Here is a 67,002-nt window from a genome sequence, read left to right as displayed (position 1 = left end):
GTAGCCCAAATGGAGCTTCTGGGAGGTAATTAGATTATGAAGACTCATAGTGTCCTTATAAAAGAGACCTCAGAGAGCTAACTCACCCCTTCTACCACACAAGAACACAACAAGACGGCATTATCTATCACCCAGAAAGCAGGTCCTCACCAGACACTAAATCTGCCTTGACTTAGGACTTCCCAGCCTCCAGATTCATAAGAAACACATTTTCATTGTTATAAGCTTACCCAGTTTATAGTATCTTGTTATAGCAGCTCAATGGATACAAATTTCCCTCCTCTTATATGCATACCAGTTATATTAATTAAGGGTCCATCCTACTCTGGTATTACCTCCTCTTAACTAATTACCTCTGTAACAACCCCATTCTCATACACAGTCACGTTCTGAGGCACTGGGGATTTGGACTTCAGCATATCTTTTAGGAAGACATAATTCAACCCATAAGCTCATGATTTTTAAAAAAACTGAAAAGCTGAGAAAGAATATTTTCTTAAATTATTATAATTAAGGCTACTAAACATCTCTCATTTTTACTTAAATCTGTGATTTCCTTATAGACTCTAAGTTGTGTTCAGAATAGTTCAGTTGAGTTCAGTTAAAACAAAATTAAATTTCATTGGGAAAGAAATTTCAGGACAAAAGGTATTTTAAATTTCTTAAGATAGCCCAAATTATTAAATTGTTTGTCATCTAAGGACCAAAACAAGAAAATATATAAATAAATTTTAACTTTAAACACTTTTAAGTTGAAAATTGATTTAATCCCTCTTCTCTTAGGTTCCCTGGAGTTTCCTAAACCTATTACTGCTTTTCCCTAAACCAGTGCTTGAGAATAAAAAAATTTCACATCTACATCAATTTGAGAAACTATGATTTAAACAACATTCTAGAAGTTTCTTTTCTGCAGAACTTATCAGAAATTCTATTAGCTAATGCTCATTCTGAGCTTCTAAGAGCTTGATATAGTATACAGTGTTTCCCAAATTTTTCTGAGTACAGAACAGATTTTATGAATGCTTTTCATTTTATTTTATGATTTGGCCTCTCACACAACACACTTGGGGAAATATTACCCTAAATGTGTCAGCTAACCTTCAGCCTATCCCATATTTCACTCTAATCTCTTTATCGTTGGTAACTGTTTATATCCTATTTCCTAGGGTGTATATTTATTGAAACAGCATCAGAATTAATAGTAAAAATTCCCTATTCCTTCTTGTGCACCCTGCATGCCATCAGTAATCAAGTCTTATGATATCTTTCAGATTGTAGTTTATATTTATTTATTCCCATTTGTTCAGCATTCATAGGGAAGAGACACTTAATGTGACAGTTTCATAGTTTATCTCACTCACACCCATTTCTACATAAGTTAGTCTGTCCAAACGTCTTCTTTAAATATCACTGCCATCACATTAAATGAGAAATTAAAGTGACATTTTATTAAACTTTGCCCACAAAAAAATAATTAGTTTAGCTAATGATAACTAATTGTTCACTAAAGGCCCAAGAGTACCGATTATCATTTTATTAACCCTTGAATTATCCCACAAAGGCCACCTAATCATTTGGCTTACAATCACACACTTCCTAAGAAATCTCCTAGAGCCTAATAGATTTCTCTATCTCTTTTCTTGGCCATAACTATAGTAGCAATGATAATGAATCCATCATTTTGTATGTCTTTTTTTTTCTTTTCTGAACTCCAGGGCTCCTCTGAAGTTGGCATTATATAATGGATTCATTTCTCTAGCTGTCCTCTTTTACAACTCATTAGCTGAGCAATTCTCTAAAGGATTTTAGTCATCGTGTCTTTGGAGTTGTCTTTCTCTTTTCCAGAAAACGAAAGGTCAGTTTGCCACAGTTAAATCGTGTAATTATGTTTTCATGGTAAGAAATGGTTCTTTCCAGGTGAAGTTTCAACGAGCTTACTTCAGACTTACTTACTTACACCAGAAAAAAATAGTCTGTCATACATTTTTATGTCATGCATAAATTTTTATCATAAAAACTTCCCTTAGCATTCCTGTGGCCCTCCAAGAGTGTTTATACCCCCAATATGGGGATGTGTTCTCAGACAGCCACTAGCTTCTAAGATAATATTTTTAAATTTTTTGCCCTTTTATTGTAATGATACAACGAAGGCCTTCATCTTCTATGGCCGTCTCACTGTGCCTGCTTATAGTTCTAGTTACTTTGGTGGTTGTTCTGGAGACTGTGCCAGGTCAAAGGCCAGCGATTTAAAGTACACCAAACGAGCCATTTCCACATACTTTACGTGAAGAAAAGTGATGGGAAAAGTGATTTAGGACAAGGTACATGGTAATACAGGGAACTGAACCCAGATGAACTATCCCATATTCATCCTGCAGATTGAACTGTCTAATCATTTACTTCATTAGCAACAAAAAATATTTTCCGTTCTTAGTAGATTAACGACTACATGCTCACGTGAGAGAAAAAATCAATTAAATTCAAGTGGGGAGAGGCAGGGGGTTAAGTAAGTTCCTACTCAATGGGTACACTGCATGGGATTTGGCACACTTCATTATGAAGGACATAACTGCAACTCCAACTTTAACCCAATCATATGTCCCCTTATATTAATCTGAAATTAAAAAAAAATATATTTTCTGTTCCTAAATGCAGTAGTAATTGAATTAGAGACCAACCAAAGAACATTCAGTTTATACTACGATGCTAAATTTATCTTCAAGGGAAAGAAAGAACAGCTTTACAGAGTTACCTAGTACCATTGCCTTAAAATTAGCTTTTGTCACAGCTCGGTGGATTTGGTTATCTTGAAGTAATAACTGCAATAAAAGTACCTCAAAGGCATTAAGTCTAGTGAATTATGCAAATACTGCAAACATGTCTGTGAACAGGTGTGTAGAAATAGGCTGAATAAAGCTTCTGATATTGAAGCTACATGTTTCTACTTTACATCCAATACCTGTAATTGACTTTCAGCAGTCAATGTCATCCATCATACTAAATAAACAGTATTGCTTTATGGGTTGCTTTGCATTAATGTATAGATTTCTTCTATATTTTTGTAAGAGCTATAAATACAAGGTTTTGTCTTTGTTTTTGTTTATTAAGCTACTTAATAATAAATACAATATCCACGGTAATTTTTTTCTTCTTTAATAGGGGTGTCACTGAATCCCAGAAACAGAATTCTGCAACTTTGGGTTTTGATACAATCCATTTTGTGGAAGAGCGTGTCACCTCAAGCTGTGGCTTTATCAGAAGAAAACTTTTAAACAAAGCATTAAAATATTTTCAAATAGCTATACATCTGTGTGCCTGGACTTCACGAGACCACAGGTTGTGTCTTCCCTCTACTTTACCATGCTCTTCCCAGTCCCCCAGCTGCTTTCATCTCTTTCTACTTTGAGGCTTGCCTCTGCTGTTGGCCTTTTACTTCTCTCTGCTCCCTCCTGTGCCCTGATGGAATTCACTCACCCCTCTCCCAGGGGATCGCCCAGATAAATTCAGATTTAAATTAATCTTATCTTTTTGTGTTCACCCAACTTTATAAAGTCTTATAAATTTTCACACAAAGATTGAGTAGGTGAATTTAAAGACTGGGTATGTAAATGTGCCAGCCGACTTGACTCTTTAATACACGCGACTGGGGCGAAGAGAGAGATGGAACACTCCAGTCAGAAGCAGAGAGGTGAGAAATCAAGGGAGGAACGGCTGCAGGTGAAAAGGGAACATGGGTCAGGCTCCGAAGGGATGTATTACGTACACTGCTGAGGGGGAATTTGTCCTGTGGATGGCAAGCGTTAATTAAAAGAGGAATGTAAACCATCCATACGCAGATATGGTTTTAGAAAGATTATGCTGATTATCAGCGAAAGACAGCAATTGAAAGAGAACCCAGGCGGTCACTGCGATAATCCACGTAAGAAATGCTGAGGACCTGAGTTAAGGTTGTGGCTGAGAAAGGTATTTGCAAAGTAGGCTCTGGAAACTTACTGGATAAGGCAAAAGAGGCAAGGACCATGACCTCAAGATTTTTAGCTTTAAGTATGTGACAGAGGAAACAATGAATCATCCTCACCCTTTGCTTTCTTTTTCTTTCTCTGTCTCTTCTTCGTTTTACATTTTTAGCTAACATTTTGCCTTAAACATAGAGCACTGAAAGAATGGTCTCTTATAGCTCTTAGAGGGGCTCTGGGGCTGCCCACAGGGTTTGACTGACCCACTCCTGGGAAAGTGCAGCTGTGCAAAGGATATTTTAATTAGTAAGACAATCTTAACATTTTCACACCAATTTAGAGACTGAGCAGTGCAAAGCAACTATTGGCAGCCGCAAATTAAGTGGATTTTGAAGTAATATAAACAAACAGCATGTCTGGGCAATTTTAATCTTTGCTCCAGAGGAAGTAACAGAATTGAAAGATTGGTTCTGGCAAGTTCCAGGATCAGGATGGGGGGGAGGGGCCAATGAAGAGGAATAAAGACAAGCAGCATTCCTGAGCAAGGTCCACAGACTGTCCCCTCTCTTATCCTCCCTCAGGCTACAGAGGACTAGCTTTTAGGACACCCCATCTAATTGCAGCTTACAGGAAAGCACTGTGATCAGAGCTAAACACTAAACGGAGGTCACTTTTCTAGGAGGGCACAGATATGCTGGTTAAAGCCTCACGTTTAATGGTATGAATTTTTCAGTGGATCCCTGCTTTTTACCCCAGAGAGAATGTCTGTGCTCTGAATCTAGAACTTGCTACAGACTGACCCATGCTACAATTCACCCGCCTACATGGGAGCTCTCACCAGGGAGAGTCCTGGTACCTTACAGACCAACTTCCACATTGTCCAAACAAAAAGGGAAATACCCATTTAATCCCATGCTATAGAAGTGCAAATGAGAAAGAGGTAAGGATTTAGTCGTACAGTATCTCCTACTGGATCTACATTTGTATATAAATTATTTTTTTTTCTAATTGTCTTTTTTATCTGTGAATTCTAAGTTGAAAGACAGCCTTATTAAAATAAAAACATCATCACATAAAAATAATGTTATGTTATTCTAAGAGTATCTAATAAATGTAAACATAGTACAGGAAAGTGCATAATAATAACTTCCTTGTATTAGTCTAGGGATTCTTTTCACGACTTTGCATGGGTTATTAAGCGATTTATACAGCCGAACTCATTTACATTTTTTCACAGACAAGGATGTCTTAAAGTAATTTGATTAAAATTTTCAAGCAGAAATGTGCAGGTCTTTTGCCTTTTAAAATGTCCTTGCTTTCCTTGCTTTTTTCTGAAATATATTTATTATTCAGTGGCCTGAATAAATGATTACATTAACATGTCATAGAAGCAGATTTTTAAAATACACCTTTTTATAAATTTGAAAAGTACAGATATGGTTTAACTGTGGGAATATTAATTAGGAATAAAAATTGATTCGTATATTTTTATCATTCAAATATAGATACGGCCTCAGAGGAACATACTTGAATGCTCTGCTTTAAGGTTCAAAATAAGTTAAATTTTCTTTTTATAACATTTCATTTTTCTTTGTCTCTCTCTTTTTTTCTTTTGTAGAGACAGAGTCTTACTCTATCACCCTCGGTAGAGTGCTGTGGTGTCACAGCTCATAGCAACCTCCAACTCCTGGGCTTAGGCGATTCTCTTGCCTCAGCCTCCTGAGTAGCTGGGACTACAGGTGCTTACCACAAGGTCCGGCTATTTTTTGGCTGGGGCCAGATTTGAACCTGCCACCCTTCGTATGTGGGACTGGCACCCTACCCACTGAGCCACAGGCACTGCCCCTATAACATTTCATTTTCAAATAGATATGCCACATGTGTGGCACAAAATTCAAAAAGTAAAAAGAAGGAGAAGCAAAAAAAAAAAAAAATCAAATTGAAGTTGAGACATTCAGTACTGTATTGAAACATAATTTTAAGGCTTACATATTTTCTGTAAGCATTTGCAGTTGGAACTAAGGAAAATGCTTACACTTTAGCAAAAAGCAATTAATAGAGAAGTCTCAAGGTTAGTTGATTTCTTAATCATTAGACATCTTGGTAGAGTTCATATCATTTATATACCTTGCTAGTTTGTCAGTATAGTAGATTCCGTAATTGTTAATGAATTGACTCTCTCCCCTCCCCCATTACCAAAAACTTTACACTTTTCCCTGGAACTTCACTAGAACAAATGGGGCAAGTGGTCTGAGAAGGAAAGAGAAGTTTATTAATTTGCCAGCAAATGAAGAGGCTGCCAGACTCCTGTATCAACAATACCAGTGTCCCCCTTCTGAATAGAAGCACAGAGCTTTTAAAGGTTCTGATTAACCCTATAATCCAATTTTGGCTAAGATAATCTTGTGACCTCCACCTGGATTAATCCCACGTTTGGCTAAGATGATCTTTTGATGCCCACCCAGAATTATCTTTTGTGGCACAAAGAACATAAGATATCCCCTAACCCTCCTGACCACTATTTTCAGAGAGGGATGCAGGTTTTACTTCTCAAAGTGTTGAGGAGGCAAAAAATATTTTTGCCTTTTTTTTTTTTTTTCTGGTCATTCCTTTTGTAATACCCCTATTAATGTGGCTGGACTGAACTTTCCTGCCTTCTGTCTTTGGGCTTGGCCATGTTACTTGCTTTGATCAAGGAGACATTAAGAGGATGTGTCGATCAAAGGGCAAAAATTGTCTGTACAACTGGCCTCAGCAAAGCCCAGCCAACCCCAGCCAAACCCAGACACATGAGAAATAATATAAACAGTTTCTGGAGGCACTGAGTTTTGGGATGATTTGCTACATGGCATTATTTTAGCAATAGATAACCAATGCAACCATGAATAAAAATGCAAGAAACTGTCAGGGTTTGAGTTCCAGTTCTGTTATATACTAGCTGTGTGACCACATTTAAATCCTTAATCCTATTTTCATAGCCTGTGCAATTTTGAGCATAAAGCTAGAGTGCTCCAGGAAGGTGGTTTCTCTCAGAGATACATAACTTTGGGCTACTTTGGTAAGTTTAACCATGTGGAAATTATCTTTTGAGACTAATGGAAGATGTAGGAAGATTTTGTGATAAGCTACAAAAATAAAAGGAAATTATTACCTTCATGAAAAGTAAAAAGTATGTGAAAAGAAGTCAGGAGTGCTTTGTACTATATTAGTTGGCTCAGCAGTGAACAGTCATAATATAAATGCTATAATAAAATAATGAAAATTGTGCTATCTCCTTTATGGGGGCAAGACATGATCGCAAGAGGGACATTGCCTAACAATTGCAATCAATGTAACCTGGCTTATTGTACCCTCAATGAATCCCCAACAATAATAATAAAAAAAAAAGATCATTAATTAAATTATTTTTGAAAGAAAAAGAAAATTGTGCTATCTCTAGATTAAAAATAAGGAGTCCAAGAGACATTATGGCACCATATTTGCATTCGCCCTGGGGTTTCTCAGACTTGGCACTGTTGGTATTTTAGGCTGGGTAAGTTTTGCCCTGTGGGTTGTCCTGCGCGTTGTTGTCCTTCGCAGTCACTCTGACCTCTGCCAGCTAGATGCTAGCAGCACACTCCCCACTGAAAACCACTGGTCTGCACTAATAAGAAGCAACAGTTAATGTCTAAGCTGTTGTCAATTTTAGGATCCAAAAATGTATTTCAGTTACTGATTTCTCATTCCAGGAGTACATCCCTTTTCAACACATCCTCTTGAGGCCTGGCGCACAAGAGATGCCAAGATTTAACTATGCTTGTAATAATATTTAGACTCACTTATTATTTAGTTAGATTTGCAAAGAACCCTTACAATATTAACACTATTGCATTAATTTCCTAAGCCTACCATAATAAGCTACCCTAAACTTAGGGGCTTACAGGAAAGGAAGTGTATTTTCTCACAGCTCTGGAGCCCAAAGTCTGAAAGTAAGGAGTCAGGAGGGCCATACTCTATATGAAGCCTCTAGGGAAGAATCTGTCTTTGCTTCTGGGAGCTTCTGATGGCCCCAGGCATTCCTTGGTCTGTAGCTGCATCACCCATCTCTGCCTCCATCTTCATGAGGAAGCCTTCCCTCTGTGTGTCTTTCTGCATCCTCTCCTCTTACAGAACACCCATCATTGGATTATCATCCATCCTAACCTAGTATGACATCATTTTAAATTAACTAATCATATCTGAAAGACTCTGTTTCCAAATAAACTCACTTTATGAACTTCCAGATGGACATAAATTTAGAGGGACTACTATTCAAACTACATTTATTAAATTAATCTCTGGACAATAAGCTTTGTAAATGCATCACTTTGGGTAAGTTACCATTATTTTTGTGCCTCAATTACTCAATCTGTAATATAATTAAAAAATGTTAAAATACTTGATTTATACTGCTGTAGCATGAAACAATTTAAAGTATAATGATTATGTATGTCCAGCACATCGTTTGCCCTATATAAGTATTATTATTGCTATTATATTCATTATTCACATTTGCCAACCGAGAATTCTCCCTGTCCCCAAATATGACACTGTAAATTAGAAATAAGCTCATGCAGCTCCATATGCCCTAGTGAGGCCACCCTGTCCCCTACCTTATACTTACTACATTGCCACTGCAAACTAATGTCCCAAATGAGTCTTCAGTGAGAGCTCATTATCCCTTGCCCCTAAGAAATCACTAAGACAAATTCTTTGGTACCCTATGCCCTATTTCCTTCATGGCTCATAAGAAATCCAAGTTCTAGGTGATAAATCCAGACTCCCATCTAGCTAGTCGGATGGAAACTCCCACCTTCCCTAATTTCTTAAGCCCCTTCATGTGCCCTCTGGAAGTCATAATTTGTCATCAGAAAAATGCCAGATATTGTCAAACTCTCCTTTGAATGTTCTAGACACCTTCTTGCTTGCCTGAATTGTGGTTTTCCTCAAGGGACACAAACTCCCTGGAGCTGCCTCAGGTGGTGGCTGTTCCTCTGCAGAATGCCATGCTCCTCTTGGCCAGAAGTGTGGCAATGACCATCTAGCCCCTCCCTGATGTTTCCAGAGCATTCTTTCATCTTCTTCCTTCATTTTACCAGCAACCATAATGATTATGCCATCAGAGCAGCTTCCAATTCTCCCTCCTTGCTGTTGACATCTGCTATTCTGCCAGGTCCCCCTGTTAACCACCCGCAACACTATAGAAGTCATATATCCTAGCAGTTGTCATGGCTTCATAACTAGTACAACCAACACCTTACCTCTCTGACCTTGGGCCTTTTAAAGTCAGTAACCCATTCTCTCACTAACATAATCATGTCTTAGACCAGCTTGCCCCTCCTGAACTTTAATTTGAAGCATCCCCTATCTCCAGCCACCATTACTTCTTTTTCTTTCCTTTTTCTACTCTTTCCTATTTTCAATTATTCATTTATTATCAGTGGCCCAAAATAATAAGAATGGGTTTTCGAACACGGAGTTCTACATAATCAGTGCTTGTATGCAGAGCCAGCTTCGTAAATGCTCGCCCTGTGTGGCAGCTGAGGTTGTCCTCGTGTGGTTTCTGTGCTTCGTTTAATGCTCAGCTGCCACTGTCTTTACATTTCTTTTTGTTATTGTCTTTTTGTTTTGTTTTATTTCACAATAGGTGGAGTCTCCCCAAAGTGCCCAAGCTGGGGTGCAGTGGCTACTCACAGGCACTATCATGGCACACTGCTACCTCAAACCCTGGCCTGGAGCAATCCTCCCACCTCACTCTTCTGAGTAGCTGGAATTACAGGCACACACAACTGCACCTGGCTCTTGAAATTCTGATAGTGGCTGAGTAAGCATCCTGCATTTTCAGTCTACACTGAGCCCCACATGTTAGGTGTCTGGTCCTGGACATTTGTGAGCATCACAGGTAACTCTTACTATTCTGCCTTACTGCTGCATTCTAGTTTTTGTCCTCATTCCACTCTACGCAGCTTGGATGATGTATCCCATCCTTATAATCAGTCTCTTGTGTACATACCTTCATCACTTTTACCCTCTCTCCTTCTTGTTATACATGTTTCCCCAAATTTCAAACCAGAATAAATCCTCTCTCTGTCTATTCCACGCCTTTACTCAAGCAGCTAACAATGGCTAGGAAGGATCTAGGAGGGCTTATGTTGAGTGTAGAACTCAAAACCAGACTGGGCCTCAATGCTGGCAGGCAGTGTGAATGCTCTTGCCTAGTCAAGTTGTTCTCTTACTTTTTCCTGGCTTCTCCTTTTCCCTGAAATGTCTGAAACTCCTCTCTCCTGTGATGACCTACATCTTATGCACTGAGAAAATAGAAGCAATCAGAAGTTTATAGAAAAAGGAAGAGTGAGAATAGAAGATGTCTCAAACTATCAAGGCCTCCCTGCATCTACAAATCCATGGATTCTGGCTTTTCTTCTGTTTACATCTGCGTTCCAATATAAAGCCACCCTCCCCACTTGCTCACTGAATCCATTCATTTCTTACCTACTCAAGCGTTTTGCACCTACATTAATCCCCCTCCCTCCTGCATCAGCAATTTTCTCTATCAAACCATCCTTATCAACATCCTTCTTTAAAAAAATAAATAACACAAAATAAAAATTTCCCTGACTTCACAAAATCTGTCTACCCATAGCCCCACTTCTCTGCTCCCCTTCACAACAAAACTCCGTGAGACTCTACGCATGCAGTCTTTACTTCCTCACTGTTCATTCTCCTTTGAATCTACTCTAGCTGGGATTTGTCTACACTGCTCAAGGATATTGCCCTTGTCACTACCCTTTTTAACTTCCAGTTGCTGTCAGTGACCAGGCAGTCTCATCCTCCAACTTCTCACCACAACCAATGACCTCCAAATTGCTACGTCAGTGACCAGGCAGTCTCATACTGAACTTCTCTGCAGCAGGGCCAGCAGCAGCACCAAACCCTGTGCTCTCTTTGCTTCCCATTTGTTCAGGTTTGCAGCAGTTTCCCCTACATCTCCCTTTCTAATAGACCCTCAACAAGGTTCCAGGGCTTTTTTTTCTTTTTAAAGCACACATATTACTCCTTTACTTAAACATTTCCAACAGCTCCCCAATTTCCTTTGGTTTACTTAGAATTTCTTTTATTTATTTACTTATTGAGAGTCTCACTCTGTTGCCCAAGGCTAGAGTGCATGGCATCAGCCCAAGTCATAGAAACCTCAAACTCCTAGGTTCAAGAGATCCCCTGCCTCAGCCTCCTAATAGGCACCTGCCACAACACTTGGCTAATTTTTCTATTTTTAGTGTAGACAAGCTCTCCTTCTTGCTTAGGCTGCCCTCAAACTCCTGAGCTCAAATGATCCTCCCACCTTGGCCTCCCAGAGTGCTAGGATTATAGGTCTGAGCCACAGTACCTGGTTTACTTAAAAATTCTTTACCTAGGCCTACAAAACAGTGCAAAGATTAGTCTGGACTCAGTCTTTTTCGTGTTGTTGCTCTATGTGAACTAACCTCAGGTCCAGCTTGCCCTGCCCCTCTCCATAACTGATAGCACCCCTTCCCCCTACACTTGGTTCATACTGATGTTATGAAACATCACATTTGATTGCGGTTGATACAATATGTATAAATATGTATTATGGATATGTTCAATCTAGCAGATTTGGAGCATCCTCCAAAATGGAAGCCATACCATCATTTTAGTGTCTCACAGATTTACATAATTATATCACCTAACCTCAGTAATTGAGAAGCGTGCACGTGTGTGTGTGTGTGTGTGTGTGTGTGTGTGTGTGTGTGTGTGTGTGTGTGTGAAGTCTCTGGCTTGCAATTTCAATTTGTGTATGAAAAGCCACATTTATCCTTAGGGTTCCCTACTGGCTGTTAATATCAACATGTTAGCCTCAGTGTCAGGGCCATTAGTTCTCTTTTTTTTATTTTTATTTTTTGAGACAGAGTCTTACTCTGTTGTCATGGGTAGAGTCCCGCGGTGTCATACCTCATAGCATCCTCAAACTCTTGGGCTCAAGAGAGATTCTCTTGCCTCAGCCTCCCAACTAGCCTGCTACAATGACTGGCAAGTTTTTCTATTTTTAGTAGAGACAGGATCTCATTCTTGCTCAGGTTGGTCTTGAATTCCTGCCCTCAAGCAACCCACCCACTCAACCTCCCAGAGTGCTAGGATTACAGACATGAGCCACCAAGTCTGGCTCATGGTTCTCTTTTTAAGTATTCTTGTTAATTATGGACCATTGTCTCTTCTCTTTGATATTCCTTAATACAGGTGAAATGAGGTGAGATGAGGCCAGTACACTTAAATAAGATATTTCTGGGGTTTAAAAAGGGTTAATAAATCCACAAGGATCTTGAAACTGTGTAATATCTGGGATATAAGGTACCACATTCTCTTTGCACTGAAAGCCTTGTCTCCATATAGAGGAGCTAACTGTGACAGGCATATCCAAGCACTAATGTCTTATCTGTCCCTATTCTTGTCTAGACTGTAAATCTAGTCTATAGAGAAACAGGTCAAGTGCGGGGGCAGAAATTCCTTCTCTGGCCTGTTCAAAGGTCAATATTTCTAGTGCCAGTTTCCTGACTAAGCCCAAGTCTCTTCTTCTGGGATTGACACTATGAATGTTCTTCCACTTCCAGGGACATTGAGACCCCTAAGCATGGGAGTGTGGCCTTACACTATTCCTTCATCAGGACATTCAGATGGAAAAAAAGGCAGTGGAGTAAAATCTTGGATTGAAATCTTCACCATGCCAAGTAATTATGTGATTTGGCGTAAGTTACCTTCATATTAAATCTGTCTGTGCCTCAGTGTTCTCCTTTGTAAAACAAGGATAATAACAGAACCTACTGCGTGGAGTTGTGGTAAAGATGAAATGAGATAATACATGCCAAACACTTGAAATAGTGCCTGGGACATAACAAGGACTTATCATGTCAACTAGCTCTAAGACATTAAAGGACATCCATTTAAAGGACACATGCAGGTAATCAGGGGCAGCTGTTGTCTTGCAAGAATGGGGAGCATGGAAGATATAGTCAGAACATATTTGTTAACTTGAAAAGAAAAATGAAGCTAGACCAGGGAAGAACCTTGAACAACAGATGAAGTGTTCCCCATGCTGCTCTGCAGACATGTATTTAGAAATTATGCCTTCCAGCCCCTTCATCCTCTTTTCTCTGACCTCATTCCCATTCAGATAAAAGCTATGGACTGTCTCCCTTTTACTAAGATCTTTTGAAGTGCAGATTAGATTTTACTCTAATCTTTAGAGAGTTTCAGGGCCTCAGTTACTCATCTGCCCCTTTTATCATGCCACAGTGTTTCTGATCAAACAGAATTTGAGAAGACAGATCCTTCTTAACAAACAGTAAACGAAGAAATTCTCATAATAGCCCAGTGTTCTTACAAGGCGTCAAGCCTTAGGTGTCCTGGAATGCTCCAGATCTTAAGAAAGGCAGTAACCTGTCTGGAGTATAGAAGAAAAACAATATAGGACAAGTTTGGCTGTTAAATGTATCTGTGCCTTATAGAGTCATGATTATACTGAGTATTAAGGTTTTTTTTTTTTGTTCGTTTTTGGCCAGGACTGGGTTTGAACCCACCACCTCCGGCATATGGGGCTGGCACCATACTCCTTTGAGCCACAGGTGCCGCCCTGAGTATTAAGTTTTTTTTAAAAAATGCTTTAGTAGTATAGCCTGGTAATATTGTTAATAAAAAGGATAGTAAATATTTTAGGCTTTCAGGGGCATACAATCTCTGTCTCAGCTACTCAACTGTGCCATTGCAAGGGAAAGCATTCATACCCTGTTTCCCTGAAAATAAGACAGTGTCTTATTTTAAGGTGTGCTCCCAAAGATGCGCTAGGTCTTATTTTCAGGGGACATCTTATCTTTCCGGTTAGTAGTTCTTATTTTTGGAGGATGTCTTATTTTCAGGGAAACAGGGTAGATGATAGTAAATAAGCAGGTGTGGCTATGATACAATAATATATTATTTACAAAAGTGGGTGGTGAGCCAGATTTAGCCCAAGGGCTTAAAACCAGGGCAAGCTTACCCAACCCAGCCCCCCCGCCCACAGCCTCTTACCTCCATCCATCCCTGCTGTAGCGGAGAAAATGGACTCACCTGGAAGTTCTAGGGCCCCACCCACTACCTAGGGAATTTAAGTGCTTTTCCAGCAGGCTAAAGTCAGTCATAAGTCCTAAAAACAGCACTGCAGCTAGTTCCTTCCAGCAGGTGATACCTACCGACCAAGAGGTTAATTTTCACAGCCCTTTACAGCATTTGCTGACTCAATCATGCAGGGTGTGGTTGATTCTCACTCACAGGTGCCACCTACCATTGCAGAGATTAAACTGGTAGTGCATATACAACTCACATTGTTAAGAAGACCAGACCGCGGGACTGGGGAAAGAGAAAGGATTCAAAGACCTCCATCCTCTCTCATCAGTGAGAAACAGGGAATCTACCCAAACACACAACTCACCACTGCTACAGACTACAAACAACAAGCAACTGAGAAAAATGCCACACTAAGGATATCTATAACCAAGGCAACCATACAAAATCTGAACCACCGTCAATGCACCCACAAGCAACTCCAAAAGTTCTTACTCAACATAAGCTATAGACATATCCTTATGAGTGAGGGGGAGAAAAAGCCCTATCTTAAAAAAAGAAATTCCAAAAATAAGAAGTGACAGCTGCACTACATGAGAAGGAATCAATAAAAAAAGGTCAGAAGTATGAAAAATCAGAGGGAAAGGACATCCTCAAAAAAGAACACCAGCTCTCTAGTAATGCATACCAACCAAAATGAAAATATTAAAATAACACGTAAAGAATTATAGATACAGTTTATAAGAAAGCTCAATGAAATCCAAGACAAAATGGAAAACCAACTCAAAGAAACCAGGAAATGAGTAAAAACTTCACTAAAGAGATTGACATATTAAAAAAAAAAAATGCCAACTAGAACTTCTGGAAATGAAAAGTTCATTTAAGGAAATCCAAAACACAGTAGAAAGTTTTTAAAATAAACCAGGCCAGGCAGAAGAAAGCATCTCAGAGCTTCCTGACAACTCTCAAATTAAATCAGTCAGTCAAAATTTTTAAAAAAAGAGAGAATTAAGAGGAATGAACAGCACCTACAAGAAATATGGGATCATCAGCAGTGTAAATACGGTGGATAATGTTTATGGACTTCTGTATGTTAAACCAGCCTTGCATCCCTGGGATAAAACCTACTTGATCATGATGTATTACTTTTTTGATGATAAGTTGTAATCTATTGGCTAGGATCTTGTTGAAAATTTTTGCATCTATATTCATTAGTGAAATTGGTCTGAAATTCTCCTTTTTAGTTGGAGTTTTTCCTGGTTTTGGTATCAGGGTGATGTTTGCTTCGTAGAATGTGTTGGGGAAAATTCCTCCCTCCTCAATTTTTTGGAATAATTCCTTCAGTATGGGAATAAGCTCTTCCTTGAAGGTTTGACAGAATTCTGGTGTGAAGCCATCCAGACCAGGACATTTTTTTGTTGAAGATTTTTTTATTGTTTCTTTAATCTCAGTGCTTGAACTTGGTCTATTCAGGAGCTCTATTTCTTCCTCACTAAGTCTAGGGAGAGGGTGTGATTCCAAATATTGATCCATTTCCTTCACATTGTCAAATTCCCAGGCATAGAGTTTCTGATAGTATTCAGAGATGATCTCTTGTATCTCTATGGCATCAGTTGTCATTTCCCTTTTATCATTTCTGATTTAGGTTACTAGAGATTTTACTTTTCTATTTCTAGTTAGTCTGGCCAAAGGTTTATCTATTTTATTTACCTTTTCAAAAAACCAACTCCTTGTTTCATTAATTTTTCTGAATGATTCCTTTGTTTTCAATTTCATTGATCTCTGATTTAATTTTCGTTATTTCTTTTCTTCTGCTGGGTTTAGGCTTAGATTGTTCTTCTTTTTCCAGTTCCATAAGATGGATTGTAAGTTTGTTGATGTGCTCTCTTTCTGTTTTTTGAATGTAGGCATTTAAAGCAATAAATTTTCCTCTCAGAACTGCTTTTGCAGTATCCCACAGGTTTTGGTAGCTTGTGTCTTCCTTGTTGTTATGCTCAAAGAAGTTAATGTTCAACCTTTTTGGAAGGAAGGATGGAGAAATCTCAAAGAACTCAAGCTAGACCTCCCATTTGATCCTGCAATCCTATTACTGGGCATCTACCCCAAAGGAAAAAAATCCTTTTATCATAAGGACACTTGCACTAGACTATTTATTGCAGCTCAATTTACAATCGCCAAAATGTGGAAACAGCCTAAATGTCCACCAACCCAGGAATGGATTAACAAGCTGTGGTATTTGTATACCATGGATACTACTCAGGCACTAAATAAGATGGAGACTTCACATTCTTTGTGTTAACCTGGATGGAAATAGAACACATTTTTCTTAGTAAAGCATCACAAGAATGAAGAAGCACTGGGAGGTGCCCGTGGCTCAAAGGAGTAGGGTGCCAGCCCCATATACCAGAGGTGGCAGGTTCAAACCATGCCCTGGCCATAAAAAAACAAACAAACGAACAAAAAAGAATGGAGAAGCATGAATCCTATGTACTCAATTTAGATATGAGGACAATTATGACAATGACACAGTGGCTGTGGGGGAAGGGGAGAGCAGAGAGAGGGAAGTAGGGAGGGGGGTGGGGCCTTGGTGTGTGCCACACCTTTTGGGGGCAAGATATGATTGTAAGAGGGACTTTACCTAACAAATGCAATCAGTGTAACCTGGTTTCTTGCACCCTCCATGAATCCCCAACAATAAAGAAAAAAAAAAAAGAAATATGGGATCATGTAAAATATCCAAATATAAGAATCATAGGCATGCTTGAGGGTACAGAAGAAAATGCCCAAGGGCTGGAAGACCCATTTGAGAGAATAATTGAGGAAAACTTCCCTGGTCTTGCTAGAGATGTAGACATCCAGGTACAAGAAGTTCAACTAATACTGTAGATATTCATTGCAAAGAAGCAATCACTAAGACACATGCTTATCAGTCTGGCCAAAGTCAACACAAAGAAGGAACTCCTGCAAGACATGTAGTGAAAACACCAAGTAACTTACAGGGAAAACTCATCAAGCTAACTCGAGACTTCTCAACTGAGACTTTACAAGCCAGAAAGGATTGAGGCCTGATCTTCAGACTTCTTACACAGAACAACTCTCAGCCTAGAATGTTGTATGCTGAAAAACTAAGTTTCATATATGAAGGATAAATAAAGACTTTTCCATATGATCAAACATGAGGGAATTTGTCAAGACCACACATGACCTATTGGAAATACTCAGAACTTCATTATACGTGGATCAGCCTGCCCATCACTCACCAATGTAAAACCACCCCACAACTCAGAGCTCATACAAAACAACAGTACAAAAGGTAAAATAAAGCAACAAGGTACTACCCTATAGTATGAACAGAACAGTTCTAACACATCAATTCTATCAATCAACATGAATGATTTGAATGGCCCACTTAAAAGACATATGCTGGATGAATGTACGAAAAATACAACCCAAGTAGGTATTGTGTCCAAGAAAGACAATATAACCGACAAGGACTCTTATAGACTTAAGGAAAAGAGATGAAAAAAATTTCCATGCAAATGGATACCAAGAGAAAGCAAATGTAGCCATTCTAATATTAGATAAAATTGAATTTGAATCAACATAGTAAAGAAAGGCAAAAATAGTTATGATACAATAGAAAAGGGAGCAATTCAACAAGAAGACACAACAATCTTAAATATGTATGCATCTAATACAGGAACACCTAGATTCATAAAAACAGACCCAATTAGAGCTAACCAAAGAGAAAGTTGGCAGCACTGAAATTGCTGGGGACTTCAATAGCTCACTGACAAAACTGGACAGAAAATAAACAAGAAATATTAGCAGAAAAATAAATAAGGAAATAATGCACTTAAACAGAACTCTAAAACAAATGAGCCTACAGACATTTACAGAATGTTTTACCCCACAACTACTGAATATACATCCTCTCATAAGCACAAGAAACACTCTCCAAGACTGATCACATCTCAACAAATCCAAAAAAATAGAAATCATGCCACATATCTTATCATGCCACAGTGAGAAAAAAGTGGAAATCTCTCCAAGAAACACTCAATTCTAAACAAAGTCATGGTAATTAAACAACCTGCCACTGAATGATTATTAGGCCAATAATGAATTAAGATGAGAATCAAGACTCCTTGAACTGAATGTCAAAGGAGACACAAATTATCAAAATCCACATGATTCAGCAATAGCAGTCATGAGGGGGAAATTCATAGTCTTAAATGCTGAATCAAAAAGAAAGACAAAAAGGAGGAAACTTTAAAAAATCAGCAATCTAATGACACATTTTAAGGAAGAGCAAACCAAACTCAAAGCCAGCAGAAGACAAGAAATTACTAAGGTGGGAGCAGAACTAAATGAAATGATAAACAACCATCACAAAATACAAAGGATCAATGAAACACAAAATTAGTTCTTTGAAAAGATAAACAAAATTGATAGAGCCCTTGCTAGATTAAACAGAAACAGAAAAGAAAGGATCAAAATAAGCTCAATCAGACATGAAAAAGGAGATATTACAACTCATATCACAGAAATGCAAACTATCATCTGTGAATACCATGAAAGTACCTACACATATAAACTCAAAGAGGAAACGCAAAGATGGCCATGAGACTGGCTTTGCAGGCACAGTGGGGAAAATGATTGATATTCAGTAATGGAGCTAATGTTTGATTGTCCACATGAAAAATAATATGTAAATAAAAATACGTATGCCTTCCATGTTTGTGCAGGCACACTCTATAATGTTCCCACAGAGATGAAATCGCCTAATGGTGTATTTCTCTGACTGTATCCCCATCTTTAAGCAAAGCATAACTATTTTTTTTTATTCTTTTTTTATTGTTGGGGATTCATTGAGGGTACAATAAGCCAGGTTACTCTGATTGCAATTGTTAGGTAAAGTCCCTCTTGCAATCATGTCTTGCCCCCATAAAGTGTGACACACACCAAGGCCCCACCCCCTCCCTCCGTCCCTCTTTCTGCTTCCCCCCCCAACCTTAATTGTCATTAATTGTCCTCATATCAAAATTGAGTACATAGGATGCAAAGCATAACTATATGTGAGACACTTACACGGTGTTTGGGGCTTGGTAAATGTCTAAAAGATCAGTTGTTATTTTTGTTGTTGTTCTTAACTGTTGTTATCTTACCTCAAAAAGGAGTTGAACACTTTTGCTCTGAGGTCACATTGTAAATTATCATCCTGGAACTATGAAACATGTTGCAACTGTTTTATAGCTGGAGAGGGGGAACTGTAACAAGGAATGATTAAAGAACATGTTCACTTCTATCTCCATACGCCCTGGATTCTAAATTCATTGGTTAGAAGCAAGAGAGGTAGTTAATCAAGTATCATATGGGGAATGGGAAAAGTCATTAAGGGACCCACAGACAATGACAAAATTGGGGTTGGAATTAAAGGTAAAAACACAGAGAAGCAGAAGGAAAGCACCCCAGGATAGATGCTCCAAGGACAGGAAGGCAGGGAGGAGTTAGGAGGCAGGAGCAGGTGGGGTGGCACAGATGGTATCCGAGGTGGCATGTGGGTAGGCTAAAGAGGCTTCATGGACAGCTCTGGAAAGGATGATTTGGATGAGAAGAAGAAGACAGGATGGAACCTACCAGATGACTAAGACCTAGACTCACAGAAGAGAAAACTGAGCTGTAGCTAAAGCATTAAACCAAGTTGATGAAAGGGGAACCTTGTAGTTTCTGTACGGTGAAGACAGAATCTTTACTGATATACAATGTGTTCTAAAGGCACCCCTGAAGTTGCCATACATAGGGAAAATGGTAAATTATAGCTGAATGTACCTTCACTTGCAAAATATTCATTACAAATTTTTAAAAATATTTATAAAATATCCTCTACATGTTGGCCACCTCTTAGTAAAATTTTGAAATGAATATTTTGTTATTTACAAAGGTACATTCAGCTACAAATTTCCATTTTCCTTATGATGGCAATTTTAGGGGTGACTTTTGGGACATACTATATACCAATTTCTCCAAACTGGATAATTATAAACTCCTTCATACCCTCAAGAAAGCCAGAAAATATTTATAAAAACAAAACAGCAAAACCCCTATGGTGGAAAAGGCAAACCTACATCAGTGACAGAATGGGCATCTAACTCCTTGACAAGTAATTTCCTTGCCCTACCCTTTCCTGGGAAGTCACCAAGCATCACGGTCTGGGTGACCTTGAGCCTCATGCCCACCCATTCCAATCTCCCTACCTTGACCCGTAGGCCAGTCAAGCCTCTTCTACCACTCCTTCTATACCTGCTCTGTTTTTCCTATTTCACTCACCCCCATCCCAACACATGTACATCTAGTCTTATAGCTCTCTAACTGGCTATCCTGCACTATTCCTATCCTGGCACTTGGACCTACAGGGTAAGTCCCTACCCTTGCACTTGGACCTTTCCCCCCTGCTTTTCCTTCCTTTCCCTTACACCATCCCATCCTTATTCCACCCCATTCCCTGAGGCCTTCTTCATACACTCAGCATCCTCCTCTTTTGCGTTGTAATAGCACTGCTGTGATAAATGCCTCCTGCACAGCCTTGTCCTCCTGTGCTCATCTCATTGACTAACCAATGGGCCTTGGCTCAACATCAAGCTCAGTTCCTGTTTATGGCTTTCCTGCTGCATGGTCTTTCTCTCTTTTTCTCTCTCTTAGTGACCTTAAGCTAGTCAAATCAATCTTTTACCTTTTGCTTGAAGGAAGATGAAAATGTCCCATTTCACAAGAGATTTGGCAGGATTTGTTAAAAGCTGGTGAGGTATTTTGAGAATCTGCCTGGTTCTAGAGAAACTTGAGTTCTTGACAGTATGACTACACGTCTCCATTGTAAACATGCCTGGGCTTCAGAAACAGTTTCCTCAGGGCAGGAATGGACTGAAATAAAACTGCACCACTTCAAATGCAGCTCAAGTGCAAGTAGCCATTAGTACTGCACTCCTTTTTGTGCTCAAAGTGCTTCATATATAAATATAATATTTTTCTGTTCTTATTTCCTCATTTAGAGGCTTTCATGCAGGAAAGGTTAATAAATGCAAGAGTGTATAATAATACTTTTCATGGTAAGGAAAGTAAGCACTGAGAGAGGTTTCAGGAAAATGTTTCTCATGTTATTCGACTGAATGAAACCACTAACATAGATCTGCAAATATGTCTTTGAAGGAACAACAGTCTAATTCAAAATATGTTGTATAATCAAAATGGGGGTGCTAAGAGAAGCACAGGATGCCACCCAGAAGGTCCAGCTACAGCTTCAGTAGCAGGAAAGACTCTGTCTGTTGCCAGAGAGCCAGAGTGGAGAGCATGAGAATGTTTCAGAATCAGAATCAGAAAGGAGTCCTGGGGCCTTACAGGCTGTGAGTGACTGCACCCTCTGACTACATTTTCTCAGGAGTGTGAGGACAAAATTCACACAAGACCACAGCTTTGTCTTCTGCTTCTGTTCCTTCTTATGCTTGTTGTGTTATTTCATGGAATCAACCTAAATAAATAAAAATCACAGGAATCAACACTCTTCTTTCTATAATCCGGTGTTGGATGGATAAGGTAATTTTAGATATTCTATAACTCTTCTTTCTATAATCTGGAGTTGGATGGATAAGGTAATTTTAGATATTCCTCCAATAAAAGATATGGAGGAAGAAATTCTGGACTGTAAACAACAGATAAATCAAGCTAGATGGCACTGGAGTAATTTCCCTGGGGCAGAACAGGCTCCAACATTGACTGTAACCTGACAAACTTCCTTGGCAGGGACTAGAACCTGAGAGAGGTTTCAGGAACACAGCACAGGTCTCTATAGATCCGAGAGCACCCTGCCTCCACTCCCCATGCATCTTTACAGCACAGACCTGAGAGCACCCTGCCTCCACTCCAAATGCATCTTTTTAAAATTTTTTTATTATTTGGTGTTGTCTTTGTCTCTCCTCTCTCTGCTTGGTTCTCTGAACATACAGGTGAGACCCAAAGCTGTCACAATGTTTGCTTAACACAATTTCATGTCAATCTGTAGTAACTGGGGTACTAATAGCTACGATATTCCAGGAGAATGTATTTTACTCAGGCCTGAAGATAGCTCACTAATGCCTCGAATTCCCTATCCAGACAACCAGGGCCCTACAGGCCTGAGCTCTAGCTGAAGCACCGTCTTCCTCAAATTCTGGTCAAGTGGGGGCAAGTGTCACTTGCACACAGACTTTGGTGCATCAAGAGGGTAATCCAAGAAGCAGCCTTATGGAAAGAAGCCAATCAAATGTGAGCAGACCGTCCAGTGGGGGCATCAAGCTGAGGCTACAGCTCCAGCTCATGGATACAGTTGAGAACCAACCTTCAGAGGAAATTTAAAACAACATAGAGGAAAGAACCTGATGTAATTCCCTGCTCTCTTGCTGCTACCCGTGTTACTGTGGCTACATCATACAGCTTAAGTCTTAGTTAAATCATAGACATAATGGCAGCTTCTGTCTCAGGTGTTAGGAAGAAGAACTGTGATGATGACGCCAAAGCACATAATAGAAACTTGGCATAATGCAGAAGCCCCTTATATGTCATTTGCTAGTATCGTTTCTATTTTTGATACTTATCCTTAACTAAGGGGGAGTGTCTGCATCAATGTTTTTAGGGAGTTCATGTATTTGGCGTGGCCAAACGGAATTAAAGACATCTTTCTAGACAAACAGAAGATGCCTGGCACAAGTTGGTTCCCAATTTCTTTCTCCACACTAATAAATGACAAAACTGGGGCAAAAACAGATTAAATAATTTGTTCAGGGTCACACATTAATAGAGTTAAAATTCGAGATTTAGCAGTTTGCCTTATCCTGATAGTTGACTGTTTGCAACGTAATTCCTAGTGTCTTAGAGTCATCCAGACTTCTCACATTTCCCTGATTACGGCATCCACCTTTTTTAGTTTCTGTTTGTGATACCCTTTCTTCTTATTTCAACCTCATGCTATTCTACTCAACCTTGAAGTTGCAGCTTAAATTTTGTCTACTGGGTCCTTGTGAAGCCCTTTCTAAGGCTACCAGGAAAGTAGATTTCTCCCCTCCTGGGGCTCACATCCATCTTTGTCATCACATTAGATTTTGGATCAGACAACCTTAAAATTAAAACATGGGTTCTTAATCCTCCCTTTGCTGACATCAATAGCATGGAAGATGCAACTCAACTATATGAAAGGGAAAGGACATAAATCCAATTCACATTGTCTTGAAATACCTTGGGGTTCCTAGTCACAAGTCCATTGGTCATCTGTGAAGATGAACTGATTCTGTTCACTGCAACATGCCATCGTGAGCCCAGCTTTTCAGTGTGAGTTACCCTCAAAACAGAAAGTCTACACAAAAGTGCATGTGCTGCCACATTAAAGAAATTCTTTAATTTCTGCTTCTCATTCAAGATAGGAAAGAGATGTGTTCTTATTTTTATTTATTTACTTTTTGGCTGGGGCCTGGTTTGAACCCGCCACCTCTGGTATATGGGGCTGGTGCCCTTACTCCTTGAGCCACAGGCGCTGCCCTATGTTCTTATTTTTTTAGCCAAACCAAAAATTATTTTTAGTTTAATTTTCACACTATGGGTTCTTTTTCTCCTTCTCCCTATTTTTAAGAATATTTCCTGAAATTAACTTTTCATGCAAAAAATTGATGGAAAAGACATAATTCTTTATATTTTGATCCAATGCGATAAAATAAGTTGCATCCATAATTGTGCTCATAATCTTATATAAATATCTTCAGAAAGATACATGCACAGTGTTTTCATCCACATTTCCTGGCTCCTGACTCTTATAGCCTTTATTAAAATAAACAATCTCTCTCTCTCACGTTCTCCTGCCCTCCTTTCAACTGCCCAAGGCAAAATGCTAATCTGAATGATGGCTGTAAAACCTTCATTCCAGAGCACGTCCTGCTACATACTCTGGAGGGAGGAAAGCACACCACAGAGAGGCCAAGAATAATAGGCATGGAGAGGCTCTGGTTAGTTTAGATCATATCCTTCTTACCTAATCACATTTCCATGTAAATGTCAATCATACCTATCCAATGATGTCTCCACTACGGCCCAAGAGGACAGGATCCCAGGCTTCTGGAGGTCATGGAGGGTGATGTGTTCCCAGAGAGGGTATGCAAGTGCTACACTCCTTCCCCCATACCTCACCCTACACATCTCTTCACCTGTATCCTTTGCATTACCCTTTTAAAATAGTAAATGTGGCCCCAAATTCTGTGAGCCACTCCAGAATATTAACCAAACTCACACAGGGAGTTGTGGAAACCCCAACTTGAAGCCAGTTGTTCAGAATGTCTGGAGGGTCAGACTTTTGACGGGAGATAGAAATACCTATCCAAGGCCTAACCTTGGCCTTTCTGTGGTATGCTTTTCTTCCAGAGTGTGTAGCAGGACATGCTCTGGAATGAAGGGGACCAAGCCTTTACGCTGTGGATCTGGCACTTGCTCCAGATAGTGTGGGAAGTGAAATCAAGGACACCCGATTAGTGTCCAATGCAGAACTGAATGCTCACTTCGTGGTGGTGTTTGTTTTACGTAAGCCTTTTCCTATGTTGATGATTGTTGTGTTCAGTAAGAGAACAGAGAAAAGCACTTTGTGTTTCTGTGTTTTTCCACACTCACAATATTGCTGTGTGCTGAATTGTGCCCCCCCCAAAATTCATGTGTTGAACTTTTTAAACCCTAAAACCTTACACCTAGTGACATTATTTGAACACTGGATCTTTACAGAGGCAATTCAGTTAAAACAAAGTCCTTAGGGCCTTCATCCAACGTGCTAGTGTTCTCAAAAGGGAAGGGAAATTTGTATGATGGGGATTTATGGAGAACACAAGAAGACAATCACCTGCAAGCTAGAGAGAGGCTGAAACAGATTCTTTCTTCATGGCCCTCAGCAGGAACCAATTATGTCAATACCTTGATCTTAGACTTGCAGCCTCCACAACTGGGAGAAAATTAATTTCTTTCATTTAGGCCACTCAGTCTATAGTACTTAGTCACAGCATCCCCAGAAAACTAATACAGATATACAGAATAAATCTCAGGGGACACTGGCAAAGAGAGTGTATCCAGGAAAAGAGACCCTAGAGCGAACACTAAGCTGGGCACAGAAGCAGGTATGATTTATTACTCCCTACAACCACTGCCTAAGGAGGCTCTTAGCATCTGAAATAGATGGCAACTCTAGGGTTCTGAGTTGTAAAACCTCCATCACGTTAAAGCAGCAGTCCCCAATGTGTTTGGAACCAAGGACTAGTTTCATGTAAGACAACATTTCCATGGATGGTGGTAGGGAGGGATCTGGCAGTAGGTGGAGCTCAGATGGTGATGCCAATGAAGGGGAGCAGCTGTAAACACAGATGAAGCTTTACTCACTCACCTCCTCCTGCCATGTGGCCCACTTCCTAATAGGGCATTATTTCATGGAAGATGATTTTTTTCATGGATGGGGGTGGGGTGGGAGATCTGACAGGAGGATCTGATAGTGATGCCAGAGATCGGGAACAGCTGTAAACACAGATCAAACTTTGCCCACTAGCCCACTGCTCACCTGCTAGAAGGCCCAGAGGTCGAGGGGTGGTTGTGGGGGCTGGGGACCCCAGCATTAAAGCTAATAGATATTGTGATGCTTCTGGTATAAAACTCAAGACTCCTGTCTGTTTGCTTATTTTCTATTTTTTAACATAGGGAAGTGTAGGAAAATACTTTTTAGCAGATTTAACATCTCAACATTAAGGGTAATGAAGAAGAAAAGCCTTTAAGAGCCAACAGAAAAGGAAATCCCTACCTTATTTGTCCGCAGATGCAATTGACTTTGCTCACCTGCTTCTCCTCCTGCCTCTTGCACGGAGCATCTTTAGTTGCTTTTCTCTGCCCTTGTCCCCATCCTCTGAGGAGCACTGGCGATCCCTGACTCCCCGCCCTTCGCACACTTCTTCAGGTGGATTCATCCACTCTCAAGATTTCAAATATTATCTACTTGGACTTAGATTTCCATTTTTCTGAAGACCTGGGCTTTCATCCTGGCCTTATTTCCTAGTAAGATTCTTGATAAAAGTTATTTAGACTAAAGTCTCAGTTTTATCAGATAATAAAAGTCTCACCATCACAGGGTACTACAGAGATTAAATGAGAGATTGTCTACAAGCTCTTAGCACAGACTTGGCTCAGACAAAATGCTCAATAAACGAAAGCTAAACTAAAAATAAGGACACTACAACAAGCAAGTATATGGTGCTTACTATGTACCAAGTCTGATAAACGCCTTACGTATATGTCAACTCCTTTAATTTCCACCACGTATGAGGAAATGAAGGCACTGAGAAGTTATGTAACTTGCTGGGGCTGACACAGCTAGTAATTGACAGGCATAAAAACTCCAACGAAGGTAGTCTCTGCTCTGGAGACCATGTTCTCAAATTATTAGATCCACTATGTTTTTCTATTATTATCCATTGTTAAAGATGCAGCCCTCATCTCCTCCCTGAGCTCCTAACTCATAGAATTTTTTTTCTTTTTTCATGTTAACACCACATGAAAAATGATTATCATCCCTAATTATCAGAGAAATGCAAATCAAAATCACTTGGTATGTTCAGATATCCCACAGATGCGCTCCTCCTCCCAGAATGCACCAAGCTCAAAACAGAATTCCCTAAACCTGCTCAGTCCTCCACCTGTGCTTTCTCAAGACTTGACGACATTACCCTAGCAAGAAACCTGGTGTCAGAGCAGATTCTTTGCTTTCCCTTCACTCTCCCACATCCAAGCAGCAATTACTGATTTCAAATTCTATCCTCTCCTCTTCGTCTCTAAGACCCCCCTAGTTCAAGACGTCATTCTCCATGGCTTATATAATGGCACCAGCTTTCTAAATGGTTTTTCTGCCTCCAGGCTCAAAAGCCCAATTTCTTCTCAATACATTTTCTCTAAAGATTTAAAATGCAAATCTGATCATTTCAATACTTCCTAAAGGACTGCCATTTCCTTAGCATCGCCCAGAAGACTTTTCATATCTGACACCTGTCTACTTTTCCAGCATCAAATCCCATCTCCCACCAAGTCTTGCTTTGCCTTCACACTTCAGCAATCCTCAGAGGCTTCCACACTCTCACACTCTTTCCACCTCTTCATCACTCTTTTTCCCTCTCTCATGCATACACATATATATACTCATGCACCATGCTGTCTTATAAATGATACATTAGAGCCTATATTTAAAAAAAATTACTCAGCATATTTACTAAGAATACATCAAACAATCACGGGGAAAACATGATTAATTTCCTACCGCCATCACTCCTAAAATACTTACAATATTAAATTCTTTCCTTTTAGAAAAAAGGTCATTTTTTTAAATTAAATCATAGCTGTGTACATTAATGCAATCATGGGGCACCATACACTGGCTTTCTATACCATTTGACATATTTTCATCACACTGGTTAACATAGCCTTCCTGGCATTTTCTTAGTTATTGTGTTAAGACATTAATATTCTACATTTAGTAAGAATGGAAGAAAAAGTATCCAATGTACTCAGCCCTACTATAAAACCAATTTATAGCTTTCATATGAAAGCTATAAGCCAATTATAACCTAAGAATATGGGGAAAGGGGAAAGAAGAAAGGGGGGTGATGGGTGGAGGGAGGGTAATTGGTGGAACCACACCTATAGTGCATCTTACAAGGGTACATGTGAAAAGGTCATTTTTTTAAGTTTTTTTTTTTTTTTTTTAAGAGACAGTCTCACTTTATTGCCCTTGGTAGAGTGCTGTAGTGTCAAGCTCACAGCAACCTCCAACTCCTGGGTTAGGTGATTCTTTTGCCTCAGCCTCTCAAGTAGCTGGGACTACAGGCGCCCACCACAATGCCTGGCTATTTTTTTGTTGTTGTTGCAGTTTGGCGGGGGCCAGGTTCAAACCCACCACCCTCGGTATATGGGGCCAGCGCCCCACCCACTGAGCCACAGGTGCTACTTTATTTTTAAAAGTTTTATAAGCAAAATTATTTTAAATTGTCTTTTAAAGACACAGAACTTCCAATATAATCACAAATCAGCAACATTATTCATATATTGTTTTTAGCATTGTAATAACCATTTTTTTGTCTGAAACTTAAACTGATTGAAATTCTTCTAGAGACATAATGTGACTAGCAAGTGACTAGTTACAATTTCTATTTGCTTCAAGATCACAGAAATGTCACTGATGAATCAGCACGGGGTCTTGAAAACATTATGTTACTGCCTCCCAACACTAGCAATGAATGTGTAGTTTGCCATTGTTGTCATAAATGAGGCCCAGGAAATTTTAAGATGATGCAAATTTCTAACAATCTAAGCTTCCTCTTTCTTCAATTGCCAAAGTCTCCTTTAATCAAGGAAAGCCATTTTAAAAGCATATTTAAAATGAAAAGGTGTCCCTTGACTACCTTCCCCTGTGGTCTTGCACTGAGAACAATTCTTCATCATGGACACTCATGGCCAAATGCTGTTCTGGAGTCTGGAGTGAAAAAAAAGGAAGAATAGAAACTACTTCAAAGTTCTTTTGTGCTATGATGCTATTTCACCTAAAACCCTCATGGGGGCAGTATTGTGCAATGATAGAATGCACAGTTTGGGGTGTCAAAGCCACCCATGGATCTTTTTTTCCCACCTGTAGGACTAAATAACTGTGTGGGCCAGTCACTTTATCCGAGGCTTAATTACTTCTTCTGAAAACAAAAAGTAAATGAGAAGTTGTATGTAAAACTCATTACTATATAATAGTAGCTCTTATTTATGAAGATTTATAAAGTAGCACAATGTTTTAAACTTCTTTTTTTTTTGCAGTTTTTGGCCAGGGCTGGGTTTGAACCCACCACCTCCAACATATGGGGCCAGCACCCTACTCCTTTGAGACACAGGCACCGCCTGATGTTTTAAACTTTCATTGACAATTTCAGCCAGACTAGTTTCCACCAGCACCTGGGAAAAGAACAACACTAAAATTATTAGTGACTGAAGTTGACATTAACCATCCAGGAACTAAATTTTTGTACAGAATACAAAATATATATTTATTTTTAGCTGTTTAACTTCCAAAAGTATTTATATACTACATATTACACTGTTAGTGGGTTTTTCCACTTTTACAAAATAAAAAGCACAATATAAATATTAAACTCAGAAATTTCTTTTACCTCCAGTGTTTAATTAAAACCAGAGAAACATAAAATCATTTGTAATGATTTATACTTTAAAAGTTACATAATTGTCTACTGACCCAAGCCCATCTTTGTCCCCATATCTATTATTTAAGATTGGCAAACTGGGGTAGAAGAAATAACTGTCAATAAAAATTATAGTACTACTTTAAAGTTTATTATCAAATATATTCTGTATTGAAATCAGAAACCAAATAAGTGAACAAAGTTATATTAGCATCTTAAAAACTTTTTATAGAGTCCAAATACAGATGTAGCACATCAGTCATAAGACAGTGACTTTGTCTAAAAGATGTATCCAGTAAACAAATGAAAAAGTAACAATTTGTGAAAAAAAAGACAACATCCCCGAGTGTGCTAATTTTTTTATAATTAGTACATATATCTAATATAGTACATCAAAAAAAACCCAGCACATTGTGCTTAGATAGTTGTAGTTCTCAAATTAAATGTCTTAAAAATACATTTCAATATCCTATCCCTTGAAATGAACATATTAAGCTGATTTTATATTTCAAATGTAAACCTTCAATCATTTCATAGTGGGAAAATTTGGAGAAGTATGTAAAGGCTGCAAATAATCGTTGCGATTTATTGGGCACCTACCATTATTCTAACAGGCACTGTACTAGCTGACTTTTACTTTCTCTAGTATATAGCAGCTCAGTTTCTACATTCTTTGTGTGTGTGAGAGAGAAAGACAGGGTCTCTGTCACCTGGGCTACACAGCACAATGGCACCATGGTAGCTCACTGCAACCTCAAATTCCTGGGCTCAATTGATCCTCCTGCCTCAGCCTCCCAATTAGCAAAAACTACAAGTGTGTGCCAGTATGGTCTGCTAAGTTTCCTTTTTTTTTTGTAAAGATAACGTCTTGTTATGTTGATTAGGCTGGGACTTTACAAATTCTATAATTGAGGAAGGAAAATCAGAGAAGATAAGTAATTTGGCCAGAGTCAACAGTTTACAAGTTGCTAAACTGGGATCAGGCTGCTCTTTCCCCTGAATCCTACTGCTAAAATCAGGCTTCCCACGAAAAACTAACAAGGCATGGATTTTAGAATTTTATTTAAGTGATACTTCTTTTAAAAGGGGTTGTTTGCCAAACTTCAGAGAGTCTATGTTCTTATAAAAGAAATGAATTCAGTGAATAGATGAATTTGGAATTTCTTATCAGTCATACTTCAAAAATTAATGATAATCCTAATCAAATGCCATGTAAGAAATACAAAGGGATAAAGATATAGAATTATTCTTTTTAAAGATGGTCACTGGTTCTCAGTTTTCATATTATACTCTACTGAAATCTTAATTTTTATCAATGACAACAGTTTCAAAAAGTAGAATTTCTGTATAAATGAGAAGACAAAGTTTACTCTTAAAGAAATGCTTGGCAAGAAAAAAAAATAACCATAACAAACTATGGAGAAAATGTCAACATTACAAGTTATAACAAGATTCCCTTTTTATATTCATCTTATAATCTATATTTTGTTATACCCATCTAAATTTAAATGTATATATCCTTCACTTCAGCAACCATTTCACCTGGTAAAAGTGTGCCAAAATATATATTTACATGATAATAATTATAAAATCTTTGATGGAGAAAAAAATCTCCAAAAATAAAATGTCAATTATTAAGAAATTCCTTTAAAAATGGCTGCACAGTGATACAGTGGAATTATGATATATTCCATACAGATATGAAGTGAAAAGACACCCAAAATATTGTCATGTGGTAAGACCCAAGTTCTAGAAAATTATAAATACCATACTGCAATTTGTGTTAAATATGTACACACATATTTAATTCCGTATTCCTAAGTAATTTCTACTATTTTATAAAAGAGACTACAAGCCAGTGTTATCACTGGTAGAGGGAGGTGGGAAGAGGAATTTCAGTTTTCCACTTTGTTTTTATTCTACCATGAACAGCAAAGACTTTATATGAATGAAAAAGATTTTACAACACAAAATGGATTAAAGGCTTAAATGTTAAGGCCTAAAACTATGAAAACTAGAAGAAGACATAGGGAAAATCCTTCAGGTCATTGGTCTAGATGAGTAAGAATATAAAAGCCCAGGCAACAAAAACACATAAAAAATGGGACTATGGGGTGTATACCTAGTTTTTCATTATTTTCGGAGCTACTGAGAAGGGTATTGTGTCCTTGATTTCCTTCTCATCTTGGCTGTTATTGGCATATACAAAAGCTACTGATTTGTGGACATTGATTTTATATCCTGAGACATTACTGTATTTTTTGATGACTTCCAGGTGCCTTATGGTTGAGTCTTTGGGGTTCTCTATATTAGAATCATATGATCAGCAAAGAGGGAAGGTTTCACTTCCTCTGACCCCATTTGGATGCCTTTAATTTCCTTCTTCTGCCTGACTGTATTGGCTAGAACTTCAAGCACTATGTTGAATAGAAGTGGCGACAGAGGACAACCTTGTCTTGTTCCAGTCCTCAGTGGAAAAAGCTTCCAGTTTTACTCCATTCAGTATAATATTAGCTGTGGGTTTGCCATAGATGGCTTTGATTATTTTAAGGAATGTACTGCCAATGCCTATATTCTTCAGAGTTCTAATTAGGAAAGGATGTTGAATTTTATCAAAAGCTTTTTCTGCATCTATTGAGAGGATCATATGGTCCTTTTTTTTGCTCCTGTTGATATGGTGAATTATGTTTATAGATTTGCGTATGTTAAACCAGCTTTGCATCCCTGGGATGAATCCTACTTGATCATGGTGTATGACTTTTTTAATGATAAGCTGTAATCTATTTCCTAGGATTTTATTGAGAATTTTTGCATCTATATTCATTAGTGAAATTGGTCTGTAATTCTCTTTTTTGTTTGGATCGTTTCCTGGTTTTGTATCAGGGTGATATTTGCTTCATAGAAGGTATTGAGAAAGATTCCTTCCTCTCAATTTTTTGGAATAGTTTCTGCAGTATAGGTATAAGCTCTTCTTTGAAGGTTTGCTAGGATTCTGGTGTGAAGCCATCTGGACCAGGGCATTTTTTATTGGGAGATTTTCCTTTATAAAAAAAACTATGAACCCCTAAGAAAAGAAATAGTAGAAGATACCAACAAATGGAAGAACATACCATGCTCATGGCTGGGAAGAATCAACATTCTTAAAATGTCTATACTTCCCAAAGCAATCTACAGATTCAATGCTTTTCCTATTAAAATGCCAACATCATACTTACAAGACTTGGAAAAAATAATTCTTCATTTTGTATGGAAGAAAAGAAAAAAACCCGTATAGTCAAGGCAATTCTTAACAATAAAATCAAAGCTAGGGGTATCAGCCTACCAGACTTCAGGCTGTACTACAAGGCCACAGCGATCAAAACAGCATGATATTAGCACAAAAACAGAGACACGGACATTTAGAACCAAATAGAAAACCAGGGGATGAACCAAACATCTTACAGCCACCTAATCTTTGATAAACCAAACAAGAACATACACTGGGGGAAAGAATCCCCATTCAACAAATGGTACTAGGAGAACTGGATTTCCACATGTAAAAGACTACAACCAAAGCAAACAGACAACCTACACATTGGCAAAGGATATTTGCATATTTTGATTCAGACAAAAGCTTGATAACTAGGATCTACAGAGAATTCAAAGTAATAAGCATAAAAAAAGCCAACAATCCCTCAGATCACGGGGCAAGAGAGATGAATAGAACCTTCTCTAAAGAAGACAAGATGAATGGCCTATAAACATATGAAAAAATGCTCATCATCCTTAATCATCAGAGAAATGCGAATCAAAACTACCCTGAGATATCATCTAACCCCAGTGAGAAAAGCCCACATCACAAAATCTCAAAACTGCAGATGCTGGCGTGGATGTGGAGAGAAGGGAACACTTTTACACTGCTGGTAGGACTGCAAACTAATACAACCTTTCTGGAAGGCAGTGTGGAGAACCCTCAAGGAACTCAAGCTAGACCTCCCATTTGATCCTGCAATCCCACTGCTGGGCATCTACCCAGAAGAAAAAAAAAAAACATTTTATCACAAGGACACTTGTACTACACTATTTATTGCAGCTCAATTTACAATCGCCAAAATGTGGAAACAGCCTAAATGCCCACCAATCCAGGAATGGATTAACAAGCTGTGGTATTTGTATACCATGGATACTACTCAGCCACTAAATAAGAGGGAGACTTCACATCCTTTGTATTAACCTGGATGGAAATGGAACACATTTTTCTTAGTAAAGCATCACAAGAATGGTAAAATAAGAATCCTATGTAGTCAATTCTGATATGAGGACAATCAAGGTCCTAGTACACAGTGGGGAGTGCAGGACAGGGAGTGCTGAGCATGGGAAGGAGGAAGGATGTGGGGGATGAAGGGACAGGGTTCACCTTTTGGGGGTGGGACACAAATATAAGAGGGTCCTTGTCTAACAAAAGCAATCAATGTAACCTGCTTCTACGTACCCTCAATGAATCCTCAACAATTAAAAAAAAATGGGACAATGTCAAATGAAAAAGCTTCTGCACAGGAAAAATAATCAAGAGACTCAATAACCTATAGAAAGGAGAAAATGTTCAGAAACTATTCATTTGGAAAGGGACTAATACCCAGTATATATAAGGAACTCAACAGCAAAAAAAACCTTAAATGGGCAAAAGATTAAATAAGTATTTATTTAAAGAAAACATATGAATAACCTATAAATATGTGAAAAAATGCTCAACATCATCAACCTGAGGAAAATGCGAATCTAAACCACCATGAGAGGCCTGGAGGTGGCTTACACCCATAATCCTAGCATTCTGGGAAGCCAGCCAGTGAAGTGGGAGGATCCCTTGAGTTCAGGAGTTCCACCCCAGCCTGAGCAGGAGAGAGACCCCTTCTGTACTAAAAAATAGAAAAATATTAGCCAGGTGTTGTGGTAGACCTCTATAGCCCAACTACTCAGGAAGATGAGGCAAGAAGATTGCTTGAATCCAGTAGTTAGAGGTTGCTATTGAGCTAGGTCGATGCTATAGCACCCTAGCCCGGTGCAACAGAGGGAGACTCTGACAGAAGACAGAAAAAAAAAAAAAAGGTATTTCGCCCCAGTTAGAATGGCTACCATCACAAAGACAAAAAATAACAAATGTTGAGTATTCAGAGAAAAGGGAACTCTCGTACATACACTGTTGAGGAATGTGAATTAGTATAACCATTATGAAAAACAATATGGAGATTTCTCAGAAAACTAAAAATAGAACTATCAGAGGATCCAGAAATCTCATTGAGTATTTATCACCAGGAAAGGAAATGAAAATATTAAAAAGATATCTATACCCCCATGATTATTGCAATGCTATTCACAATAGCCAAGATATGGAATCAAGTTAAGTGTCCATCAACAGATGAACGGATAAAGAAAATTCAGTGTATATACACATGGAATACAATGACACCATAAACAAGAATGAAATCCTGCCATTCACAGCAACATGAATCAACTTAGGGGATATTATCTTAAGTGAAAGAGCCAGGCACAGAAGGTCAAATATTGTTCTCTCAAATATGGGAGCTAAAAAGAAACAAAGGGAACTTATAACATAGTTATTAGAGGCTGGGCAGGAAGGGGGAGAGATGATAGAGACTGGTTAATGGATACAAAATTATGCTAAGTGGGAGGAAAAAGTTCTAGTGTTCTTTCTTTCACACTGTGAATATAGTTATCAATAACTGGTTGTATACATATGTCCAAAAAGCTAGAAGAGAGCACCTAAATGTTCCCAACACAAAGAAATAATACTTCAGGTGACAGATATCCTAATTACCCTGATTTGATTACACACTGTACACATGAATTAAAATGTCACTCTGTACACTGTAAATACAGAAAATTATTACATGACAACTAGAAATAAAAGGGGAAAAATACAAAAGATTAACTGTTGGGCATGGTACTTCATTCCTGTACTCCTCCAGACTCTCTGGAGGTCTCAGGTGGGAAGATCAGTTGAACTCAGGAGTCCGAGACGAGCCTGAGCAATAGTAAGACCCAGTGTCTACTAAAAACAAAAACAATTAACTGGGCATCATGGCGGGCACCTGTAGTCCCAGCTACTCAGGAGGCTAAAGCAGGAGGAACCCAAGAATCTGAGGTTGCTGTGAGCTAGGGTGATGCCACGGCACTCTAGCCTGGGCAACAGAGTGAGATTCTATCTCCAAAAAAAGAAAAAAAAGATTTTTAACTAACATGTCAAAAACTATACAATTGTTTCAATTTTTAAAAAATTATTTGAGTTAAAAAATGTATAATAATTTGTATTGCTTTTCGCAGCTCCATTTCAATTCAGGTATTAAACAAAGGTTAAACATAAAGAAACAAAGTTTGCAACAAGTAAAACATTTTCCTTGTTCCTCACAGGGAATGTAACGCCTTAAGGTTTTCATCACCATATTCTGAGTACCAAGCCAATTATGGTTTTGGCATATCCCAAACTGATTTGTGGCTTCACATCTTGTTTCTTAAAGGAAGTCTGGAGCAAAGGGAGAGGAAAAAGGTGGCAGTTAACATTTGTACAGGTCAGCTCAAGTAAGGCATTCAACCACAGCACTCTGTTTTTGGTTTTAACAGGGGGTGGAAGGCTAATTGTATACACAACACATGTTCTTTTCAATCCTGTAAGAATTAGAGTCCTCAGTGGAAAAAGAGAAGGAAAAGAATTTGTTCATTTGCCTCATCTCTTCCCTCTTCCCATTTTCTTCTTTCCCACTCATCCACTTTCTGCCTAAGCCCTTCTCTCTCTTCATTGCATGCAGAGGAGAGATGAGAAATATCCAGGTTCTCTAAATTTTATTGGCAGTTTTTATTAATAGGTTTTCACTTTCAAGTTGTTAACCACTCCATGTCAAATTATAATTTCATTGAAATGTCAATATCTTGTGCAGAATGACTGTGTTGAAACAATCCTGGAAGTTTTACAAGTCAGACAAACAATATGAGTTGTGTGCTCTAGACTGGAGAGTACTGACAGGTGAGCTGTTGAGTCCTGGAATACAAATAGAATTCATGGTTGGGAAATCTCACAGGATTGCAGCGTTTGTCAAGTTGAAAAGAAATCACCATTCGCTAGGTATAGAAAGAACTTTCCAAAAAAGATCTTTCAGTGATATATGTTGTTTTCAGACATCTAATTAGTCTAAAAAGCACCCTTTAAAATAGACATATTGTTCATTTTAGCTAACATGTACAACTACAAATTTGCAGAAGAGCTCATGGTGAAAAATAAAATATTAACAAAAAACATTGTGGCAGATCGTGTGGAGGATGAGACATCGTGGGAAGTGAAAGATTTTTCATTCCAGCTGGAAGGTTGGTGACTGGGTTTTGATTTTAGAGTGGCATCTATACAAATGTCAGCAACACACACATCAACACTAATGTCTTCCATATCCTCCCTCTCATCACAACTCAAGGGGGGATAGCAGCTGCAACGAAATTTATCAGAAAATTCCCGTAGGTCTTCATGAGTGGGATTTCCAAGTACTATGTACTTTCCACCTTTCCCAATTTGAATAGCAAAATTCTCTGGGTTCAGGTGAAGATAGTCACTTGAATTCCAGTCTTTCCTTGTACACACACCTTGCTCCTGGCAAAGCACTTGGCTACACATTTTGGCTGCTAGAGTGACGTTGATTATGTAAGGATTCAGTGTTGTCTTCATGTAATTGTCTAGATTCAAACAAGATGTCTGTGAAATTATAAGATAGTTAGAACAGCAAACAAGTTAGTTCATATGTGAATTAGTTCACTGAAATGACCAATTTTTTAAGAATAAAAAAGCAGATAAAGCAAGACACAGAGAATATTTTATCTTAGTAAGCAAGATTATTCCAACTATTTTTTGTAACATTTGTCAGTAACATTTCACAGCCATTCCATGGCACTTAATAATTGACCAGTTGAAGCTTCACATACCCTAGTCTTGATCTTCCTTAATAATTCATAAACTAATTAGACAGGAGGGGATAGCTGTTAAAAGTATGGGCTCTGGGGTCTATATGCCCTGATTCCCTTAGTGACCCACCTATAAGTTTTTTTGAGTCTTAATTTCCTATCTAGGGCAAATTAATTAACCTGATTATGCTCCAGCTTCAGGATCGGTAAAATATTAGGATAATTATGATGCATACCTCATAGGGTTGCTGTAAAGATGAAAAGGTCTAATATATACACATAAAAGTGCTTAAACAAAGAGCTTACTATATCTTTTGTTTACCCTCCAGAAGTTATAAACAATAAAATAAGCATCACCTTTGTAAGACAAGTTTAAATAGCATTGAAAAGATTTAGTGATTTCTAAATTGCTGGCTCAAAATAACAGGTTTAACTGGATACATGCTATATTAAATGTTACATATAGTCAAGTTATGGGTGATTAATGAGAGCTCTTTTACAGACTTGGCAGAGTTTGAGTGATGAGTAACTGAATCATCTTGAGACTGGTACATACTAAAACCTGGACACTGCCTTTTTAAAAACAACGAAAATAGTCCTTTTTCATGATCAATAGTTCCACTCAGTGAGCTGGCTGTGCTAGTCCTTCAGCAGACCAGAGGAATTGGTAAGTGCATGTTGACAGCCAAGTCAAGGAATCTTGACAGCTTCCACTTGAATCTATTTTTTGTAACCTTCCTTGAGATGATGTCATCTACTGTTGGCAGAATAATTAATTGTTTCCCAAAGATGTCCACACCCTAATCCCCTGGAATCTGTGACTATGTTACCTTACATGGCAAAAGAGACTTTGCAGGTTAAGATTAAGGCTATGAAGTTTGGGAAGGGGAGATTATCCTGAATTATCTGGTTGTGCTCAATCTAGTTACATGAATCTGACCATGCAGAAACTTTTCAAGCTGGGTTAGAAAGATAAGATGCAAGGTGGAGAAATTCCAAGGGTAAGAAGGACTCAATCCACCACTGCTGACAGAAAAAGGGTCATGAGCTCAAGAATATTGGCCTTTGGAAGTTGGAAATGGCCTTTAGCCAACAGGTAGGCAGATAATGGAAATCTCATTGTTATAACCATAAGGAACTGAATCTCCCAACAACCCAAATAAGTAAGTGAGGATCCTCCCCTAGAAAAGGATAACAGCCCTCTGACACCTTGATTTTAGCCCACTGATTCACATGTTAGACTTCTGATTGTTATACAGAAATATACAAAATAATACATTTCTATTTTTTTAACCATTAACTTTGTTGTAGTTTTTGTGGAAGCAATAGAAGACTAATATACATATACCACTCATCTTCTTAATTCTCCTTTGCCTTTCCATGGTGTTTGGGATAAAACCCAACTACTTGTGTACAGCCTGACATGGTGTAACTCTTCCTACCTCTTGTCCGAACTTCTCACACCCACTCTACCTTAGACCTAGCAGTTATTTCACTAGCACAGCATGCTCATATCAAATTGCACTTACTGTTCCTTCTGCTTGAAATGCTCTTTCCTCTAATTTTTAACATGATTGACTCCATCTTGTCATTCACCTTGTACCTTTAATTAGACAATGTCCTTCTTGGATACTGTTCTTGTGGACACACTCACATCTCTCTATTTTAATTCTCTACACAGCACTTAAATAAAATGGTGTTCCATTTGGGTATTGTACCTAAGCTTTCCATTGGACTTTGGACTTTGACCATGGACTTTCTCAATATTCTACAAGATTGTGTTCCAAGTAACAAGGAGGTGAGAATTTATAACCAAGTACAGATAACACTGCAGTTGCTTCCTCAACTCTATAGAGACAAGGGTTAGGCAGAAATATTAGTAGAGGGATAAGTGATGTTAGATCATCTGCCTACATAACAGTGGTCCATAAAAAGATCCTGAGCAGGCATGGCAGCTCACTTCTGTGATCTGAGCACTCTGGGAGGCTAAGGTGGGTGCATTGCTTGAGCTCAGGAGTTTGAGACAGGCCTGAGCAAGAGTGAGATCCTATCTCTACTAAAAATAGAAAAAAAAAAAAATAGCTGGGTGCAGCATGCCTATAGTCCCCAGCTACTTGGGAGGCTGAGGTAAGAGGACTGCACAAGCCCAAGAGATTGGGGTTGCTGTGAGCTATGATGATGCCACGGTACTCTACCCAGGGCAGAAGAGTGAGACTCTGTCTCAAAAAAATATAAAAAACAGGCTCTCTAATAGATAAGGCCTAGTTTGTATCACATCATTATGTACGTATATTTTTTCTTTTTCTTCATAGTGTAAATACTCCTCCGACCATGGCCAATTTCAAGGTACTAATCTGACATTACTGAATGCAAAATTGGGAATCAAGTACACCCCTAATACACACTATGGTGACATGAAATACATCATCACATAGTATTTCCACTTATACAGAAACAGTACATACCATTTCAAAAGCATGAATAACCATAAAATGAACAAAAGTAAATGATATATTTAAAATATATTACCTTTGTTTTTAACGTAATTTATTTTTTGTAAGTTTTCCTAATTTAATTTTTAATACTGGCTGTGTCTAACAACTAGCTCACAAAATTCCTGAATATTTATAAGCAGGTCACACAAGCTGGAACCAGTAAAGCCAGCTCCATCACACTACTACATCTAATAAGATGAAATGAGAGGCACTACGGAGGCTGAAGCAAGAGAATCGCGTGAGCCCAAATGTTTGAAGTTGCGGTGAGCTGTGATACCACAGCACTCTGCCAGGGGTGACAGAGTGAGACTCTGTCTCAAACAAAAAAAAAGATGAAATGAAAGGAAATGGTTTACTTCCACTTGTTTAAAGTCAGTTCCAGTAACTGCAAGTAAACTTTCAATTACTGGTTTCTCAAGTACTCAAAGAATCAGAAGAAACAAGAAGTAATTCATGACTTTACTGATTATGAGTGATATAGAAAACAGTAGAACTAATGAGAGATTTAGCATACAAAATGACCATAAATTTAAAAAAGTAGAAATATATATAACTGATCTATAGAAGAGAATTTTGAGGTAATGTCACTAAGTAGAAAATAGTCATAGTAAAGGTGGAGGACTGTCCCTGGTGTAAATAATACTAAGGATTTGGGGGGGAGGCATAATAGTAGAATGTAAATCTAAGATTAAAGTGCTATTAAGAAACAATTGTCATACTTAACTAGTATGTCACGCCATCCTGCTCATTGAGAAATGCCTTACCCATTATTCTTCATGTTTTGGTTGTTTGGTTGTTTGTTTTCTTTTCTTACTTAATTTTTTTAATGAAGGCCTTACTTCTTAGTGGATTCCTTTTTTGTTAAAAAACAAAAGGAAATAAAATAGAATGGAGGATTTATATGTATTTATAAAAGGTTAAATAATAGGACCTTTGAGAAAGGAATTTACGGATTTGGGAAAATTAACGAAAATTAGGAATATACTTCGGAAAATTATAATTTTAAAATAATTTACTGACATAAAATATTTTACCAAGGGACATACATCTTTCTCTGAACTTAGATTTTTCTGTTGTTTCTTTTTAATAGAGATCAAACTAAAAACAATAACACTGTTCAAATTAGGCAGAAGAGCTCAGATTATCTTGACAAATTTCACCAATGCAACTGCTGTTAACAAGAGATGAATATAACTCTTCTCATAAGGTCTCTTTTGGCCTTAAAGTTTAAGGTCTGTTCTCTACAGGTCCTAGGATAGAAACCCTGGCCCATCAGCTTCATTTGAGATTCTCCCTGGCACTTTGATCATTAGTATTTCCACTTCCATCAGAGAAAGAAGAGTTCAGCTCCAATTCAGCAATGACAATATGACAACTTTACTCTCATACTTGGGCTCAAGTGATTCTCTTGTGTCATCTTTTCTTTTCTTTCTTTTTCTGAAACACAGCCTTACTCTTGTGACCCTGGGTAGAGTGCCATGGCATCATCGTAGCTCACAGCAACCTCAATCTCTTGTGCTTGGACAATCCTTCTGCCTCTGCCTCCTGAGTAACTGGGACTACAGTTGGGTGCCACTACACGTGGCTAGTTTTCCTGGTTTTAGTAGAGACAGGGTCTCGCTCTTGCTCAGACTGGAATAAGACTGAAGAGGTGAGGGACAAAGACCCAATATGAAGAATTAAAGAAGAACAAAAATAAAGGAAGAGAGACCTATCTTCTTATACCAAACACCATGTTAGAAAACTGAGATGACAGTTCTGTTTTTACAACTTAATTGCCATGTAGCCCAGAGAAATTCAATTAATCATGCTAAATTTATTTCATCATTGTAAATCAAGTATAATAGTTTCAGACACGAGGTATTTTGATGCAGCCAGTATTAATGGAGCACCTCAGTATTAATTGAGCACTTATTACTACAAAGATATTCTAGAAACATAGCAGTGCTTCTTTTCTTTTCTTTTTCTTTTCGAGACAGAGCCTTACTCTGTTGCCCTGGGTAGAGAGCCATGGTATCATTGTAGCTCACAACAACCAAAATCTCTTGTGCTTGGACAATCCTCTTGACTCAGCCTCCTGAGTAACTGGGACTATACGTGTGTGCCACTACACCTGGCTAGTTTTCCTGGTTTTAGTAAATACAGGGTCTCGCTCTTGCTCAGACTGGTCTCAAACTCCTGAGCTCAAGCAATCCATCCCCCTCAGCCTCCCAGAGTGCTGGGATTACAGGAGTGAACCACAGCACCCAACTATTTTCTTAGTCAATATACCAAATGATTCCCAGAAATATTAAAGGGAGAAATATTTTCATATATTCCTACCAATTCAACTTACCATACTTTGCATTATACTAAGGCTTCCCCATATCACAATTCCAGAGGCACCCAGAGCGACACTTTCACCCAGTGTATTCACAAGGTCCTCCTGACAAATGTAATAGCAAAAGTGAGCAGACAGGCATAAAATCAAAGTGCTATACATAAGACAAGACTACAAAAGTTAAACATGCTGACCCAATAATAGTAATGCAAATATTTCTCCACTATTTTTTTCTATCTTTTATACAGGCATTGCCTCATTATCACAAAAATAGAAACTACTATTGATTTAATTAGTTCTATTGGTAAGGAAGCAGGCCTACCAATAGAAGAAAAAAACTGAGTGAATACACTGTCTATGAATTCTCCATGCTTACTAAGAAATCATGACTAACATTAAAAATTAAACATATTCTTATTTTGCATTCATACAATTACATAGAAACTTGTGTGCACATTCCCAAATGATACTAATAGCTAAATTTCAGACCCTTCAAAAATAATACTAAACTCTACTAAAAACTTTTTATAGATGGTATTTCAGAGCCCTTATACCTTAATTTACATACCTGAGAAAGGTATTTCAAAACTTGATCAGAAAAAACTAGGCGGGAATATACAAACACCGGAAGTGGCCTTTCAGCACCAGGTACTTTGGAAATCCTAATGGCTTCATGAACTCGATTACGCACATAGAACAAAGCTTCTTGGGAAGATTTGTTGCTATTCAAATAAATGGATGGGAAAAGGGCAGTGCTTTCTTTCCACAACCAGTTGAGATCATCATTTCTTTTCTTTTCTATATCAAAGCAACTTCCATTGAAATTGGGTTGGTAATAATTATGGTTGTAACAATCAGGAAAAAGATAATAACCCCATACATGATTTGGCCGAAGTGATTTTCCCAATTTTAAAGTCTCTTGCATGAAACTCTTTGCTGCTTTTTCAAATTCAGCTTTGGCTATCTTGGTAGCCTGTTGGAAACTAAGTTGTATATTTTGTTGCTGGACCAACTCAATAGACTGATTCTTGTAAATATCTTTAGGTTTCCAGTTTCTTGCCCAAGTGGGCCTCCATTCTTCCCAGTCAATGATAGCCAAGCCCACACTGTCTGTTGGCATGTAATTAATAATGTCATTGCTAGCTTTGTCCAGATGGTCTTGTAAGGACCCCTTTTGGGGGATTCCTCCATTCACATCTGTGCCTTTTGCATTTATATAAGGATAATAGCCAAGTCTATTAGCATAAAATATTGTAACACCTTGCCCTGTTTTGTTTTTTCGGGGGCTTCCCATTAAAGAAAAGAGGCTCAGGTCTAGTGGCTCGTTAAACTTTCCAAGACAATGTTCTGTTGGAGCATTCCAGGCCCAGAGGAAAGGCACATTTGGGATAAGAGGGAGTGCTCTGAAATCCAGAGTCAAGCAACATGGGATCAGTAGAAAGGTGAACACTGCCTGGGATGCTCCATCGGACTCAACAAAGCTCCCACAAAAGATACGCTTGAACCTTAACACTCTCATGGAAAAATAATGACTATGAAAAACACTTATTTCTTCCTATACACTTTGAGTTACCCAACATTTGATAGAAATGATGGCCACAGAGGAAAGAGAGTAGAATGAAGCCACTGTGATGGATAAAGAAGTATAATGCTTATATTACATTTAAATACTCTTCTTGTTTCATGTTTTGGGAATGTTTTGCAAGTTGCATCATCTGTAACTAAAAAAGAAATACAGAAATATTGTTAAGCTGCATTTTATAATAAAGTTTATAAGCTTTACCAAGTTCTCAATTTTATGTGCAAAGAACTTAATTCAATTCTAAAAGTTAGAGGACCTACTCCTATGTTTGAATCAATAAAATCACTTCCTTTTATTTTTGACATCCATTCTATAAGGTTAATATTTGTTTCATCTTCCCAAACCATTACTGAGCCTACAGAGAGGTGAAGGTAGCTATTTTGATTTTTGCCTTCAATGTTATGCCAAACAACCAAGCAATGCCTCAGCAAAAGGCCACTGAATGAAAATAAATTCCAAGTTGGGCCTCTCATTCTTATTTATTGCTTCTTGAAAAACCACTTTATAGTGGTCTGATAAATACTGAAAACAACCTCTCATAGAATTGTAAAATTCCATCTTTCTCATTTTTTCCCAAAAGGGGGCAGTAAGGGAAGAGGGAAACATTACTTTGGCCAGAGATAATAAGTCAAAAGTTTACTTGAACTTATTAAATGAACTAAAAACTCCTACCAATTAACTTTAGGTGCTCTTTGGAACACTTCTCAATCAAGTTGTAAAGTAATATATTTGTCTTTAAGGTTAATAAAACAGTTTACGACTTCATATCTTCTATTAAAAGGATTGGTTCTAGTCTAGTGTAAAAAAAAGTAATATTTGGATTTTAACCTTTGAAATCATTTTATAAGTGAGATTTTATTGTCATTCTGATTGTTACAAAGTGAAGTAATACACTTTAGCTGCATGGTATCACTTTTGTGTAACAATAAAATGTTCTGAACCAATGACATGTAACTAACCTACGTATTATTCAGAATTTGGTATTTGAACAGTTACCTGCAAGAAGACATATTTAAATGTTCTGTGATTCTAGGAGAAAACTAGAACATTTCTTGTTAATTAGATTAATAATAAACTGCTATATGAAGGTATAAGAAATATACCATTCTTCCCAGGAAATGTACTATTATCACAGCAAATTATTCATACAATTCAAAACTAAATTACTCCAATGAGAACACTAAAGTTAGAATAAAATGAAATCTTAAGAACCATTACAGTCACATATTTTAAGGATAATGAATTTTTCACTTCATACTTAGAACATGTAAAGTATCTAATGATTTCCATAGTTTAAAACTCTTACAAACTTCCTTCACCTAAAGTAATATTTGGGAAAAAAACTAATTCCTTTTAACTACCAATATCAACAGCCGGGAATGGGAGAAGGAAATAAAATGTAGGATCAGCGTTTCCAGGGTCTCAAGGAGAGCAGGCTAAACTCATTGAAATTAACATTCAAATCTATTTTCATATAATCATTTTATGTTAAGAAAAACATGAGGTGAGTGACCCTATTGAGAAGATCTCTACCTACAGAAATCTTCAAAAAAAGAAGGGACACTTCTATACAGCAAAATGTACTGAATGAAATATCTCTTTTTTAGTGTAAATCTAAGAGAAAGCCTTGTGGGACAGAATTGGCACAAAATTGGGGACAGACCAGAAAGCTAGCACCTAAAATACCATTTTTCTACTATTTAAAATATTTAGCAGAAAACTTTCCCTACTTAAACAGAGAATCTAATAAAGAGCCCCATCTCTCTGGGAAACTTTAACTGACTTTGCCCCAGCTAGCTAAATCCTGACCTTATCTCTCCACTGGAATTCTTAAGGTCTATACTAATTGTACTCATTAAAGTTGCCTCTTTAAGTGTCCTCTTTGTCCACTATGTGGATAATTGCTTTGTAAAGCACTACTTCTAAGTCTTTAATATCCACCAAACCTCAAACAATGGTACTTACATAGAAGCTTGCCTTCAAAGTCCAGCCACATACCCTGTCTTCAGTAACAATAAGGCAAGATGTGGGCTGGGCTCAATATCTTCCTAGAGCATTGGCTAGTCATTAGCATCCCTTTACAAAAAGAAAATGATCATTTTCTTAGAAGCTTAGAATGTGAATACATCTAAAATCCTATTTTAATTAAATCTTGGCTGGAACAGTGGCTTAAGCCTATAAACTCAGCAGTTTAGAAGGCTGAGGCAAGAGGACCACTGCAATAAAAAAATTAGCCTGTGGCGGGCGCCTGTACTCCCAGCTACTCAGGAGACTGAGGCAAGAAAATCGCCTAAGCCCAGGAGATGGAGGTTGCTGTGAGCTGTGTGAGGCCATGGCACTCTACCGAGGGCGATAAAGTGATAATCTGTCTCTACAAAAAAAAAAGAAAAAAAGAATAATACATGAGCTCACCTTCAAAAGATAGTACAGTAAGTATTTCTCCTTCTATATAGTTAATATATTTGGAGCCTAGAGATACCAGGCCTGTAGCATAAATTTTTCCTAGGAAGCATTGCAGGTTCAAAAATCTTGTCAGAGTTTAAGTGGTTTATTACTTATCTTCTTAAAAACCCATGTCTTCTCATCTCTCATAAAAATGCATATTTTTACTTCTCTACACGTGGTCACAGACAAAAAGAAAATCACATTTTGTAGAGCCAGACCTTCGTGGTGCATGCTTGTCCTCCCACCTACTTGGGAGACTCAGGCAGTAGGAACACATGGGCTCAGGAACTTGAGTACAGTCTGACAATATACCATCTGTGAACAGCCCCTGTACTCCAGCCTGGGCAGCTGAGCTAGACCCTGTCTCTTAACAACAACAACAACAAAATAACATGTATTTTGCGAAAGAAACATTATAACTGAAGTCTTAATCAAATGTCTTTCTAGCACCAAATGATATCATTCTTTCTGGCTAATGGTACATTAAAGAACAACATTAGAATATATTTGTGCTACAAAGCAGCTCTCAAAACATTTATTATATTATACAAAGCCAGTACATTGGAAAACCAATTGTCTTACACTTCAAAAAAAGGAGAGCTTAACAAATCTCCCTAAATTCAAATATACTCAAGGAGTCCATTTCCCCCTATCTAGGGAAATGAGAGGGTAAGAATCTTCTACCCTTAAAATAGAGGAATCAGGAGCTAGATTTCTTAATTGACACTGATGTGACTTTCTCTACCATTGATTCGAAAGATTTATCTCTACCTGTCACCTCTAATTAAACAAACTGTTTGAATTTCTGGGCAACCCATTTCATTGCTCACATCTCAGGCCACATCAGTATTTGCAGCCCCTCTTAACCCATCATGCCTTTCTAGCTTTGACTCTTCTTCACTGGTAAACCTTTTAGGTCGAGATGTGGTATATACGTGTAATCCCATCATATAGTGTAATTATAAAGATTTTTTTTTTATTTTCCTACCTGCAGATGAAACCTAAAACTTCCTACTTTCTTAATAGAAATCCATCTCAATTTGAAATCCTCTGAAGAGGATGCAACCTTAAAAGATTTCTCCATTAGTTTCTGAACCTCACTTGTAAATGACTCAGTTAAGTTGCTATTGAGTGCAAAGCCAATGGGCATTGCCTGGAAAAGTAATAAAACTTTACTATTAGCAGTCTGATACTTTTTAAAGATTCAAACAAGAAATTGAACCTATAACAGACTCTTTTTTAAGCAGAATTCTTACTTTTACCCTCTCTCCTTGCAACACTCCAATCTTTCCTATAATAAAAACGAAATTTGATTCATAGGGGAATCAAGTCCATAAATTTATATAAAATCTAAGGGCCATAAACACCCTTGGAACTCCTCTCTACCCTGTATTCCCTACTCTAGCTATTGTTTATTGTTTCTACTTTACTTCTTGCTGAGGCAACCTAGTTTGGGGTAATTTACCTCTGATAAGCTTTTGTTTCAATTCCTTTGCACCCTGACTCAAAATTTCTCTTTGCATTTATGTTTACAAGAAGACAATTAACACGGACTTGAATATCCTGGAGATATCTGGAGTTCTACTCAACATTTTCCTAAGACTAAAACCAACTTATACCCAGTAGCTTTTACTCAAGGCTTCTCACTTAATCAGTATGTTAATAAACCTCTTACCTTATAGGCAAACTAAAAAGGTTCTCTTACAGACTCCCTAATGCCCCCACAGACATTAGATAAATGAGGCCATAAATCCTTTAGAACTAAATTCAGTAGGTGCAAAAACCTATTACCTGTTTAAGACATATCTCAGGGAATTCAAAAATTCATCATAAAATGCGTTGAGTCAGTTTTGCCCATCTGTCTCTCCCAAGCAAAAGGAAACCATCTAGATTTCGAGGAGCAACCAGAATTAGGTGCTAAGGTTTAGCAATTGCTATTGTCACCAACGGATTCCTAATTTTGTTGTTCATGCTAAACTTTTAAGTTCCCTCATTCCAGATGCTACTTCAGAGTCTATTTCCTGGCCTTAGAAGCAGTGAACTGAAGGGTGCATGTGGGAAGACCTAAGGGAGGAGTCATATCTCGATGCACTTGCATTGCTAGTAATAATGATTTTATAAGTTTGAAACTAATAATTATTAAGTGTTAGTAGATTAGAAATATTATTAGGAATAGGGAACAAAGTCTAGAAAAGGGAGATAGTTATGAGTGTTTCGATTCAGGCCGATTTTCCAGGCTCTGAGCACAAAGTGCGAGATCCTGTCTTTTTCATATTTCTGCAGCCAAACATGTTGCATATCCCCACTCCCCTCGCAGCTGTGGCGCAGCAGCTGGCTGGAGGCTTTGAAGCTGCTTTCTGCCAGAGCAAGGCTGTGTGTTCTGAGGGAGTGGGTTTTGGGAGTTAAGAACATGAATTCTTTAAACTTTTCCAACTCAGGAAGACTTTCTCCGGACCAGATAAAGAGAAGATAGATCTCCTTTCTTCTCTCACTGTGACAGGGCCATGGGAGTCTATCTGTTTGGACACAGGGCTGTCAAGAGTATTAAAACATCACATCCGTGGTGTGTGACTGTGCGTCAGCTAGGATTTGGTCCTTGAGTCGGCCTCTGATTGGCTTCCTTATCAGGACTGTTTACATTAAGACCAATATACTTTGAAGCAGTAAAAGGCAGTAAGTAAATCCTTGCAATTAAGGTAATCAGTTGTAGAGTTAGTCTAGTTATTAGGAATGCAAGTGCAGCAAGAACTTTAGTGGGATTGTTTGCGTTGCTTTCATGAGATTTATGACTATTAACACTGACGTATGAAATACAGAGCTAGCCTGACCCTCAGGAGGCATACTGGAAGCCTCACAAAGACGTGTGTGCCACCTCCCGAGCCCTGCTGCTCTTAAAACTATCGCTTTGTCTGTGTCTATTATTTCTCCATACTAATAATCTATGACTCCTACTAATAATTTTCTTTGGTCTCCTTACACCATCAGGCCACAAGGAAGTAAACCCACTGTGCCTTGTGGCTGGTCCACAACAGTGAATTCCAGCAAGGATTTCAAATTAGTGTTTCCCACACACTCAGCTCTTGGCTTAAACAATTTTGACAAATCTGTTCAACTGTACTGTCATGAAAATAATGGATTGCTTCAGGTATTCTAGAACAACTTTCTGCCTCTCAGTTTATGTCTTATACTGTATTTCTCCATTCAGTTCCAGAGGTCCTCAAACTTTTTAAACAGGGGGCCAGTTCACTGTCCCTCAGACCGTTGGAGGGCCGGACTATAGTTTAAAAAAAAAACTATGCTATTGGTTTCAAACAAGAGCCAAGAGTGATGTCTTCCTTGTGGTCTGTTGGCTATTTGATATCCCTGTGTGAATGGCCAATTCGGTTGGAAGAAACCTTATGAAAAAAAAAAAAAAACTACGAACAAATTCCTATGCACACTGCACATACCTTATTTTGAAGTAAAAAAAACAAAATGGGAACAAATACAATCACACTACCTCATGTGGCCCGCGGGCCATAGTTTGACAACCCCTGAATACTGTTAGACCCTATAGCATCAGGCTTATCCCCTGCCTGCATGAGATAGCCACAGGTGACATTCTAATTAACAATTACAGTACTCTTACATTAGGCTGCCTTACTGACTTCTGTGTTCCCCATTCTGTATCTGCTCGCTTACTAGGTCACAACACACAATGCCTCCCCACACAGGGGCATACCTCCTAAGAGCAGGCCCTATTAACCAATCTCTCCATTATCTTACACCATTGGAACACTTTAAATGCAGCTACTTTACAAACCCTCTCTGACGATAGAGTGCCCCACACCATTCCACACGATTGCCTTGCAACTACAGAAACTGTTTCAAACTACGAGAGAGACTTCCTTTCATTTTTTGATGGCTCTTGTAATAAATTTTCAGGGAAACATAATACGTGTTTATACCTAAGTTTCCCTAAATGAAACACTTGAGTCATACTTTTTGCCCACTGTAAAACTGGCCCATGCTGCTAAACTCAGAGCTCTTACTGAAGCTTACATACTGGCACAAAGAAACTTGCCACCATTTGCTCTACTCCAGATATGCTTTTGGAGTCTCCATGCTGATGGAATAATTTGGAAATCCTGTGGTTTCTTAATCTTTACCAGCACTCCTATTGCCAATAGGCATATAATTGCTACCCTATTACAAGCTATTCATCTATCTACTAAAATTTCTATCATTCATTGTCCAGCCCAATCTGAGGAGAATGATACTGTATCTCTAAGGAAATACAGGGCTAAAAAGCTGCCAAATACACAGCTGAAAATGGGACCCTCTATCCTTTCTTCACTCAATTTATAAGCTGGCCTTTCACTCTTACTGATATAACTGACAATCAGGCATATGTGCCAAAATCTGGGGGGTGGGTGCGGGGAAGTCTCTGTACAGAAGGGTGCCAAACCATTACCAAATGGATTGTGCACTGGACCAAACAGATTTCTTACAGCACACTTTCTTTCGACCTTTTGGAAAGAAAAGATAATTGGATTTTCCCTGACCTTCACAATATTTCAGACCAAATTATTTTCTAATGCACTACTTGTAAATTTCACTCAGGAGGTAGCCAACATAATCACAGAATCCTCCAATGACCACACTGCATCTAATGACACTCCACATGGATTTTAGAGATTTACCTTCAGTTTTAGACTATTCCTCTGGTTGGTTATTGTCTGTGTGTTCAGTGGATTGACTAAGTACTATTCAACTAAATATTCTGATACCATGATAGTGGTAAATAAATTAATAACTGAGATTATTTCCCACTTGGGCATTCCTTTATAGATTGAATTGGACCAAAATTCCATTTTTAGTAAACCACTTACAAACACTCTGGAGTATATATCAAAAATCTGTGTATCATACCATGCTCAATTTTCAGAACAAGTGGAACATAAAAATATAGACTTATAAAGGGTTTTAGCAGGAAAAAATCTGTCAAGAAATTGCATTTAAATAGCTAAAAGCATTACCTTATTACCTTTGGGCCTTATTAAAATATGGAATTTCCTCAAATAGGAGACAATAGATTAAACTTTTTATAGTTTTTGCGTACCCTATATCTAATGGTACTGCAAAACTTTGTATTCCTGGATTGAGTGAACATTATGGGAACTTGAGAGAATGATTTGATGTTACAAAGATACACAAGAACTAACATACTTGGAACATATCACCAACAAGTAAAATTGCATAGCTTCCACTGACCAAAAAATCTTGCCATCTTTTTTGACCAGGAGATCAGATATACATCAAGATTTTTAGAGGAAAGCATTCACTGCTAACTAGATAGAAAGGACCTGATGAAGTACTACTAACAACCTACATAGCCATCATAACAAAAGAAAAAAATACTCCTGAGAATATTTTTTGAATCCATGTGAACCACATCTAGCTAGAGTAAGATCATCATCCCCAGGACAACTAAAATACCATCCCTACAGCCCTACATACACAGTATGGCTTTCAGAACCAATTTCAAGACTCTAGAAGCAAGATAATATCCAACATCACAAAGTAGATAGCTTTCCCTAAGATCACAGATCAATAAAGTTTGCTTCCGTCTATGTTTTCCCTTTTAAGTCTCTCTCCTCCCAGTTGGGGGTACTTTATTCATTAAAATAAAACCTACCCTTCTCTCCTCCCACCCCCATTTATTGAAAACATGCTGTATATTACCTGTTTCAATTTATCCTACTTCCCCTCTGATCCTCCACTATGGGCTCTCTTTCAAACTGTATCTCTTTCCTATTTATTAACAGATCAGACACAAACCTGAAACCCCCCCTTACATAAGTTTTCCAAGCCCTGGTCATATTAACTAATCAATCCAATCACTAGTCATGTCAGCATCTAGATTAGCATGAAAAAACCTGAACTAATTTTCATCCCTACCAATGTGAGCACCTGTGGAAGATGGATGAATGGAAGTGTATGATATTCCAGACCAGAAAAACAATGTCACTCTACCTTTTCTTCTGGTGAGTTCATTCAGGCTGGAAAAATCTCCACACATGCTCAAAGGCTGTTCCTTCCTCAGGTAACACTGGAAATAACTTTTTTCCAGTGTATTAAAAAAAAACATGGAACTGGACTTTCCCTGGTGACAAATAAGGCAATACTGCAATCGAACCCTGTGGTTTCATTCCACACACATGCACAAACCCTTCATGGAGGTCATAAGCAGTTCTAGCACAGCTTTTTATGGCACAACCTATTGCCAGATTAGCATGGTTCATAGGGCAGTCTTGGACACTTGCACAACCTGGGGTAAGTGTTTCCCTCATTAGTCTACATGACATCAAAAATTTTATATGGTTAGACCAAAAATCTAGACTAACTCGGTCAGATAACAAAATCAAGCTTGACAATTGCCAAAGACTGAATGTCTCCTATATCAAATATTTCACAACTCATTCTGCTCTTACAAATTGACAACAGCAAATGAAAACAGAAATGTGCAGATACCAACATGGCCAATGACAAAGACTGTGAAACCTGCTGGACCTAGAGAATTACAAGATCAACTCTGCCTATGAACAACAAAGTCTCTTTACCATATGTGACAACAAGGTATATAAAGAATATCCACCTAAACGCTAAGGGCAATGTGGATTCAGACACCTGGATCCTTCTGTTACTAGATGTTCTACCTTAAATGCTAGCTGAATTACAAACTTGGGCTACTTCATTAATAAAGACATGGCATATAAACATATCAGATGAGACTTCATAGAAAAAGTGCTCATGTATCGCCACTCCAAGGTCTTTTCAATATTGAGGACCTATTTCTAAGTTTTGGAACTCAAGACTTTGAAAAGTCAATCCTAACATCTTTTCATGGTATAGATCAAGAGTTTAATGCCATAATGAAAATGTTGGAAGAACTGAACAGATATTCATAGTTTAGCTTCTCTTGTACTCCAAAATTGTCACATCCTGGTAAGTGACTACTAACAAAGAGGAGCTTGTGCAATTACTGGTGAAAAATTTTGCCTCTATGTGAATCAGATGGGACAGTGTCTAATTTATACTTTTTAACAGAAAAGATTAACATTCTCCATAAAGCAAAATAAGGCTCAATCATTTCATGGACTGTCCTATTGCCACAGTTGGAAGACCAGCTTAATGGGATACGGAGAAATGTGCTTATACTTGTACTTTTTGTGCTTATTTATTCCCATTCTAATATATATCCTTTTCTCCCCTTGAAGACCTTCAATCACTCAGATATTAAACTGATTCTTTTTTTCCAAAGTCATCAATTCAGCTTTTATTATGAAAAATGTTTAAAGGTTCAGATGAGGAAATGAAGGTGTTTAGAACATAGCACCCCAAAACATGCCTCTCTGCCATATTTATTATTTTGAGCTGAAAATTACTGAGCAACAGCAGATGAAGAAAGGCGGTTCTCTGACTACCTTTCTGCCTAAAACAAGACATAAAATATCCCATATGACAAATGTTCTCTCTGTATTAGGAAGAGGAGAACATTCTTATCACTGGAGACTGGGAGTCAATGCTGAAATGGATCAGCACAAACTAACCTATTAAAATAACCATTATCTTCTTTTCCTTTGCATTGTCACTTCTCTACAATTTATCATTCTTTGTTTTAAAAAGTATATAATCTCTTGGTCCTAACTGCTTCTCTAGGTCTTAAAATACTAAATAAAATTTGTATTCGTTTTTCCTGTTAATATCACTTCTCTCAGTTTAATTCATAGGCCTCTCAGCTACAGAATGTAAGAGAGCAAACTTACTTTTTACCCCTTGTAACTGACACGTAGAAAGTAATCCATAAAATAAGTTGTTCCTGTTATGGTTAATAATAATATTGTCCCCTACTAAATCCACTTCTGCAAGAAAGGCAGTAACAAGTATGAAAAAAAGAAACCAAACACAAGAACATTTAATGATTCATAGAACTTCTAGAATTCAAATTCTTCAAAGAAATTATGGAAAAAAGTAATCAATATATACAGTAGAACCTCTGTAATTTGACACCCAAGGGACTATAACAAAATGGTCAACATATGAAGGTGGTCAATGTAAGGAACTTCCACTGAGTACATGGGGTACATGTCCAGTCTCTGAAAATTAGGTCAACTTAAGGAGGTAGTAAATGTAGGGAGGTGGTCAAATATGGAGGTTCCATTTTATGTGACCCATTAAAGAATTATTCTGGTGGAAATGAAATTATTCTGATAGCACATGCTTGTAGTCTCAGCTAATCGGGAGGCTAAGGCAGGAAGACGACTTGTGCCAAGTCCAAGTTGGAAACAGTGAGACCCATCTAAAAACAAAACAAAACAAAAATAATAAAAGAAAGAAAGAAAAAACTAAAACTGAAAGAAATACTCAGCAAATTCATCCACCATACTACAGTGCAGCTAGACCTGATGATGGTGCCATGTTTTAGTAATAATGAGTATTACCATACAGTGTGCTTCTGAGAAGGACCCTACGCAAAAAAGTCTTCATAGATCCTGACTCTATTAACATGTCAAACTGACTCAAGTCTTACAGTACATTCCTTAATATGACTGCCTGTTTGCAGATGTGTCACAGAGTCCACTAAGAAAACACCCCATTCAACCTCAGACTTTAAGCTTCCTTCTCAGCCCAGTTGAAATATTTTTCTAAGTTGTAAAATGTAACTTACCTTAAAAGTTTTCAGTTTTTAAATTGGATTAGTGAAATAAGTGGTGTTTAAAACAAATAATGGCAAAACACATTGTAAATACAGAAACTAGCATTTTTTACAGTGTTTGGTATTTATACCTCAGTCCGGCCAAACAGTATTATTATGCTTCTATTTCACAAAGAGGAGGAAGAGTGGTCACCAAACATTACCAAACAACAAAGAAGCAAGTATTAACAAGATCATTTCTCAGTATCAAACCAACTTACTTTGGCTATTACCATATTTATTAACATCCACAATATATAAGCAATCATTAATAACCATTATTGCTGTTATTAAATTAAATACATGTAGCATATATCATAAATATATGACAGATGATATCCAAAAAGACATCTGCAACATCAAACTTTTTAGAAAATAACATTATTAAGATGCATTAATATTCACAGTTCTCTCTGCCCCTCTATACCACTTAGAAACCTAAGCACATTTACCCTTGGGGATGAGAAGACCAGGCGGTTGTATTTGTCTCCTCATTCACAACAGGGGAAAGCAGGAGCGCCCTATGATTCTCACCTAAGACATGTGAAACAGGAACTCAGTCCAAGTGCAACAAGAGACTAAGAATCTGGCTAGTTGATGACAGGATGGGAGTGTCCCTGAGTCTCACCAACTAGGAAAAGGCACAGAAAGGAAGAAACTCTAACATGATCTGGGAAACCAGATATGAAAATACTTGGGTATATTTATTTGAATGGGAGGCTATTTGAATTTTGGAAGAGTTTGATCAACTATGAGGTCAGGAACCAAATATGAGATTGAAGCATGGGGACAAGACCTGTTCTTTGGCTTAAAAACAAAACAAACCAAAATCCTAGGGCAGAGAGGTAGAAAGATAACTTCAAAGGGTTAAAAAGAAAGTTCAAAGGGCACACATTCACTTGTAAACATAATTACAGAGCAGTGCATCTCCCAAGGTTGCATCTAATTAGTACCTTAGTATTTAATGAATATTTATAGCTGAAAAATTATGTTGTTATTCAGTTGTGTATGGCTTATTCCCTTTTAAATCTTAGCATGCAATAGCTACAACTTCAAAACTTTAAGCTATAATATTTATTCATGGCCTACACAAGTGATTTTCAACCAGTGTGCCGTGAGAGGATCTTAGGTGTGCCACAAAAATTTTTAAAGATCATTAATTAAATTGTTTTTAAAAGGATTTCAAAGCACAGTAAGTATATTCTTTTTTTACTTTTTTAAAATCAACATAATTTAAGTGTACCACGCAAGTTTAACTATAGGTTCAAGTGTACCGTGAGATAAAAAAGGTTGAAAAACACTGGTCTGCACTGTTATCCCTAAATACATCATATTTGTTATAACTTTAAACTATAACTTTAAACAAATCTTTAATCAAAATGTTATTAAGATAGTGTTAGTAGGAAAGCAATTTCTACCATATCTATAAAACCTGACAGTAACTGATTTTGAAGTCATCTATGAATTTTCAGTAAATATTCAATTATGACATTTAAAAATTACATCAACACTCTGTTGTAAACATTATTCTCATCTTCCAAATGAACAAATGAGCACCAGGTAAAACTTAACAACTTACTCACCAGCCCAAAGCTAGAAAACTTGGTTCTAGCTAATTCTACGACTCTGGTTCTTTACCATGCCCTATAGTGGACCAGACACTATCATGCTGGAGGCAAAAACATGAAACAAAAGCAGGGCACTTTTAGTGAAGGGAGACAATATTTTCATTGTCTGGTAGAGTATGTAGATGAATGAAATATTTCTATTTGTAGAATTAACCAACAAACTTCGCTCTTACAATCAACCTCACTTATAAAAAAAAAAAAAAGAGAGAAGGAATTAATAAGGCTTACAGTCTAAATATTTTCAAAGGAATACATTTAGTTACCTCCCAGTACACCACTTCTTTCTTGAAACCATCTGCCGGTTTTTGGTTTAGACAACTTTAATAAAATGGTTGCCTAGTTCTTAATTTTTTTTCTAACTCAATTATTTGTTTACTTACCCCAAATGATTAGAGGGGTTAGCCATGCAATTAAGTTGTGTTTCATATTTTGACTTAGTTTATTCGATTATGACCAGGAAAATGGAAGCACTGTATTAATATTTAATAACTTTCCACATCATGAGACCTAAGAATTTAAAGACATCCTTTAAGCTAAGAAAAAAATATTTCACCTAAATAGAGCTAAGTTTGAATCATTTATCAGAGTTTTATCTTTTGATGATGTGCAGCACCTTCTAAACACCAACAATGATTAACTGAAGATCAGATTTGTTACATGAATTTTTTAGACAAACACAGCGATGAATGTGTAAGGTCTAGGTCTATTAGTACCGGCATAGAAATTTTTGGCTATAAAGCATATGAGAAACCAGGACAAAGGGTTTGAGTCCCGCTTGAGTCTAGTCTCAGTTCTAAATCTAAGAGAGCTGAATGGTCACTAACATTGTTACTTTCCTTTCTTTCCTGCTTTTTATCCCTTGGAAAATATGCAGACACTATATATTTTGGCTCCTCTAATACTGTTAATACCCCATGAGGTAGGAACAAGTATTGTCCCCATTTTACAGAAGCCACTCAACTGCTTTTTACCTCAATCAAATTTCAGCCTTCATCCCCAGGGTGCAGGTTTCAGAACCACATTTAATCCATTGGCAAAGCTCCTGAGGGCCTCAGCTCAGCAGTTCAGGTGAGGAAAATAGACCAGATGGAGTTAGGCCACGTGGGTTCTTCAGCTCCAGCCATTCCTTCCACCCAAACGCTGGCTTCTGGGATGTTTCTGGTTATCTTCAAGGTTTGGGAATGAATTTTTTAGAATTTAAAGGAGAGAAAACTCTAGAAAGTGCGAAAGAGGTGTGCTGGAACCAATCCGGAGGTTTGGCTAAAAGCGGACAGTGCCCTGGAGCCCTCAGCGTCTTGGAGCGCCCTGCCTACAGCAAAGTTTGGCTCTGACCACAACTGAGCCAGACCTGGGGTGCTACCAGAGCGGCAGACTGTTCCCCACCTTGACTTTGCCTTGTTCCACATTCCTAGCAGTGTTAAAGTTGGGGACCCCGCATTATATTAGTCACAGGTCGGCTTAGGTTGGCGGGTCCTCAATTGCCTCTGCCTCCGAGAAAGATGGCGGAGTGTTGCCCACAATTCCTCCCGCGCCTGCGCTCTAGGGCTCGCAGGGCCCCAGGCACCTGCAAACCTCTCCTCACGCCCCATCTCTTCTGATGTCTTCACGTTTCCTCTGTGGCCTGGAGTTCATAGGTCTGCTTGAAGTGTCCTGGTGTACACTGTGGATCCTCTGCTTGCTTTGATTTTGATTCTTCCTTCTTCGTTGTCCTCTGTAAGAATACCCTTGGCCATGGTCTCTACAACCCACAAGAAGGCTCCAACGCTACAGCCAAGGTAGCATCCTCTCATTAGCAATTTGTTAAATTTGACTTCCCAATCCTGATTTTTCCTGTCCTACAACCACGGTTTATGTGTACTTCCCTCCTGTTCCATTCCTTGGCTAATTTACTTCTATTTATATGTTTAGACTGTAGTAATTTCTATTACAAATCTATACTTACATAAACACATTAGTGTATTTATGTTATATATTACCATAATAGTAATATTAGTGCATTTAGACTGGACTCCTTCAGTGTTTTTGCTAATTGCCTAGGTGATAATTTTAGATATTACCGAAGGATTCTGAGATGTTCTAGGGTCACTGAGACAATTCACACTGTATCCATAGGTTCCAGTTACTTAATTTATTGATTCAACAATTTGACAAATGTTAGTGGATTATTAATCACTTGCCAAACATTGTTATAGGCATGGAGGATATTGCAGTGATCCAGAGAAAACAGACTCTGTTCTCAGGGAGTTTGCATTCTAGTGAAAGGAAACAGACAATAAACAAGTAATAAATAATCTTAGAGTGATAGTTGATATTACAGAATTTAAAGAGAAAAATAAGAAAGAGAAGAATCAGGGTTGAACATGTAGGTCATATTCAATTTAAAGTGTATGATAATACTAATTCTTTTTTTTCTTTCTTTTTTTTTTTTTTTTTGCTTTTGGGAAATTTATTCAATTTTGAAGCCTCAAGTTTTCATCTATAAAAACACCTATAAAACACCAACTATTGTCCGTGAATTATATTATGTACTACAGGCAAGTTAATTTCTTTCCTTCCTTCCTCCCTCCTTCCTTCCTTCCTTCTTTCTTTCCTTCCTTCTTTCTTTCCTTCCTTTTTTATTTCTGGTTAATGTGAGGCTACAAACTGCCAGGTCACAATATTTGAATTTGTTAGGTGGAGTCCATCTTGTAGTTGTGGCCAACACCCAAAAGGTGTGTGGTACACCCTTACATTGTGCCCATTAAGTGGGAGCACACCAATCTCCCCTTCTCCCCTTCCCCTCCCCCCAACTTGAGTTGAATTGAGTTTACTCCTTGTGGGTATAAATTAGATCATCTACTGGCTTCATCATCCCTAATCATAAGAGAAATGCAAATCAAACTACCCTGAGATATCACCTAACCCCAGTAAGATTAGCCTACATCACAAAGTCCTAAAGTCATAGATGTTGGCATGGATGTGGAGAGAAGGGAACACTTGTACACTGTTAGTGAGACTGCAGACTCATACAGCCTCTTTGGAAAGAAGTATGAAGAATCCTCAAAGAACTCAAATTAGACTTCCCATTTGACCTTGCAATCTCACTACTAAGCTTCTACCCAGAAAGAAAAAAAAAAAAACATCATTTTATCCTAAGGACATTTGCGCTACATTATTTATCACAGCTCAATTTACAATCACCAAGATCTGAAAACAACCTAAATGCCCACCAATCCAGGAATGGATTAACAAACTGTGGTATATTTATACCATAGAATACTATTCAGCCATAAAAAGATGATGACTTTACATATTTTGTATTAACCTGGATGGACTTTAAACACATTCTTCTTAGTAAAGTATCACAAGAATGGAAAAGCAAATATCCAATGTACTCAATACTAATAATGCTAATTCTTAAAGAGATATTATCTAGTTAGCATTTCCTTCAAAACTTTCTACTATTTAATTTCCCATGTGCAAGCTGACACAATACTTTAATACACTGTAAATCTTTGCCAATATGAGTAATTTAAAAAATGGAATCTCATAATCATTGTGATAACAATTTCCTTTATTTTGAAAGAAGTTGAGGCACTCATGTTTCCTTTTGCTGTGATTTTATGTTTATGTTCTTTTCCCATATTAGGCTTGAGTCATTTTGAATTGATTGGCTTAAGAAATCTGTAAAAATAATGGGAAATTAGTACTTGTCACATGTTGTCAATGTGTTCTTTCAATTTATATTTTAACTTGTTCATGATACTGTTTCCATACAAAAATCAAATTCCTTTTTTAAAAAATATAATTTGTTTCTAAATATTTGGAGAGTAAAGGGAGACTTAGATCATCTAAGATGAGGTTTCGTGTGATTTTTAAAGAAAGCTCTCTCAGGATAAAACTCTTAAGAAAATTAAAGAAGCAGAAGAGGCCTAAGCCAAGAAAGGGTGTCCTTTTATGCAAAGGCCTTGGATGGGCAGTTTTAGCATGATCACAGAGGAGACAGAGGAGGCAAAACAATGCTGACTGGGAGGGAAAAGGGCAAACACACTGAATCTGAGGAAAGGGATGTGCAACAAATAATGAGAAGGACCTCAAGGAATCTGAATGGGCACTGACAGTGTCCTTTAACAATGGGTGGGTCAAGGTCAACGTAAAAAAAGAATAAGGAAGTTCAAACCCATCATTTGACTTGTGTAGGAATCTTTTTATTTACTTGTGATTATTCAACTTTGTAATAGAAGGGATCCACCCACTGAGAACAATTTAGTCCACCCTAACCTGGTGCTCATGATTAGTCATGGGTAATTTATTTCCTGTTCTCTATCATGTCTTTCTCTGTATTCTTAGCTAGGACTGAGGGAGCCAAAGTTATTGAGAGAGTAAGTTTTCAATAAGTTAAAGGGCAAGTAAGTACCTATAGATGTAATATTTTGGGGGGACCTCTATAAAAAGAGATAATATATTGAAAAGGAGACAGTTGGTATTAGTTAAGGAGCACAGAAATTTAGTCTTGCACCATTAATGTGTAAAGTATATCCCTACTATATTTCAGATGTAACTGAAAAATAATCTGTGATAATCACTCTTTTTTTTTTTTTTTTTTTGAGACAGAGTCTCACTTTATCACCCTCAGTAGAGTTCCATGGCGTCACAGCTGACAGCAACCTCCAACTCCTGGGCTTAGGCAATTCTCTTGCCTCAGCCTCCTGAGTATCTGGGACTACAAGCACGTGCCACAGCACCCGGCCATTTTTGTTGTTGTTGTTGTTGTAGTTTGGCCAGGGCCAGGTTCAAACCTGCCACCCTCAGTATATGGGCCAGCGCCCTACCCATTGAGCCACAGGCACCGCCCATGTGATAATCACTCTTATTAGTATCTCAGAGTGTTTTCTTCGTGGAGGGTGCATAGACTCCACTAAAGAAATGTGCTTCTTAATATTGTTCTGAATCAACATTGTTATCTTGTAAAGTAAAAGTCAAGTTGAGGAATCAAATCAATGCATCTTCACTAATGTTTGAGGAGAGTTTGCACAGGCTATGAGTTACTAGAATCTTCTTTGAAGGTGACATGGAGTATTTTTGGCCTGGTACTAGGGCAACTGGGGACGTAACTTTCCATAGCAGTACAAGCTTCTATTAGCAGTACAAACAGTTCAGGTCATGTGAACAGTACAATCACTAAGGATCATTCAGTATGAAAGGTAGCTTATGTCAATGACTTTTCTGTTGCTGCTTTTAAAAATTGAACCCCATATATGATCACATGATTTTCACCAGGCTTTCTCATGGTGAAGGTTTCAGAAATGATTTAATAAACACCAAAAATTCTTTCTAAGATAGTGTAGTCACACTGAAATAGTGATTTCCCAGGTCTGAAAAATGTAAGTCAAACACCAGGCACATGGCTAAATTATTAGCTCACCTCACTTGGATATTATCACCAAATATCCCCTGATATTATTTTTGTTGGAGACATTTAAGAGTTCATGCCAAGCCTATACTACTTTGTGAGAAGTCACAACATATTAAGCAATAAATAATATACTGTGCCTGGCAGAAGAGAGCCAAAAATACTTAGTGGTCACTAATTTACCAGTGCTTATCACATCATTTGAATTCAACAGGTATCTAGAGAACTATACTGATATCATGCAAACATGGACAAAAATGAGATAGTCCTAGCTATTAAGGACCAATAATAATAAATATGAAATTAATATAATATATATTCACATATATAGGTAGGAACATATTGACAGAATAATGGTATAACATATACTTTTAAGGAATAATGTTATAATAGATATTCATAGGCTGATGTTCTAACATTTTGGTTGTCATAAAGCAGCATGCTATCCTACAACTGTAAATTTCTCTTTTTTAAATTTTATTTATTCATTTATCTATTTTTTTATTAAATCATAGCTGTGTATATCAATGCAATCATGGGGTACATGTGCTGGTTTTATATGCAATTTGAAATATTTTCATCAAACTGGTTAACATAGGCTTCAGGGAATTTTCTTAGTTATTGTGTTAAGACATTTATATTCTACATTTAGTAAATTTTGCATGTACCCTTATAAGATGCACTGTAGGTGTGGTCCCACTGATTACCCTCCCTTCACCCAACCTTCCCCCTCCCCAACCCTCCCTCAACCCTTTCCCCTTTTTCTTGGGCTTTCATATGAAACCTATAAATTGGTTTCATAGTAGGGCTCAGTACATTGAATATTTTTTTCTTCCATTCTTGAGATATTTTGCTAAGAAGATTATGTTCCAGCTCCATCCATGTAAATATGAAAGAGGTAAAGTCTCCATCTTTCTTTGAGGCTACATGATATCATGGTGTACATACATCACAATTTATTAATCTATTCATGGGTAGATGGGCACTTGGACTTCTTCCATGACTTAGCAACTATGAATTGAGCTACAATAAACATTCTGGTACAAATATCTTTGTTATAATGTGATTTTTGGTCTTCTGGATATATACCTAGTAGAGGAATTGTAGGATCGAATGGCAGGTCTATTTTTAGATCCCTAAATGTTCTCCAAACATCTTTCCAAAAGGAACGTATTAGTTTGCATTCCCACCAGCAGTGTAGAAGAGTTCCCTTTTCTCCACATCCACACCAACAACTGTGGTTTGGGGATTTTGTGATGGGGGCTAATCTTACTGGAGTTAAATGATATCTCAAAGTGGTTTAGATTTGCATTTCTCTGATGATCAAGTTTTTTCATGTGTCTATAAGCCATGTGCCTGTCTTCTTCAGAGAAGTTTCTCTTCAAGTCCCTTGCCCACCCTGAGATGGGATCACTTCTTTTCTTGCTATAACGTTTGAGTTCTCTGTGGATGCTGGTTATTAAACTTTTGTCAAAGACATAATCAGCATATCTTCTCCCATTCTGAGGGCTGTGGGCTTGCTTTAATTACTGTGTTCTTGGCTGTGCGGAAGCTTTTTAGTTTGTTCAGGTCTCAGTACTGTATATTTGATTGCCCCGGGGGAGGGGATCCTCCTCATAAAATATTCACCCAGCCTTATTTCTTCAAGGGTTTTCCCTGCACTTTCCTCTAGTATTTTTATAGTTTCATGTCTTAAGTTTAAATCTTCAATCCAGTAAGAGTCTATCTTAGTTAATGGTGAGAGGTGTGGGTCCAGTTTCAGTCTTCTACGGGTCGCCAGCCAGTTCACCTAACACCATTTGTTAAATAGGGAATCTTTTCCCCACTGAATGTTTTTAATTGGCTTGTCAAAGATCAACTAATGGTAAGTAGCTGGGTTCATCTCTTGGTTCTCTATTCTGTTCCATACTTCTATCTCTCTGTTTTTGTGCCAGTACCATGCTGTTTTGATCACTATCAACTTATAGTATAGTCTGAGGTCTGGTTAGCATGATTCCTCCTGCTTTGTTTTTATTTCTGAGAAATGTCTTGGCTATTCGAGGTTTTTTCTGATTCCATATAAAACGAAGTATTAGTTTCTTTGAGATCTTTAAAGTATGATAGTGGAGCTTTAACAGGGATTGCATTAAAATTGTATATTGCTTTGGGTTGTATGGACATTTTAACAATTTTGATTCTTCCCAGCCATGAGCTTGGTATGTTTTTCAATTTGTTAACATCTTCAGCTATTTCCTTTCTTGGAGTTTCATAATTCTCTTTATAGAGATCTTTCACGTCCTTCATTAGTTAAACTCCCAAATATTTTACCTTCTTTAATGCTACTATGAACAGAATAGAGTCCTTGACTGTTTTTTCAGCATGACTATTGTTGGTATATATAAAGGCTACAGATTTATGAGTGTTGATTTTGTAACCCAAGACACTGCTGTATTCCTTGATCACTTCTAAGAGTTTTGTAGAGAATCCCTAGTGTTTTCCAGATATGCCATCATGTCATCTATGAAGAGTGAAAGTTTAATCTCTTCTGACCCTATGTGGATACTCTTGATCACCTTTTCTTGCCTAATTGTGATGGTTAAGACTTTCATCACAATGTTAAAAAGCATTGGAGATAATGGGCAACCTTGCCTGGTTCCTGATCTGAGTGGAAATTATTTCAATTTAACTCCACTCAATATGATATGGGTTGTGGGTTTGCTGTAGATGGCCTCTATCAGTTTAAGAAATGTCCCTTCTATACCAATTTTCTTAAGTGTTCTGATCATGAAGGGATGCTGGATATTATCAAAAGCTTTTTCTGCATCAATTGAGAGAATCATATAGTTTTTGTTTTTTAATTGGTTTATGTGATGAATTACATTTATAGATTTATGTATATTGAACCAGCCTTGAGACCCTGGGATAAAACCCACTTGGTCATGGTGTATAATTTGTTTCATGTGTTGCTGGATTCTGTTTGCTAGGATCTTGTTGAGTATTTTTGCATCAATATTCATTAGGGATATTCGTCTATAATTTTCTTTTCTTGTTGGGTCCTTTCCTGGTTTGGGGATCAAGATGATGTTTGCTTCATAGAATGTGTTGGGTAGTATTCCTTCTTTTTCTATATTTTGCAAAAGGTTCAGTAATATAGGTACTATTTCCTCTTTAAAGGTTTGGTAGAATTCTGATGTGAAGACATCTGGTCCTGGAGTATTCTTTTTAGGGAGATTTTGTATATTTGATGCTATTTCTGAACAGGCCAATACTTGATCAATTATTCCTTGCATCTTCTGTATTCAATACTTGAATAGACCAATACAGTTTTGAACAGATATAGGCCTGTTCAACATTTCCACTTGATTCTTGCTAAGTCTAGTAAGGTGGCCTGCTTCCGGGTATTGGTCTATTTCCTTCAGATTTTTGGATTTCTGACAATAGAGTTTCTTATAATATTCATTAAGGATTTTTTGAATTTCTGAGGAGTCTGTTGTTATTTTGTCTTTACCATTTTTGATTGATGAAATTAGAGATTTTACTCTTTTTTTCCTGGTTATGTTAGCCAAAAGTGTATCTATTTTGTTGACCTTTTCAAAAAACCAACTTTTTGATTTATTGATCTCTTGTATAATCCTTTTGTTTTCAATTTCATTTAATTCTGCTCTAATTTTGGTGATTTCCTTTTTTCTGCTGAGTTTGGGATTGGAAAGTTCTTCCTTTTCCAGTTTCTTGAGATGTCCCATTAAGTTGTTAACGTCTTCTCTTTTTTGATCTCTTGAGGAAGGCCTGCAGTGCTATGGGCTGCCTTTGCAGTATCCCAGAGGTTCTGATTATTTGTGTCTTCATTATCATTTTTTTCCCAAAATTTGGTAATTTCCTTCTTAATCTCATCTATGACCCAGCTATTATTCAGTATCAGGTTATTTAGTTTCCATGTTTTTGTATGCATATACATATTCCTGTTGTTACTGAGTTCAACTTTTATTCCATGATGGTCCGAGAAGATGAAAGGAATAATTTCTATTCTTTTAAATTTGCTGAGGTTAGACTTGTGACCTAAGATGTGATCAATTTTGGAGTATGTTCCATGGGCTGATGAGAAGAATGTGTATTCATTTATTTTAGGATGAAATGTTCTGTAGATGTCTGTTAAATCCAATTGTTGAATGGTTAAGTTAAAGTCTAAAATTTCTTTGCTTAGCTTCTTATTGGAGGACTATCCAACACTGCCAAAGGAGTGTTAAAATCTCTGACTATTATGGTACTGGAGGAAACCAAGTTGCTCATGTCTGTTACAGTCTTTCTTATAAATTGAGGTGCATTCTGGTTGGGTGCATAAATGTTAATAATTGAAATCTCATCATGTTGAGTGTTACCCTTAACAAATATGAAGTGACCAGCCTTATCTTTCCTTACTTTTATTGGTTTAAAGCCTATTGTATCTGTGAGTAAAATTGCAACAACTGCTTTTTTCTGCTTTCCATTTACCTAAAATATAGATGACCATCCCTTCACCCTGAGTCTATATTTATCTTTTAAGGTAAGATGAGATTCCTGTATGCAGCAGAGATCTGGCCTGAGTTTTTGTATCCAGTCATCCAACCTGTGCCTCTTTAGAGAACAATTTAAGCCATCCACATTAATTGAATATTGATTCAATTAATCAATATTCTTCCACAGAATATTGATAAGCCTGGTAGAATTTTGAGTATCAAGTTTTTCAAAAGTCCAGTGAGCATTTTTAATCCTTTTGCCACTGTGGAAGTTGAAATTTGATCAAAAGTTTCTGAGTGAGTTTACTTTTGTGGTGGAGGATTGGGCTGGTCATTATGGAGGATAGGTCTGAGAATATCCTGGAGTGCTGGTTTAGTTATGGCAAATTTCTTCAACATGTGAATGTCATTAAAGTATTTAAATTCTCCATCATGAAGGAGACTCAGTTTTGCTAAATACGGGATACTTGGTTGAAAGTTATTTTGTTTTAGGAGACTAAAAGTCGATGACCACCCTCTTCTAGCTTGAAAGATTTTAGCAGAGAGATCTGCAGTCATTCTAATTCTTCCCCTTGTAGGTTATGGTTTTCTTATGTCTGGCTGCTTGAAGAATTTTCTCCTTCATTTTAACTTT

General features: G+C 37.7%; 1 protein-coding gene and 1 non-coding gene across 2 annotated transcripts; one reads left to right on the top strand and one right to left on the bottom strand.

Annotated features, from left to right (window-relative positions):
• Positions 1–36,205: 36,205 nt before the first annotated feature.
• LOC128560019 (hyaluronidase PH-20-like) lies at positions 36,206–55,393 on the bottom strand. The gene is made up of 4 exons (XM_053553457.1): positions 55,329–55,393; positions 42,681–43,833; positions 42,128–42,217; positions 36,206–37,091 (listed from the first exon to the last, which is right to left on the bottom strand). Exons 2-4 carry the CDS (start codon positions 43,629–43,631, stop codon positions 36,594–36,596), a joined length of 1,539 nt encoding a protein of 512 aa, XP_053409432.1. The 5' UTR covers positions 43,632–43,833; positions 55,329–55,393; the 3' UTR covers positions 36,206–36,593.
• On the top strand, positions 49,404–49,538 carry LOC128560613 (small nucleolar RNA SNORA2/SNORA34 family). The gene has a single exon (XR_008373092.1). It is a non-coding gene; the product is annotated as a small nucleolar RNA SNORA2/SNORA34 family (small nucleolar RNA).
• Positions 55,394–67,002: the final 11,609 nt, after the last annotated feature.

The sequence above is a fragment of the Nycticebus coucang genome, chromosome 11 (genome assembly GCF_027406575.1).
Source record: "Nycticebus coucang isolate mNycCou1 chromosome 11, mNycCou1.pri, whole genome shotgun sequence".
NCBI lineage: Eukaryota > Metazoa > Chordata > Mammalia > Primates > Lorisidae > Nycticebus > Nycticebus coucang.
The sequence above is the reverse complement of the archived record's forward strand: the minus strand, read 5'-3'. Positions and strand labels throughout refer to the sequence as shown.

Coding starts and splice junctions, on each gene's coding strand:
- LOC128560019 (XM_053553457.1), bottom strand. CDS start 43,631: ATGAGAGTGTTAAGGTTCAAGCGTATCTTTTGTGGGAGCTTTGTTGAG. Junction 42,218..42,680: donor TTTTGAAATACCTTTCTCAG/GTATGTAAATTA, acceptor TACATTTGTCAG/GAGGACCTTGTGAATACACT. Junction 37,092..42,127: donor TTAGTATAATGCAAAGTATG/GTAAGTTGAATT, acceptor ATAATTTCACAG/ACATCTTGTTTGAATCTAGA.